The sequence below is a fragment of the Malania oleifera genome, chromosome 12 (genome assembly GCF_029873635.1).
Source record: "Malania oleifera isolate guangnan ecotype guangnan chromosome 12, ASM2987363v1, whole genome shotgun sequence".
Classification (NCBI taxonomy): domain Eukaryota; kingdom Viridiplantae; phylum Streptophyta; class Magnoliopsida; order Santalales; family Ximeniaceae; genus Malania; species Malania oleifera.
Window position 1 is genome coordinate 62,169,815 of NC_080428.1, and position 61,493 is coordinate 62,231,307.

At 34.4% G+C, this 61,493-nt stretch overlaps 1 protein-coding gene across 4 annotated transcripts; it reads left to right on the forward strand.

The window, feature by feature from the left end:
* Window positions 1-16,629: 16,629 nt before the first annotated feature.
* LOC131145033 (splicing factor U2af large subunit A-like) lies at window positions 16,630-52,933 on the forward strand. 4 transcript variants are annotated; one of them, XM_058094064.1, is made up of 18 exons: window positions 16,630-16,897; window positions 18,709-18,875; window positions 19,146-19,259; window positions 28,416-28,483; window positions 29,121-29,194; window positions 35,791-35,835; window positions 35,957-36,016; window positions 36,786-36,846; window positions 36,978-37,090; window positions 37,529-37,644; window positions 40,008-40,106; window positions 40,420-40,495; window positions 40,814-40,902; window positions 41,535-41,598; window positions 41,703-41,801; window positions 41,974-42,055; window positions 51,605-51,672; window positions 52,300-52,933. In XM_058094064.1, exons 1-18 carry the CDS (start codon window positions 16,784-16,786, stop codon window positions 52,435-52,437), a joined length of 1,647 nt encoding a protein of 548 aa, XP_057950047.1. In that variant the 5' UTR covers window positions 16,630-16,783; the 3' UTR covers window positions 52,438-52,933. The 4 variants fall into 4 exon arrangements, with proteins under 4 accessions (XP_057950047.1, XP_057950048.1, XP_057950049.1 ...); XM_058094065.1 differs by lacking the exon at window positions 52,300-52,933 and adding an exon at window positions 51,925-52,111; XM_058094066.1 differs by having other exon boundaries at window positions 16,763-16,897; window positions 18,728-18,875.
* Window positions 52,934-61,493: the final 8,560 nt, after the last annotated feature.

Sequence of the window (61,493 nt, forward strand, 5' to 3'; positions counted from 1 at the left end):
AAATCATTTGCTATACTTTGGTATTGTTTCCGTTGCATTCTAAAGTCTGTAGAACCTTGCAACCTAAGCTCTAATACCAAATTGTGATGACCTGCTTAATTCCCACATTTTTTTTCCATAATATAATAAAATCAATATCACAAAACTTAGCAGATCATAATCCACTTGGACCCATGGGTACCTAGGATACATCAGAACACATAATGGAAGCCTAAGCAACAGGAAACATGCAATCATAATATCATAAATATAAAATCATCCATCACAATACCAGAGTTTCTATATCCATTATATTTATATACACATTCCAAAAAGAAATATCTAGGGACACCTCCCACAAAATCCAACCGTCCCTACCAAAACTTACCCTTCAGAGAGGGTAGATCAACAAAACTAGATCAGCGGAGATTTACCCGCTCTTCTATCAAGGGCTCCTGAAATGTTTATGAAATTCAGGGTGAGACACCTTTCAGTAAGGGAAATAAACTAACACTAGTATGTGGCAACATGAGCATTTTCGTGTTCTATATAAAATCATACATAAACCTATCATTATAACTGTCTGTATCATATCCAGGAAACATATATTTTCAAATCATTGCAGAACACACATGATTTTCATAAATATAATTCATCTCATATAACATAATATAAAAACAATCCTGGTAGGTTAGCTGGTTGTTGTCATGTATTACCCCCACATGATTGGGTTGTGTGGCCCGAAGGCAGGACCTAACAATGGTTGGCCGACCACTGTCAAGTCAAAAGTACAGTCTGTAAGTCTGATGGGTCTGCCAGACCTGATCCGTACACCAGGGGCGCTCACACACTTCTTAAAACCACATCGACCATCTAATCTCACACCACTTTGTACAGCGGCGTTAACACAAATATCATTATCATGATGACCATGAACACATAGCAACGGTACCGTGCAAGTGCTAGCCTAGACCAAACCAACTAGGTTCTAATATCATATAACATCTACTGAAACTGTGATACATAAATATTTCATATCATTAATTATAAAATCAATCATCTCATTGATATATACATTTATCATTAAAATCATCTGCCCGTACGCCAGTATTTCACATTTTACCATAGCTCGGCCCGTACGCTAGCAAATCATATCCATAGCAAAGCCCGTACGCTAGCAAATCATTTCCATAGCTCAGCCCATATGCTAAAAAATCATATTCATAGCACAACCCATACTTTGGCAAATCATTTCCATAACTCAGCCCGTACGCCGGCAAATGATACACATGGCTTGGCCCGTACGCCGGCAAACATATATAAAAATCTCGGCCCGTACACCAGTTTTTCATTATAAAAATCCTTATCAATAACACATTCTCAGAAAACAATATTTCATAACAATTTCTACTCATGCCACACTAAACAAGTTTTTCGTATATTTAACATTCCATCATTTTTAACAGTATTTTCCCAAATATAAATTATATATTTATTTATTTATTTATTTCCTCGAAATCAAATGCTATAATGTTATACATACTTTTCGTAAAATACTAGCTAATTTTATCCCCTTACCTGATTCTTGAAAAACCTCTAAGAAAATCTATCCTACACCCGCAAGGTTCCCTACTCAACACCCTGAAAACAACATTCTCAGGAACTAAAATTCAGTATTCCTACGCATACTACACTTTCTACAATTGTAAAATAACCAAATACTGAGTAGAAATTCTTACCTTGGATTTGGGATCAGCCCCACCGACAATCCGCTCTGGCAGACTTGTAAAGAACTTTCCTAAGAGCGTCGTGGTGGTTTCAGATCGTCGAACTAGTGAAAATCTGGACCAAAAACTTAGAAAGAAGGAGGAGAAACCGAAGGATGAGAGAGATAGAGGTTCTGCGCAGGAAAATGAACTGAAAAATCACGTTTAACTCTATTTATACTGCGGCATTCGTCGACGAGCCACGTCACCAATGAGTCCTGTAGAAAGTTCATCGACGAACCTCATCCCTCGTCGACAAATTTCAGGATTCCAAAAATCCTCTCTCGGTATCTTTTTGTCGACGAGACGGAACTTCGTCAACGAGATCCTAAAGAACCCTCATCGACGAAACCCCTGTGTTCGTCAACGAGGCCTGGAAAATTTCTTGGGATTATCCCATCCAAAATGCAATGTCGTCGACTGCCTCCTTCTGTTCCTGCTTCCATTTTCTTTTCTTATTATTATTTAAATACCATTATTCTTTGGGTCGTTACCTAAAGTATCTCTGTCCATTTAGACAAGGGGTGCTGAATGGACCACATATATCAGTGTGTATGATCCCCAAGTATTTCATTACTCCTCTTGACACCTTTACTTGTCTTATTGGTTTGCTTACCCTTTATGCAACCCAAACAAGTGTTGAAATTAGAAAAATCTAGAGTTTCGAGGACTCCATCATTAACTAATCTCTTCATTCTTTCAATGGAGATATGACCTCATCTCCGGTGCCATAATGTAGAGGATGTCTCATCAATAATGGTGTGTTTAGTACCAACATTATTATGCATTGTTAGGAGACTTTGCTCATAGACAGGATCTAGATTTAATTTGTACAAACCATTTATTAAACTTCCAGTGCCTATGGCAACTGAATTTTTAGATAAATAAACTGTAGAGTTTACAAAATGAAATTGAAACTTTAAATGTTCTAGTCTAGAAATTGAAATTAAATTTCTAGAAAAACAAGGTACATAAAAAGTGTTTCAAGATCTAGTTGAACTTTATTTTCTAAAACAAGCCTTAAAGTCCCCACTGCCTCAACTTGCGAACGCATCCCATTTCCATAATAGATGCCTTGTTCACTTCCCATTGGTTTCCTTAGGCTGAGAAAGCCCTGCATGACATTAACAACGTGAATTGTAGTACCTGAATCAATCCACCATGTATTATGATAAGTATCCATGAAATTAGATTCATAACACACAAGAACATTGAGATTACCTTTTTTCACGAGCCATTGCTTGTATTTCAAGCAATCTTTCTTTTGGTGCCCCTTTTTCTTACAAAAGAAGCATGCATCCCTATGGTCATTTCGTTTTAATGACCCTTCTTCCTTCTTCTTAAAAGGTTTACCATTAGCATCTTTACCTTTCTTTCATTGTCTCCTTTTGTGAGTAACAAAATTGGCACTCTCTAGATTTTCACGTTTCAACCTCTCCTCTTCTTGCACACACATAGTCAGCAGCTCATTAATAGACCATTTTTCCTTATGTGTGTTGTATGATATTTTAGATGGTCCATATCCTGCAGGGAGAGAGTTGAGTATGAAATGGATAAGAAAAGATTTTGTAATCTCAATTTCTAAGGACTTGAGGCAGGCTGCAATGTCCCTTATTTCCATGATGTGCCCACGCACACTTTTAGATTTGTGATGTTTCATCACTGACAGCTTGTTCATTAGGGTGCTAGCAAGTGCCTTGTCAGAACTAACAAATTGCTCTTCAATAGCCTTTATGTAGTCCTTAACATAGTCACACTCAGGAATTGACTCTCTAATGATCTTGTTAACATGTGAATTGATGAACATTAGACACAGACAGTTGGATTTCTTCCACCGTTCATAGACCAATTGATATGTAGCTGGACTTGATTCCGTAGGTACTGCCTGTTTGTCAATACGGAGTGCTGGGTCAATATCCATGCACCCTAATGTCAAGAGGATTTTGTCCTTCCAATCCAAAAAATTTTCACCATTCAGAATTGGAATATGAGAATCATTACTTAGAATAGAAATAACAGCAACTGCAATAACCAAGAAATTTAATTAATACTTTAAAACAAAACTGTAGTTGTAACAACCCGAAGAATAATGGTATTTAAATAATAAAGAGGGAGGGAATTGGAAACAGAAACAGAAGGAGGCAGTAGTCTTTGTCAACGACATTGCACTTTAGATGTAATGACTCGGAAAAATTAGAAGGGTCCTCATCGACGAACATAGGGGATTCGTCGACAAGGATATAAGAGGAGCTCGTCGACGAGATCAGGTTTCATTGACGAGAAAATATCAAGAGAGGTTTTTGGGCAGTTTGAAATTCATCGACGAGGAAGGAAGTTCGTTGACGAAATTTCTTAAGGAGTCATCAACGAGATGACGTGTCTCGTCGACGAATCCAAGGCTATAAAAAGAAAAACCCAGATATTTTCATCAGAAAATCAGCGCAGAAACCCCCCCTCTCTCTTTCTCTCTCTAAAACGCACCCCTCTCCTTCTCTCTTCGATTCTGGCCCCATTTCTTGTCGGATTGAAGATCTGAGGCCACCATGACGCTCCTGACGAAGTTCTTTGCAAGTCCGCCGGAGCTGATCGTGGGGGAAGTTGGTTTGAAATTCATCCCAAATTCAGGGGAAGGTGTTTTATTCAGAATTTGCTTTCCCTACAGTTATAGGAAATGTTGTATGTAGGAAAATACTGATGTTTTGTTCTAGGGGATGTCGTTTTTAGGGTGTTGAGTGAAGAAACCTGCGGGTATAGGGCTAGAGTACAGTAAGGACTTTTCAAAGATAAGGTAAGGGAAATATGTTATACTTCAAAATTTGAATATGTTAATAGAAATTTTACCAATATGTATGTATACCAGTTATTATGTAGTTTTTCAGAATATGGATTCTTAAAGTATGTGTGGCTTAAGTAGATAATATTTGATGTAGAACTTTATACAGTTTTTCCAGTATGTGAAGTTATACAGAACATACAGATATAGCCATATATTCACAAAGATTATATAGATAGATATATGTACATATACAACTTTTATTCAAATAGTTTCACAAAATAGATATATATATATATATATGTATACATATGTTTACTCAGATCAGTATGTTATAGTTTTACACAGATCAGTATATTACAGACGTTTATCCAGAATAGTATATTACAGTTTTACTCAGATCAGCATATATAGTTTTTGCAGTATGCCATGTTTCCTATTACCATAACATTCAGAGTATACAGACAGAGTATATAGATATATATTTCATAGACAGATATATAGAGATAGCGTCAAGAAGCTACAGATATAGAATATAGAGATTACAAAACTTACAATACAGAAAGATAGCGTTATGGTAATTTTGGAAACATGATGAAAACAGTAAAAGAGTATATAAGTATTAATTACGCACTAAAATTGCGTAATTAGGCATCTTAACCCAGGCTTTACGACTTATGTTTTTAATTAAATGACCAATTACGCCCAATATTTTAACAAAGTGTCGTGTTTATCATTTTTTGAGTTTTATTGCACAATTTATGAATTTTTGGCAGTTTTGTTTCACAGAAAAATTCACAGGAATCAAAACTGGCACATATTTGTAATTTGTGCATAACCTTTCCGTAAAAGGTGGGCTGGAGGACAAGAAAAGGAGGGAAAAGAAAAGTAAGGGGAGAAAAGTCAAAAAGTTGTGGTTAGTTTTAGACTGAGTTTTTTTGTAGGGTTATTGGAGTTTTTCTTTAGAGGTCTTCAAGGGAGCTGTGCTTGGGGGCGCTGCAGGCTGCTGCACAAGGAAGAACTGCCGCTGTGTTGGGGGATTTCTCACGGCCAGCCCTCCTTTGATCTCTCTCTCTCTCTCTCTCTCTTTCTTTGAAATTACATATTTATTTGGGTTATTCTTATTATTAAGTTCAGTTTATTTTTTTTTTATTTATTTAAAATCAGTGTTGGAATGAAATTTTATTTGGCTTCTTTTTATTATGGAAGTCAGTTTGTCTTTTTTTTTATATTTAAAGTCATTAAATCATGTTTGAGTTAGATTTATTGTTGAGTTTAGCTTGTTTTTATTTAAAATTATTGTTGGAACTAAATGTTTGTTCAAGTTAATTAGTGTGTTTAGTATATTTCATTGTTGAAGAATTCATAATTGTTTATTTACTTTTTGTTCCTTATTTTAATATTTGGTTGAGTTGATTATTGGATTGGATATTTTTGTTTACGTTAGTGTTAGGTTTGTTTATGTTTAAGATATTGCTAGATTAAGTTCATTTTTAGTTGAACCAGTGTTAAGTTCAGTTTATTTTTAGAAATTGTTGGATCTATTTATTTTATTCAAATCATTATTGTGTTGAGTTGGAGTCTAGTTATTTTTGTTGAGTTATTAAATGGATTACAATGGGTTGGCATAGTTATTTGGACTATTTAATTGTATAGTATTTATTTTATTGTTCATGCGTGTTAGGTTCATAATTTAAGTTTTGCGTCATTTTAATTTCATCACAAATTTTCCAAAAACTCAAAATTTCGAATCTGAACCATGTTCAGTAAAATTTATTTTCTTATTTTCTTCTCTTATTTCACGTTAGTTTAAAACTAATCTGCATTTCCCGTGGAGACGATCTGACCTATTTGGGCTAATTATTACACGACGTAACTCCTATACTTGGGATAGCCCTAGTGCTACTCATTTTTAAATGTGAGTCAAGTTTTTTATCAAGATTGTCCTAATTGATCAAGAAAAGACAGAAAATGAAGAATGAGCAAAAGAAATAATAAGAAATAAACATGCGTATGAATTGAAATGCTAATGCCGCCTCCACATAAATATCACAAAAAGTCAAGGACATGACACATATTTTCCATGTACGAAGATTCTTCAACCGGTTAATGCCTCAAATGTATTCACGAAAAGTTTGCGAATAAGTTGATCTAGGGTGGTCTCGGTTGGATATGGCGAGTAGGTGAGAAGATGTTAGGGTGAACGACCCGACACCTCATAAATAGGCTAAATCCTTTCTAGACTAGTCCACTCCATACACTTAGCGTTCGTTCCTTTTAATATGTGAGATGTTTGATTGCGACACTCTTCCTCACATATGATGAGTGAACCTATTTTCTTTGAGTGTTCTTGAGGGTATACAAATCAGGCCGAGTCATAGCGACCATTCTGAAGGTGTCCATTGGTACCCTAGGTGTATTGAGTCACACACATCACACACACCTCAAGAGTTTACCTGGTTATACTTGGACTTATATGACTGCATTAACTTTGAATTGTGCTGCTAATTAACTTCATGTGAGTATACTGTTCTTAAATGACACATAAACGATGAAACTTGCATGAATGACGTTCTTCGAAGTTGTGTGTATTGAATATGAACGAGCCTGTGTGAAATTCAGTTCTATTCTTGTATGTGAAATGGTATGGTTGCGTCGCATGTGCATTAATTTATTATTCAGTGGAGTTCGTAGTTGTGGGCAATACCCTGAAATTCATTCACGTCATTTGCTAGAGACTAGGAAAACGTTAGTTGGGGGGGTGTGATTACGCGTTAAAACTGCGTAATTAGGCATCTTAATCCGGGCATTATGACTTCTATTTTTAATTAAATGTTTAATTATGTCCAATATTTTAACAAAGTGTCCTATTTATCATTTTTGAGTTTTATTGAATAATTTATGAATTTTTGGAAATTTTTTATCGTAGAAAAATTCTTGGGAGTCAAAATTGTCACCAGTTTGTAATTCGTGCATAACTTTCTTGTCTGAGCTTCGATCGAGATGATTCCAATTTTTGAAAAAAAAGGAAATGATTATCTACAACTTCTGTATTTTGAGTTTCAAGCGAAACGGGCTCTAGGAAGTCAAACTTGGCTATGAACGTGGAGAACAAAAATGAATGAAAAAAGAAAAAAAATAAAAAATAAAAATAGTTTTTTTGATGTGACCCGACCATGCATGGCCTGGTTGGGTTATCTCCATCCGAGTCCTAGGGCTTCATACTTTCCCCCTTATATTTATTTTTGTTTTTTTCCTTCATCTGGCCTTCCTCTCTTTCAATATCCTTCTCTTACTTTCCCATACTCTCTCCCCTCCTCTCTCGGTTACCCTTCTCTCTATTTCCAGTCCATCATAGCAAGCACAGCTCCAATAGCCATCTTCAAGACAGAGGCAACCTGAACACTCACCTGCAGATCCGCAGCACTCCTCTGCCACCAGAATCCATAGCACCACGAGCCTCCTCTGCAACACTCCACGACTCCTCCAGCAGCCAAGCTCCATGGCCAACACCAACATATCTCCTGCAGAGCACCCCTGCGACTCTCCATACCAGACAGCAAACCCGAGCCAAGCTCCTCGGCCAGCTGCTCCCCACAACCTCCTATGGCCCTCTCTCTCTCTCTCTCTCTCTCTCTCTCTCTCTCTCTGTTATTTTACTTTAAGTAATATTAATGGTTTCTCTTTATTATTTTAGTTGAAGTGTAATTTTAATTTCAGATTGAGTTATATATTAAGAATTTTAACTTCTTCTTCTTTTCTTTTATTGAGTATTGCTCTTACATTAAAGTTGTTTTTTTTTTTGTATTGTTTGCTTGAGTTAATTTCCCTTTTTTTTTTTTTTATTGTTTGACTAGGTTCGTGTGATTTCTTGAAAAAAAAAAATAAACTATAAAAAGAAAAAAAAAAGTGTTTTTGTTAGAATAGTTGTTCTTTTCAAAATTCAATATTTTGTCGAAGTTCGGTTTAGTTAGTGTCGATTTTATCAAAGTTCATATTTTTAGTGTGTTCCGTACTCATTCAAGCGTTAGAGTTTTAATATGTTTGCATTTTGGTTCAAGATCGCGATTTGATTAAAAGTTCGATTTTTAGTATTTGTTTGATTGAGCTTCCATCCCTGCGTGTTTTAATTACATGTTCGAAGTTACTGTCTTTAGTTGATGGTGTCTCGGTTCTTGCTTGATTAGTTTTAGGGTTTTCCTTCTTGCTAATTAGTTTCGTGAAAGCTAGGTTTAGGGTTTTAATTTGCGTGTTCAATTAATTTGTCAAAATAAGTCTCCACAATCTTAAAAATCTACTAAGTTCATTACCCTTTTATTTTCGATTGGAAGAACGTACAATTTGAGATTAAAACGCAATCCCTGAGGAGATGATCTAGCCCTTGGGCTGAATATTACCCGACGTAACTCCTATACTTGGGATAGTTTCCAAGCTGCTCATTTTTCGAGTGAGTCATATATATATATAGAGTATCTGATCCCTGAGGAATGATTATAGACAAATACAGATAAAAAATACAGAGCAGGGTACCATTGCTATATATAGAATAGAGTGCAACCACATATCTCAGATAGTGTGTGGGTACCGTCAAACTGTGCTCGGAGAGGATGCAGCTCCCCAGTTCATTGGGTTGAGGGGGCCAGTTTGATGAGGTAGCATGTAACACCCCGACCCCGAGGGGCCTGGGATATTAACTTTTTACTACTAATTTACAGCGGAAGCAAATAAACTCAATTTTATTCAAACCAGAGCGCTAATTATTCATGTTACAATCACTTATTTCAAATGAAGAAAATTACACAAACGTAAATATCTGAAATCATACTAATGTTTCTAAATAAATCTTTATTTTTCTAATCCCCACCCGCATGCTTGCTAAGCCTGATTTCCGACATGTCCTTCAGAGTTATCTGAAATAAAATATGATTGGGATGAGACGACGCTCAGTAAGTAAATAAGATTATTATTAGTGTGTGGCCAAAATGAGCTTTTAAAGAATTTCGTAAAACAATATTTAATACTATAACTTCAAGACTGCTTTTAGAATAAACATAAATTTAAAAATTCCTGCATAAAACTTTTGTCATCAATTTTAACAGTAAATTTTTATAATCATATACTATAACTGTTAAATTAAACTTTTAACTTTAAAACTGTAAAAATATTTAATGATAAACATACATATACTTTTCCTTATACGTTTTCCTTAGATCGTCATTTAAGCACCAAAATGATCCTTTTCACGTAAACTTACACTTTTCCTTCAAATCATCAGTAACTTTGTACACGTAATTAAATATGTATAAACATATATTATAAAAATCCACCCTTAGGCCTGTTTGCCGTAAGTTATGTTTACCCCCATGACTGGGTTGTGCGGTCCGAAGACTGGACTTAGCTGGCTGGCCGACCAAACTAAATCAACGTACGTAAACTTTAAGTGAGATTTTCCTTATTAAGTCCTGGACTTAAACCAGGTGTGCACTCAGGAGAAATCCACTAACATAAATAACCACTCTGTAAACAGTGTGGGTGCACTCTGATCCGTATAAACTTTAAGCTGCGGTACCGAGCATCTGTAACTTTGAACTTTCGTTGCCATAAGGGGTTTTAAAATCATCTTATTATAATTTATGCAATTTAAAAATAATATCGTGAAAATCTCATTTTTACTCATATTTTCATAAAAATGCAACGTACAAATAAACTCATGCCACACAATTTTTGTGTTAAATATATATATAATTTTATTTTTGAATAGAAAGAAATGCTGAAAATTTACCCGAGGGGATTGAAACATTTCTTAACCCAAAAATAGATGCAAGTATATTAAAGATAGAACTAGTATAATTAAATATGCGTAAAAATAAACTCATGGAAATTTTGTGGAACTAAGTAACATAATTAAAATTTACGTACAAAATAAACTCGGGTATGAATTTAAAATAAAAAGAAACTAACATAATCAAAATTTACTTACAAATAAACTCGGGTATAAATTTTGAATAAAAATACTAACATAATCAAATTTACTTACCTTCTTCTTTTACCGTGTGCCACGAACACAATAGTTATCTTTAAGAAATGAGATCGGAAAAAGTGGGTGATTGAGAATTTATTCAAAAATTCTCTCTCCACCACAAATTCTTTCACTCACTAATCCTTCTCTTCCTTGGAAAATTGTTGTGAAAAATGAAGGTTGAGAGCTCCCTATTTATAGGAAAATTTTGGGGAAGAAATAGAATTTATAAAAATGTGGGGAGATGGGTGAAATTATTTTTTTTTTTAAAATTAAAGAATGGGCAAGGGATGGGCAAGGTATGGGTTGAGTATGGGATGGGGATGGAGGCCATGTGGGAGTGCTTGCCACCATTCCCACTAAATAAATTTTTAATTAACTACTTACCTAATTAATTAATCAATTAGTTAATTAATTATTTTATTATTTTTCTTAATCATTATTGTCATTATTATTATCATTGTTATTACTTATAAACTATTTTAAGTATTTATTTATTTTATTATTTATTTTTGAACAATAATTAAATTTAAATTTTAAAAACTCATGTGGGCCCCACATGGTCTTGTGGGCCCTATGTAGTCTTGTGGGCCCCACACAATTTCGAGACCCAAATGGATCGTACGTAATTCCAATAACTCTTATACGATTTTATGCATCCTGCATAGTTTTGAGACTTGTGAAAACCTTCATACGATTTCGGGACTCATGTGGGCCCCACACAGTCTTGTGGGCCCCGCATAGGATACCTATATTATTATTATTTTATCATATATTTCTTCAAATTATATTAGTTAAAACATTGTTTTATGTACTCATTTACGTATACAAACAGTGTCTTGTGGCTTCGGGACTCATGTGGACCCCACATAATCTTGTGGGCCCCACATATGATACCTATATTATTATCATCTTATTATGTATTTCTACAAATTATGTCTGTCAAAACACTATTTTATGTATATATACTTATTTACGTATACAAACAGTATCTATCCTGTTTATCCTATGAAATTCCATTTTGACCAGGCCGACCTCCAGGGAGCGACTGAGCCGCAATGGTCTCTGAGCACTCGCTAAGACAAGGTCTTTCTTAGGCATCAAACATGGAATCAAGGATCCTACAGAAAAACACTTCTGTATTGATATTAACTTAATGACTATTTTTATTATTTTATTATTATTGTACTTTAATCATATATATATATTTTTTTGGGTCATCACATAGCAGCCAGTCCTAAGCTTAGGAGTGGATGCAATTTGGCTGAGCTCAGGTAGTGTAGAGTATGATGGCTTACTTGGAGGGCCTACCAGAGTTAAGTCCCGCCTACGGGACGCACAATCCTGTCATGAGGGGTCAAATCATGACATACAAAGTTTCAGGGATAAAGTACAGTTATGTATATATATACAGTTTTACAACTTTGTTGTAAATAGTATGATATTAGCAGTATGAATGATAGAAAGTTAAGATGATACATATATTTTAAGCTACTATACATGTGATATATGTGTTTTTACAGATTTACCAGATCGTGCAGTTTTACATACTATTATTATAGTTTTACGACTTGGTTGCCACACACTAGTAATATCATATTTCCACTTACTGAGCGTCGTCTCACCCTTTTATTTTATCATTTTTTAGGTGAACCAGTTAGGCGAGCAGATCGGGCTCGCAGATAGAGTGATTTCTTGATAGCCCTGGTTTTAGGGTGAGTTTGTGACTGAGTTTTGTAGTTTGGGATAGGTGATACTGGAGGGAGTTGTTTTATATGACTATGGTCTGAATGTATTGAACTCTGGTATTGTATAGTATGTATGGATGTATGGTTTATGTTTCTGCTGCATAAGTATGAATATTGTATACAGGAGTACCCCGGTGCCATATAAGGCCCGAGTTTCATAGCATAGGGTATCAGAACAGTTAATATATATATTATGAAGAAAAAAAAATGATATAAATTTTGAGGTTGTTATAGTAGTTTGAACCAACAAATGTTAGATTCAAAAGCAAAAATCCTAACCTTTCCTATGGGTATAAGTTGCATAATGCATTAGATATGCTTATACTTTATAATAAGACTAGTGGAATAAGGAAACCTATACCTGTGGGTATTTAGTATTCTCTTTCTTAATCACTATCCTCCCTGCAGGGTAAAGTAATCATCAACTATGACTTAACTGCAATGTGGATTTAAAGCCAACTTATAAAAAAAATATCTGCGTGTCATAAAATTGTTGTGGCTAATTTTTAATACACAATGATATTCTTTTTTCTTGATATAGCTCAATCAATTATTTAGAAACTTTAATATATTATTTAGAAACTTTAATATTCTAGGCTTATCTTACTGTAGATACGAATAGCACTACAAAGTAAGTTCCCAAGAAAGATTTTTCTTTCCTAGACAAAACTTTAAGATTCCCAAGAAAGATGGAGGGGTCACAATGGTCCCGCTTAAAATCCAATCTCCTAGAAAGAATCTCCTTAGATGTACACATCCATACCCCACAACAAACAATTCATTAATTTAATTAAGGCTTATATAATCATGTATTTTAATACTGATGTACATGAAATAAAATACAATTTTAACAGCAATAAGCCTAATTAATAAAGACATATATTGGCATTTACATAAAAATTTAATAAATGCACAAATAATAATCACAATTATAGGCCAAAATAATAATAATAATAAATGCATATATGACATGCATTAAATATTTATGCACTTTTTTTTTTACCAAGCAGATGATAGAGGAAAAGAAGCATGTTTATTTCCTGTTTTGGGTAAATTGCAATGCTGTTCCTCGAAGTTTAGTCTAATTGTACTTTAATCCCTAATATTTCAATAATGACATTTCAACTCCTTTACTTGAAATCAAATTGCAACTTCATCCTTTTAATAACCACCATCAATCTGCTAACAAACATAACTGATGCAAAAAACAAGCAGAACCTTGTACACGACCTTTTCTCCACTTCTATAAAGGCCTAAAAAATGAGTCATTTAAATCACTTTATTTTTTATTTTTTATAAGTAAACTCAAATGAGCAAAAAAGTAATTTAAAGGACTCGCAGGTCCCTTATGAAAGCCAAAGCCAATTTAACGGACAAGAATCACACAGTAATTTAATTGCAAATCTAAAGAATTAAAATCAAAATACGAGGTTAAAGTGCCTGCTGCAACTTGAAGGATCAATTATGTAATTTACCTTTTTCACTTTTTACCCCAAAAAACATCATTAAGAAAAAGAAATTGACTTTGGAAGGATTCATTACAACCCATTACCAACAAACAAAATCGGATAATTTTCCCACTCAACTTTTCCTTCCACCCCTTTTTCCTATTCATGCCGAAAGTGAATGATTCATCATAGCAATTAATACTATAATATCAAAATCAATTTCTTGAAAAATAATTTCATGCGATTTTAGAATAATAGAAACTGAGCAATATGACATGGAGTTGGCTCTAATACCACTAATAAAAGCATAATTTACAAACCAACAATTGTTTACAAGCGGAAGAGAATAGTGATCTGACCTTTAGCCATAATTGCTCAAGTCTTCAAGAAAGGGATCTAAAATAAGAAAGAGAACTATGAGAAATAGAGAAAGAGATTTGAAAATTATCTTTACTCTCATTGTGTTTCAAAAAAGAAGAAAGAGTATGATTTTTGGCCAGTTCTATATTACTATAAGTCAATGTGTGACTTAATGGTTAATCACAGAGCCTATTTATAGACTGGTCAAGACCTCATCCACTGAGAGATTCCCTCTCACATTTCCTACCATAAAAGAATTGTATTCAAAATTTCTCATTTGAATTTCAAATCAGATTCAAAATCTTCCATTTGAATTTCAAATCAGATTCAAAATCTTCCATTTGAATTTCAAATCAGATTCAAATCTTCCATTTGAGTTTCAAACCGATGACTTAGTCTTAGGTAACTTAGTCTTAGTATATCAAGTAGTTACTGTAAAATCTCATCTTCCATATTTGATTTTTTGAATAAAATAATAATTATAATAATTTAGATAATAATATTTTCAAATAAAACAATGTGTGTTATGTGTGCCACCAAAAAAAGGAAACATGCGCACTAACAAATATGTGTTTTGAGTGGCCCTAGTGATGGTTCCGTTAGAGGCATTAAGTCTTTAAGGTTAACTTAATTAGCTTTTGCTTTACAACTTTGAGACGATGAATAGATTAATTAAGTTCTTATTAAAGAAAAATTGTAGCTGAAATAAGAGTCAAATGATTGATCATAGATTGCTAAATTGAATATCAAAATCTTAATACACTTGAAGAAATGACCATAACTGCAATAGCCTATAGAACAAAAACAAACAATGATCAGGCAATCGCTTTGAATCTCACTATAGGTTTTAGAGGATAACTCATAGGAATGGAATCTACAACTTTTATCACGTGTTGGGACAACTGAATGGAATCTGTAGCTTTTATCACATGCTAAGTTAGTCAGATACTGTCTTATCCCGCTTCAATTATTCAAAAGAAGTCCGTCAAAAGCCGACGTGAGTCCATCAAAGAGCTGTCTCAGCATGTGATAAAAGCTAAGATTCTATCCAGCAGTCCCAATATGTGATAAAAGTTGTAGATTCCATTCCTTTCAATCGATAATTTATTCTCAACCACAAGTTTTAAAGTGTTGTAATAATTTTGTTCTCTTTCAATTATTGTTCACCCTCTTTAAATTGTCTTGCAATCCTTCATTGGAGGGCATCACCGTTCGAGAGAAAATTTAGAAGAATGAGAGGTCTCTAAGAACTTTTTGAAAGTTTGATTCTTTTTATCTATTGTATCTCTATTATAAGTTATTTCAATAATTTTATTTGTATTTTGTATTTCAATTTTGTAATTTTATTTTATTGAGCTATATAATAAATAATTTTTTACAATAAAATCATTTTGACTATACTTTTTATATTATATTTTGTCATATTATTATTATTATTATTATTATTTATTTTAACAATATTATTAATATTATATTTTAGCTTATATTTTATATGTATTATATTTTAATATGTAATTTACTATATGCAAACAAAAATATCATTATAACACTCTGACATAATTTATTATTTATTAAAAATAATATAATAAAACAATCACCACGACATTATATTTTATTACACAATAATATTTTATTATTTTTTGTACATAATTACTAAAATATACTATTATATATTTGTATTAATGATATCAACAATATTAATTAATAATATAATAAAACAGCACCATAGCAATATATTTGATTATCAATAGCATTTTTTTGCACATGATATAATTAATAAAATTTTCTATTATATATTTGTATTAATGGTATTAATAGTATTAATTTTATCTTATTTTAAGGTACTATGTAATAATACAATAAGCAATTAGTTATACACAATTATATCATAGTATTTTATAATTTACTCTATTACTTTTATGTGTTATAATATTATTATATATAGTATAAATATTAATAATAATAGTTAAAATATTTGTATATAATAATATAATTTATAGTTAATGATGTCATAATATTAATATTATTTTTATAATTATAAAATGTAATTTCATTATATTATATATAATATTATATTATAATATATATGTACCTGTATATATGTAATATACAATAGTATTATAATTTTTCTATCATTATTAAATTTTATTATTATGTATTTATAATTGATGATAATAATAAATATTTTATTTTATTTTATTTTATTTTATTTTTAAGATTATAAAGATAGTACAATAAATCAATAGTCATACTATATATATATCATAATGTTTTAACATCTCATATTATTATATTAATTTTTATATGTTATGTGTTACCATATATAATAAAAAATATTAATAATAATGGTTTAATATTTATATTAAAATATATAATAATATTTTAAATATTAATAATGATATCATAATATTAATATTATTTTTTAAAAATATATATATATATATATATTATATTATCTAATATAAATTATTATATTGTAATAAATATTTAGTTTCTCTAAAAATTAGGAATCAAAATGTAAGTAAATTTAGGAATCCATTTGAATGAGAGAATCCGAATAAGATTACCTAAAACAAACGTTAGTATTCCCAATTACCAAAACACTACCTCATTTCATTCGTCTGCCCACACAACCCATCCCACTGCGCTGTCCTGATCGGTGGTTAGGGTTTCGACACACTCAATCTGCAATGTCTGCTCACGATAGTCGACCCGATGGCAGTGACGACGGCTACGCAGCTCTGGATTCCTCCGCCCACAGCAAAAGAGGTAACGCGTTCGACGATCGCCACTCGCATCGGAAGGTTCTCTCTCGCTCCATCTCTTTTTTTTCTTTGTTTCTTTTCCTCAAACACCTTGTTTGGTTCGATGGATCAATAGTGTTAATTTGTTGGTATCCATGTTTGTGTTGGCATCATGGAGCTGTTGGTACAGCTGACATATGTGACTTGTATGCGAATGCTTGCGTTCCTTGTTGCGCGGTTAGTGTTCTGGCTCTAGTTATGCTACTTGGGGATGAGCGTTGTTTGATGTAACTGGCATTTGGTAGTTTATTGAGCTTTCCGTGGAATTTTTTTGAAAGATACTTATAGCTGAGATTTGAACACTGTTCACGCAAGGAAATGCTATTTTTAACCTGTTCTTCTTGTCTGATATCTTATAATGAGTGTGGATTATACTGCTTGTGATGATATGAAGCTGAAATTTTGGTCTTATTCTTTTATTATTGGAGTAAGCTAACTGATGTAACATGCAGTATAAGTTTTGGCCAATTTGGTATGGCCAGTGGCTATTTGAAATGGTCTCAGTCCAACTTTGGTGCGGCGCCTTTTATGGAACAAAACCGGGAGGCTAGTAGGCCAAAGCAGACAGTACTTATTTGGAATTAGGCTGAGACCATTATATTTAGTATCAAAGTCACTCTGGAGGTATAATAATGTGGGTGGATCTTACATAGAGGTGTGGGGCACTTTGTCAAGGGTGTTAGAGATAGGATGGGACTGGGGGAACATGTCATGGTCTCATGTAGATGTGTACTAGGTGGGCTTCTAGGGATGGTAAGGGCTCCAACTATGTGAGGTGTTTTTTATAGGACAAAATAGTGAGACCAGTGGGCTAAAAGTGGAAAAATACCTCATCAGAGTTGCACTAAGACCATTACAATATGTGATGCAGGATGGTATCATGGAACTACAGCCAACACATGATATGGGAGGGATAGGGGGGAGGAAGGGGGAAGGAGAGGGAAAAGAAGGAAGGAGGAAGTGATGGTAGAAGATACAAGGGGGAAAGCAAAGTTCACTTGAATTCAAATTCATCAATAACTTACTCCTACATGATGATAAACACAACCCTAAATTATAATATTACAAACAAACCCCAAATACACATAATCCTATTCTAGTTAAAATTAAACACACATAATAAACTAATTAAGCACAACAACCCTTGTCCTATTCTTCTCCATTAATCTCCAGCAAGGGTCAACCCATGGTACGGGCTTATTGTCCTACATCACTATGCTAATCCGTTACATTACCATCATGTATTCTCTCATCATATTGAGATATATTCTAGTTCTTGTTTCGTGTCTCATGCAGTGCATTTGATGAGTAATAGAGAAGCAATTTGGTCCTGAATGTCGGTCTCATTTGCTCATAACCTAGCTGATAACCAGTAATCGTAGACGATTTTCTCTTGTTTTGCCTTCAGTGGACGCTGCCACATACTTCCTTTGATTTCAATGTTGAATTCTATTAGCCAAGTTATCCTTAAATCTGTTTGCTTAACCGATACTGCTTGAGAAAAAAAAAACATGAGAACAAAGGGGAACTCAATTTGAAAGCCATGCAAATGACAATGGAGTGTATGAATTTTGTAGGACTTTAAATGTGCCTTGACCTAGCTATTGAGCAAATGTTCATACCCTTTTAAGCACCTCCAGAAGGTGGGGCAAGTGATTTTTGAAAATAATAATATTCTTGTTTTCTGTTTTGCTGGTTTTTCTGGGGATTGAATTGTGTGTGTGTCACTATCCAACTCCTTGTTTGTTTGGTAGTGGTTTTGGTTTTTTTTTTTTGGGGTTAAACGACTGATTGTTGTGAAATTATCTCAGCACAATTCTCATGGATCAGATAATGAGAGATTGAGGACCAAAGATCATTGGCAACATAGAGAAAAGGATGCAGTCCATCATGATAGGGACTATAGGGATAAAAGTATGAGATATGATAGAAGAAGGGTTGAACGTGATGGCCGTCAAAGGATCCGTGAACATGGCAGGTGATAGAAAATAATTTGTTATGCTCATTGATTTTTATTTTCATTTATTTATTTTTTCTTTCATTTGTTTGGCATATTTGGGATTTATGGTTGTTCAGCTTGTTTTATGTGCCTTCTTCTTCTCTTCATAAAATGTTTTTTTCTTCATTTTTGAATTGATTAATTAATTATATTTATCTGTCCACGAAGTGCATAGGTCATAATGATTACACATTCTTATGTTAATTCATTGTGCCATTTGGCTATGTACATATATTTTCAATTTTGCAGGCGCCATGATTATGATCGAGACTGGAGACAGAGGCATAGATCACGATCCCATTCAAAGGATAGATCTAGGAACCAATCCCAATCATGCAGCCAGCCCCATTCTCCTTGTAAAAAGTATGCACTGCTCAACCTTACCCTATTTCTGTTGTTGTTTTTTTTAACTATTTGCTTTTTCTTTACGTATTTTAAAATCAGTCAATAGATGTCCTTTCTTGCTGGTTCTCATTCTTTTTGTGTGTGTGGATGTGTGTATGCATGAGGCATGACTATTAGCTTGACTGCATTGTTAGTTTAAAATTTTTGAATCTATTAACTTGCATAAGAAGAGGTCATGTGGGCTTTTGTTAATCGCATTGCTTCCTTGTTTGACAGAATGCAAATGAGGAAAGAAATGTTGGTGATAGTGATCCTCCATCTTAAAGTTTTACACATAATCTCAGTTTTCTAAATCTTCAAACAAAATATGATCGTCTAGAATTATTCGCAAGTGACCCTTCATCACATAGTTTGATTATTAGCTTGACTGCATAGTTAGTTCAAAATTTTTAAATCTATTAACTTGCATAGGAAGAGGTCATGTGGGCTTTTATTTATCACATTGCCTCCTTGTTTGACAGAATGCAAATGAGGAAAGAAATGTTGGTCATAGTGATCCTCCATCGCATTGTTAATCCCGGATTTCTAAATCTTTCATAGTGATCCTCCATCGCATAGTCTAACACAATAACACATAAATCTTCAAACAAAATATGAGTGTCTAGAATTACCCGCAAGCGACCCTTGATTGCATAGTTTAATGGAAGTTCTTGGGAGTTGAAAAGACACAAAAAGTGTGTTCATATGTGTTATTAGAATAATTAATGGAATTGTGATAGTAATTTGATGATCTCAAAGAAAATATATCATTCAGGAGCATGGTTGTTGAATTGAGATTCTAAATCCCAATTTTAGAAATCAAGAATTGAATTGTAAGATTCGGTTCAAATTTCCAAAATCAATTCCAAATGACATTCATACAACAAATTAAATTACAAAATAGTAAAATATATTAATTTAATAAAAAAATAAATTTTCATGTGCATGTTTTCTCTAAACAATTAAAAAAAAAAGTGAATAAAAATTGATGAAAAACTGGACTTTATACTGTCCAAGGGAAGGAGTCAAGAAAAAATAAAAATAAACTGAATTTTTTAATGTTTGTCAACAATTTAGACAAAAGTTATATTTAATGCATATGCTTTTCATGATTAAAATAAATTAGGTAAAAACAAAACTAATATGTAATTGAATAAAATACTGAAAAAATGAATCAAGAAAAATTGATGAAAAACTGGACTTTATGTTGTTTAAGGGAAGGAGTCAAGAAAAACAGCAATAAACTAACTTTTGGTAACATCAACAATTTAGGAAAAAAATTATATTTAAGGTGTATGCTTTTCATGATTAAAAATAAATAAAGTAAAAGCAAAACTAATATATAATTGAACAAACTACTGAAAAAACAATCTTTGAATCTTAACGAAGCTCGAGTGTAGGGGTGTACAAAAATTACCGAAAAATAAAAAATTAGGACTGGAACCGAACTGTATTCCAAAAGGGTTTGGTTTTTCAGTTGCGGTTTTCAGTTTTGGTTTTAGTTTTATGAGGAAACTGAACTGAAAAAATGAAGTACTTATATTATTTTGTTTTTTCTTTAAAAGATTCTATAATAATTATATATATATATATATTAACATTTGTACTATTTTTTATTTTTAGTAATATTATTTTTAAATTTAATTTATAAAAACATTGTTGATTTTCAGTAAAAAGAAACAATAATAATTATTAAGTTATTATAGGAAATGATAGAGAGGAGAAAGGACAGGTGCTTAGAGGTCCACATATTATGTTTGCCCAATGTGGGACGGAGTGCACTTACTCAGCTTGCACCTACAGTTGTGCACCTTGTGTTGTCTTCTTCCGTTTGTCCCTTGGTTGAAAGTAAGAAGGCAACCCTCTCCTTCCTATAAAAGCCCACCCTCGACAACTAGTAGTCTAGTAGTAGCCCACTTGGGCTCAAAGCCCAGATCCACGTCCAGTAATTGGCATCATTTTAAAAGCTCCACATCTGGAATGTGAAGGACTCCATGTGGACGTCTATAAAAATATCAAAGTAAGTGCACTAACTCAGCCGACCAGTGTTCTGCCCCTTCTTCTCAATGGGAGAACACTATACTCCTCTACAAGTGAAGAATGGTTTTGTGAAGGCAACAGAAGACCTAAAGTTTTGTTTTCTCCTTTTTCTCATGACGAAAGTGACATAAAGAAGTAACGGAAGGCAATCGTGTTAAAAAAAATCAATAAAAAAACAGTAAGGATGTTTTTGGGTTTCAAACCAACTGTGTCTGACTGCATGTAGGTTCAAAAATCATGTGTATAGATGGATTCATTTCAATTTGCTAGATTTAGGGGGTGAGTCATTAGATTTGACAACAATTTTGTTGATTTTTGATTATCTAGTAAGGTTCTAATCGATTTGATGTGGAATTGTTATGGCTCGTATGATTTGAATAAGAGTTTAACAACCATGTTCGGGAGTTAAAAAAAATCTATTTTCAATGTGCTATGGAATGATTTTACCCTGGCTTTTACTTATAATATTTTATGATGCATATTATTAAAGAAAATAATTTTACACGTTAATAGTTGCAGTTACCATAGAGAATTTTTGGAAAAAAATATTGTAGTGCAAAGAAATACAATATACGATTTAGAGCTAGAGTTTTTGAACCTTATAGGTGCTCTTATGTGGCAATCGTCGTAATATTTTGTTGGCTGTAATTGTATCCACATTGTGTACTTGAATGCTACAAATAGATCCTTGCAAGCCATTTACATGTTAGGTGTCTTTCGATAAAATTACGTTTGAATACTGATATATGGTCTGAATAAATAAATTGGATTCAGATTCAACATATAAATCTTAAGTGTAAATTTTTTGTATGTTTGGTGTTTAGACCATTGTTTTAAAAGGCTCAATCAAGGCTCGCCTCAAGGCAAAGCATGCCTAAAATGCCTTTTGTCTCAATTTAAAAGACCAAATTCCAAAAAGGGCAACACATTACCTGCTAAGGCTTACGCATTTGTACAGAAGGCATGCCTTTTGCGCCTTTAAGTTGAGGCCTTTGCATTTTGGGCGTGTGATTCTCAAATTAGATCTGTCTAGAAAATTAACTCCATGTTTATATAAAAATGTCATAATATGAGTTGATTTCTAGGACTCTTGCCTCAGCCTTTCCAAAATAATTGAGAGTTGTATATTAGATCTTGAAAATAATTTGAACTTTGTAATGTGATAGGTATAGCTATCTCTTGTTTTGATCTATGTAATGAATTTGAGTCAGCAATTTTTGAATAGCCAACAAGTATTTTGCAAATTATATTTGTTTTTTCTTAACATTGTTTTTGTGATTTTATTAATTTTTTTTCTTATTTTTAAAAATATATGTAATTTATTCACATATTTTTATCTAAAAATAAAATTCTCAAAAGGCTTATGTCCCAAACCCTTGAGGCTTTCGTCTCATCTCTTAAGGGTTAGAACGCCTCGCCTTTTAAAACATTGATTTAAACATCTAATTGTGTGGTTTACTAGTTTAACCCTGCTGGTAAATTGATCATCTCCAACTGCAAACCATCATAGCTGGTTCCCCAACCAGGTAATAAAGATCCCTAATGCAATTAGGGAAAATTTCCAGTGTAGAAAAGATCCTCTCCACCACCCCATCACCCCATCACCAAATGACAAGAAAAAACCACAAATCCAACATCTATCTCCCAAAAAAAAAAAAATCCCCAAATAGTTTATGATCATTGCAAAAAGGGATTACTTCCACATCCATTGTTACTGGTGTGGATCATGACGGAAACAACACCAGATCCCTGCAGTGCGGGGAACCAAAAATACACAGGCGAAAATCTAAATTGGTCTGCATCGTCACTGTCGTTGGTGCTGATTGAAATTATATTCTGTCATTATAGTTCGACCAAAGCCCTTGATTTGGTGGACGGAGTTGGAGCACGAGGGAAAATGGAAAAGAACAATGAGTAGCAAGCATAGAAATAGGGGGAGAGGGAAGAGGGTAATAGACTGGAGGTTAGAGCAAGAGACACAAGAAAGAGACGTAGTCAAGTGGGAGGGAGGCCAAATGTGGGTATTTTGTTCTGAAAGGGCTTTTAACAAGTGGAGTTAGGTGCGACCTATGACTTATTCTGTCCCAAAAATAAGAGGCATTAGAGGTGGTTATTGAGCGCAAACAAAAGCCACTTAGTTTTATTAATTTCTAATTGGGTATTGCAATGATGGAATTGGCATCCTAATCTGGTGCTGTCAAACCTTGTCCCTGCCAAAACTAAGAAATCATGGTGCTCAAAAATAGAGTATAAGTTACTCATTGGTACCTTCTTTCATGCGAACAACTGATTGAGGATGTTAAATATTAATTAATGTTGTAGATCACAACTATTGTCATGATACCTTTTTATTTGGAAAATTTTTAACTTAGTTGAGAGTTGAGACTGATTCGAGTAATGGTTGCGATAGGAAAATTTTGTGTATCTTCTTGCCCTCAATTCTAATGGTTTTTTTTTTGATTGAGAAATAAAAAACTTTTATTAGCTAGGCATCAATTGGATGCCAACCCCATGCACAAAAAGTCATCCGCTCTGTAGAGTGTCACATACATCAAGAATTATATAATGATCATTTGCAATTTGCCCACTATATGCCAGCTTGATACATCAGCAATCCACTTCTATTTGCAAATCTGAAGCAGAGTAACTGAATCTTTGAAGGCTTTTCTTATTTCTTTCTTTCCAAGCACACAAAAAAATAGCGAGAGGAATGAGTTCACAGCCTTGCGCTTCTCCTTGGTGGCTCTAATGCCTTTCCAAGCCCAAACCTTCTCTGGCACAGAATTGGCAGTAACCCACTGACATCCAATCAAGGACAGAGCGCCATAATCCCTCAATTGTAATGTTAACTAGTTATGAAATTTACTTTAAAAGATTAAAGACATTGGCTGATATAATAAAAATGAGAGGTTTTTTATTTTTATTTATTTTTTAAATATCATGAAACTCTTCTGTTATAAAAAATCACCAAACTCCTATTGCCATCTCTTTCAGTGAGTACATGGCAGTGGGGAAATCTTGAATGCATGACCTTTTGAGAGCAAGACTGGTAGTCTTGGAATTGTTGTGTAGACAGCTTGAACCAAGGCATCCAAGCCTCCAAGAAATGGGTTCCTACTGGTGAAGTTGTTGATACTGATAGCGTGGTGATGACAGAGAGTTGTTCCGGTGGTGGCAGCAGCTGAGCTCTAGTGCAGTTTCTCAGCGTGATTTTGACCAGCAGGTGGTGTTGGTTGGTGGGAACAGTGAGAGAAAGGGGGATGCTGGTGGTGGTTCAGTGGTTTGTTTTGTATACATTTATTTTTTGGAACTTTGGTATTTACTGAGGGTTATAAATGCCTAAAAGTCATAAACAGAATTCCTTTAAATGGGAAATTAGCATGTTGCCTGCAATTCCTCGTTTTTTGTAAACCAAATGTTGGAACTAGCATCTGATAATTACGTATCCATGGGGTAGTATTAGAATCACCAATATTATGCATGAGTAATAAGGAGATTGTGGGGTTGAGAGTAGGGGTGCAATCAGTTTTAAACCAATGAGTTGCAATGACTGAATTGAACTAATCGGTTTGTAAATTTGCAATCCAATATCGAACTGAAAACCAGCAGTTCAATAGAAACTGTACAATCTGTTTGTTGGCTAATTATCGGTTTTTAAAATATTTTAACTCTTTAAGGGGATTATTGATTAAGATGTTTGGGCTTTTTAAATTTGCTACCAAACTTATGGATTCGGCCCAAGTGCACTTGCAAAGAGGGTTGGGGTGGGGAAGGGCCTGTTAACGCATCTAGAGGCCCAAGGTAACATTTCTTGTAGGCCTGCTGTGATTATACAGGGAGGGGAGGGGAGGCGAGGGGACTGGGTGTCTCTTGAGTCAGCGGGAGATTTGTTACTATCCATTTTTCAGGTTTTGGAAGGAGTAAGGATGCTTTGGTCTTGTGGAAGTCTGCTTGTTTTGCAGTTTTGTGGGGGATTTGGTTGGAATGGGATGCTTGTATTTTTGTGGGGAAGAAGATGTCTTCGGTTATGTTTTAGGATATGATTCACTATTTGGCCTCTTTTGTGGATTTTGCAGCTGCGTGTTTCAAAGGGTTTTCATTTTCTGATTTCCAGCTTGATTGGTTGGCTGTGCTGTTTTGATTTATTTTAATTTTGTTTTGTATTTTTAAGGAGGATTACTTATGCTTTTTGTTGCACTTCTTCTTCTTCTTCTTCTTTTTCTTCTTCTTAATAAAATCTTCTTTTTTGATAAAAAAACAATTGATGTGGGACTTTTTGACAAGATTCAAGTGCATTGAAATGCACAGTGGGCAGTAGGTGGCTGCTGTTGTGCATGAGTGGTGCTTGCTACTTTTAGGAAAATTATTTGTCCCACATTGGTTAAGAAGGAAAAAGTTAGCCTCTTGCTCTTTTGATGTGCCTATGTTTTTTGCGATATTTACCTTAAGAAAACTAGAATGATAAGACATTTAATGAATGTGGAATAAAAAAAATATCAAATATAATATACAGGAAATTACTTGTACTTAGAATATGTTATTTTAATTTTAATTTAAATAATAGCAATATACTTTTGTTATTTCGGTTTTTTGGTTCAGTTTACACTCAAAACCAAAATCCGAACCAAAAACTGTTCTTTAAAACCTAAAAACCAAAACCAGAAACCATAACTGAAGAACTGAACTGAATGGTGAAATAGTTTGTTTTTGGGTTGGTTTTTTGTTTTCCTTGGTAATATTTGTATGCCCTTAGTTGAATTGTATTAGAGATGCTGTCATGGAGCCAGGTGGCCATATTTTGCCTTTCAATTTTTGTGGTAGCCAAGTACTCTCTCGCTTCATAGCCCCCAACCCTGCAACTGCAAACTGCCTTTTAAAGCAATTTCAGTTCAATTTAAGAGCAGGAAAGGTAACGATCCACATCTAGAATTAGCTTGATTAAACAAGCTTGAGCTGCATGCCTTAAATTACCCAGTCAAAATTTGGTGTCTACAGTTGCCCCTCTTTGCTTTTTCATTTAAAAAACAAGCAAAGATGTATATTTTTTTGCTTTAGTGATGGACCAATTGACTAAGAGTATTCAAAAGGAGGTTCCATGGTGTATGTTGTTTGCAGATGATATTGTATTAATTGACGAAATTAGGGACGGAGTAGAGGCTGAGTTAGAATTATGGACAGAAGCTTTGGAATCTAGAGGCTTTAGGATAAGTAGAAATAAAACAGAATATATGAAATGTAATTTTAGTAATGATAGGAGGAATATTGGAGACAAAGTTAAACTTGATAATAAAGAAATAAATAGCACTTGTAGATTTCGATACCTTGGATCTGTTATGCAAGCTGATGGAAAAATTGAAAATGATGTAATGCATAAAGTTAAAGCAGGATGGTTAAAATGGAGAAGTGCTTCAAGTGTGCTATGTGATCGTAGAATACCCTTAAAATTGAAAAGGAAGTTTTATAGGACAGCTATAAGACCAGTTATGTTATATGGATCGGAATGTTGGGCGATGAAGAAACATAATATCCAAAAAGTAAAAGTTGCTTAGATGAGAATGCTTAGATGAATGAGTGGTATAACATTGAAAGATAAATTAAGGAATGAACATATTCGTGATAAGTTAGGTGTAACTCCTATAGAAGATAAGATAAGGGAGGGATGACTCAGATGGTATGGACACTTGCAACGTAGGCCTTATAGTGCACCTGTGAGGAAGAGTGATTTAGTTACTGTGGGGGGCATTAGAAGGGGTAGGGGTAGATCTAAAATAACTTGGGAGGAGATAGTAAGTAAGAATTTAATATCCTTGAATCTATCAAAAGAAATGGTCCATGATTGCATAAATTGGCGGAAAATGATTCATATAGCCGACCCCACTTAGTGGGACTAAGGCTTGGTTTTTTTGTTGTTGTTGTTATAGGATTAAGGCATGAGCAGCTCATAATCTGGAGAGACCTGTCAGGGAATTTTCATTCTGTTCCTCATGCCTGAATCTAGTAGCATCCAAACCTGTAATGGATCCTTTCAAGCACATAAGAGTAATGTCAGGCAGAAGGCGAACTTAGAGAAGTTGGAAAACTGATAAGGGTTGTATCACTCATCCAGTATCCACATAGTGAGATAACGAGGATTATGCCATGTCCATGGTAGCTTTATGCGTGCTGGGTGACAAAAAGTGTGAAAAATTTGTACAGACTGGATTCCACACTGAGGATAAATTGGAGACTGATAGGGACAAGACTGTACACTAGGGATAGAGTGGAGACCCGGTGGGGACTGGACCACATGCCAGGGATAAACTCTGGATGGGTAGGGACTGAACTGTACACATTGGACTGGGCATTAGGGCTAAACAGGAGATCGGATCACATGCCAGTGGTAAAGTCGGACTGCGCATCAGACACGGAATAAACTGAAAAACTGCTAGGGACAGGGCTGTACAGAGAAGGAGAGTAGCCGAGCGAGCTGAGAGAACCAAGAGCAACTGAGGGGTTGAGAGTGAGGGCAATAGAAAGCAGATAGCAACAGTCAGCTGAGAGGGATTTTGATGCATCTTACTAATTTATAGGAAAAACTGAAATTCAGAAAATTACTAGCAGTTCCCTTACTAATTAAATAAAAACCTCTAAGATTCACAAATCAAACTTAAATCTATTGGACCTATGACCCAAACAATTCCTTAACACAATCTTTTGTCTGGCTTTTGGTTCTTCATCACTCGTCTTACACTCTTACTAAAATTTTGGAAGGACACCTGCATAGTTATGCCCCAAATACAATCAATATTGATTATAAGCTAGGGCATCTGATGATATGGGAGTGCTGTAATAGGGGTACCCTTGTCACATAGCTTAACCAATTCCAACTCCAAGCTCCGATGTTCTGAATTTTGGAAACTTTGAAAGTGTTATCAATACACAACTCATCACTGCTACAATCTGTTGTACTGATGTATAATTGGAAATTCCCTTTAACCTTTTTGTTCACAAGAACTTATTGTCCCCCCTTCCCCCCTCATTTTTAATATTTGTTGTATGTGGAACTCTTTTTCCTTCCTGTTGCTCCTTTGTTATGATAATGTATTTTGTCAACAGCAAGCGGACCAGCGGTTTTGACATCGAACCACCTTCTGCCGCTGTGTTGCCAAATGCTGCTTTTTCAGGTCTGCACCTAGCTTCCTTCTAAATATTTGCATAATTAACAAGTGAGTTATGCTGGCTTCTTTACATAATAGGAATTCTAAATTTATAATCTTTGATATTTGCTGCACTCATTTGTGGTATTTTCTGTTTTTTTGGGCATATTTATGTTTTTCCTCTCAAATGGCTTGATACTGGAACTGAAAACCATTGTTGTGTTGTTTGGTTGTTGTGTGTGTGTTTTTCTCTGTTGTGCTTTTGTGTTTATCGTCTGGGTGAGAAGGCAGTGTTGGGCTACGTGTCCCACCGTGCTATCCATGGGCGTGACCACTGTGATTTTATGTTCAATGGGGAACCGAAATGCACGGGTTAGCTGGATCCTGTTCGCCATCAAGCAATTAGCCGGAAACTGTTCACATTTGGTAGACGTACAAATATTTCCCTTGTATATGAAGTAATGAAATTTTTTCTTATTTTATTATCTGAGTGGAATACTATTTTAGTTATGAAATATATTGTTTTAGTTGTTTGCTTTTAGTAAATTGGCGTTATTTATGAATAGATAGTCTCAGGTTTCTAGATAAGTTGCTCTTCAAAATTTTCACTTATTTGATGCTCAGTTGGTATTTACTTTTTCCCATCTTGTTAACTATTGTGTAGGGCAGCAACCAGCTGGTGTTCCTAATGCAATCCCAGGAATGTTCCAAAACATGTTGCCCTTTGGGACGACGCAGGTATATAAATAGATATGTATTCATGAATAAGGTAGTTAAGTGACACAAATAGCTTTTGCTTGGCTTTACACAGATGTTGATTAGAGCTGATTCAATCTCATTAAACTTTTCCAGCCAAGTTCAAGTTTCTGTTATAAGCTTGTTTGGTGGATGAGCCAAATCCCTGAAACATATGCTTGCCTCAACAAAGCTTGTAAACACGGTGAAGAGGACAATTTTAACTCAGTTGTCGTCATTTTTTTTTTTTTTTTTGGGTACATTGAAATTCTCAGATTGAAGGCCTAAATTCAAACCCCACTTTAAAAAATATTGCATTTCAAAGAGTTGGCCTCTGCTTTATAGAGTCAGATATATTATAGGGCCTTGGTCAGAGGCAAAAATAAGTGAAGGAATTGGATCATTTGGAACCACTTGTCAATAAGTATTTATTTTGAGAAAGTGCTGAATTTGAAATTAAAGGATGGAATGTGTATATTTATTTAGAAATTTACCACTTATTTTTATAAATACCTATAATCAAAACTTATTTCTGTTACGGACAAACAGTGCATATGACTTTGAGAAATTATAGTTTCATTACTTATTATCAGCACTAGTTGGGCTGATGTGCAATTTTTTTGCCGTAAAAATGGTGTTTTTAAAACAGGGCAAGTGGGTGAATTGGCTGGCTGAGCACTACATGGTCAGCCCTAAGTCCATTGAACTATGACATCATTCCTAAGTCATTTTCTGTGTGTGTATGTTTTACTCCGAAACTGCATGAAAACTGTTGAAGATCTGCCGCATATGGAAAGCTACCATTCTTGGAAACTCTAAATATATAGTGTGCCAAGAATCACAATTAGTGTCTCCTAAATTAGACTTGCCTTATTAGCTATAATTTTCTAGAATTAATTGTATAGAGTGTGAGTTGATTTCTTTCTATTTATAGACACCTGACTTTATGTATAAAAGCAGCAGTATGTTATGACATTATACACAACATAATAAAAAAGTCATTCGAGATTCTTAACACCCTAGCCTCACAGTCCTGAAAAAACCCTAGCCACACATTCCATCCCTGGGAAAACCCTAGTCACCATCAGCTTCTCGAGCACTCAGACTGAGGCCGAGAAAGAGGTTCAGTTGCCACCCTATCAGGCTGAGAAAGAAGTTCAGCCACGAGGTTCGGCTGCCACCTTCTCGCGCCGAGAAAGAAGTTCAGCCACCACCCCCTTCTTAAGCAAAACCCTAGCTGCCGCACGTCCCTACCCACCTGCAACCAGAAACCTCACAAATCATCACCATATCTGTTGACAGTAAACATCTCGTGTCAGCTATGCAATTCAACAGCCAGCATGATCAATCCAACCTCCTGATGGTGTTTGAGAAGCTGAATTCCACCAATTATGGCAATTGGGCGCAATCAGTCAAGATGACCATCAGAGGGAAGAGCAAGTTGGGATATCTAGATGGCTCTAAGAAGCATCCCGAAGAAGATGAAGCTGCAGCAGAGAGATGGGAAGATGAGAACTCACAGGTGTTGGCTTGGCTGATCAACACTATGCAGCCAAACATTGGGTGTAACTACCTAAGAAGGCAAGTGATCTATGGGCAGCCGTGAAAGAGGAATTTTCAAGTGGAGGTAATGATGGTTCAATGTATGAGTTGGAGAATCAGATCCAAGACACTAAACAAGGTGATTTCAATGTTAATTCCTATTTCAATACTCTAAAGGGATTATGGATGGAATTGGATTATTATCAAAATTTAGAACTTGAGAATACTCATGTGCCAATTAGAGTTACTCGCCTTATGGAGGAGGGTAGGACGTATAAATTCTTGGCTGGTTTACAATCTGAATTTGATAATGTGTGCTCCATGGTGATTAGTAGAACTCCTTTTCCTTCCTTTAGTGAAGCTTTCTTGATGGTAGGAAGTGAAGAGAGCAGAAGAAAAGCCATGACTAAGGATCAGAGTGGAGAATCTGTGGCTATTGCAGTCAACAGAGATTGTAGATCTCCAAATAAGAGGAAGAAAGGGGACGACAAGGACAATCTTTGGTGTGACCGATGCCACAAATGGAGGACACTTGTTGGGAGGTACATGGAAGACCAGTATCTAATAGAGATAAAGGTAAAAAGGTGAGTAAAGCACGTATGGCTGAAGGTGCTCAACAACAGGAGGAGACTGAGTCAGCTTTTACCAACAAGAAGCTTGCAGAACTAATGAAGTTACTAGAAATCCATGCCAAGACTGCTAACTCCACAGGAGTTGGTAAAACTTATTATGCTCCTCTACTACTTTAAATAACTATAACACGTGGATTTTTGATTTAGGTGCTTCGGACCATATGACAGGAAGTAACTCTATTTTTGTCTCATATAAACCTAGCCCTAGTAACCATAAAGTTGAAATTTTTGATGGTTCAACATCAGTAGTTGCAGGAAAAGGAACAATTCATCTTGGAGGGAAACTGACATTACCTAATGTTCTGCATGTGCCTCGACTATCAGCAAACCTAATCTCTGTTCAAAAGTTATGTAGGCAACTTAACTGTTTAGTGTGTTTTTCTGAATCTGGTTGTTTTCTTTAGGATCTGACCTCTATGTAGAAGAGTGGCCTGGGTGAGGAAGAAAATGGGTTGTACCTGGTGAAGATGCACAATGGGCACCAACAGCAGATTCGATCCACAAGTTTTCATGGAATGCAACGACTTGGTGATCCTCCTAAAGCTTGGCTGTGGCATATGAGACTTGGTCATCCATCTTTTCTTGTTCTTAGTAAAATGTTTCCTAGACTAATAAAGCCCAATGATGTCTCCCAGTTTCATTGTTCTACTAGTGAATTAGCTAAACATCAAAGAGTGTCTTATCCTTCAAGTACTAATAATGCATCTACTCCTTTTTAAGTTATTCATTGAGATGTGTGGGAACCTTGTCGCATATCTTCCGTCTTTGGCCATCGTTGCATTGGTTTGTAACAGTCATAGATGAGCACACTAAACATATGTGGGTGTATCTGATGCATGACAAATCTGAGGCTTTTTCACTGTTTGTTATTTTTTACAGCATGATCCAAAATCTCTTAGACAAAAAATCAAAATACTTCATAGTGACCAAGGTAGAGAATATGTCAATAATGACTTCAAAACATTCTTTACCGAAAAAGGCATTATTCACCATATGTTGTGTGCACACATCTCTCCTCAAAATGGTCAAGTAGACAGAAAAATCTGGCACCTTCTAGATGTCACTCTAGCTTATTCTTTAATCATAATGTTCCTAAGCATTTTTGGGGTGATGCGCTCTTAATTGCTACCTTTCTAATTAATAGGATACCTTCTAGAGTTTTAGACTTTGAATCTCCACTGGACAAACTCAAAGCTATTTATCCCACGGTTAAATTCTATTCTGATCCCCCACTACGTGTTTTCGGGTGTGTTTCCTTTGTTCAAAATGCGTCAAGCAATATTAGTTAGTTAGAACGTCGTGCAACAAAGTGTATTTTCCTTGGTACTCGATGTTTCACAAAGGGTACATGTGTTATTGTCCACAGAATAGGGTCAATCCCGAGCAGTTCTGGAGCCCTAATCAAGGTCTAGATCAAGTCTCTATGCCAATTGCTATGCCTACTGACGTGTAGGAATGTGAAACTATCACAGAACACCCTGACCTGCAGCTTGAACAGCCTGACCACTTGTAGCCTGAACACCCTGACCTGCGGCCTGAGCAGCCTGACCGCCCTGACCTGCGGCTTGATCTCCAGCAACCTGAACATGCACTTGGAGACATCCTACTACCAGACACTTTGCAACCTGAACTTGAACCCACAGACAGCCCACAGCAGACTGACTCTTCTAAATTGCCAAAAACAACCGTTTTTGACATGCCATAGAAGGAGAAAGACACTACCGATACCAGTCAAAGAATCAGGCACAACTGAGACCATTCATTCCTCACAAGATCCCTTGGATGCAATAGAGGAAAGTATATCTGAAGGTACAAACTCAGCTTTAGATTTACGTAGTGAACTTGATATGCCTATTGCAATTAGGAAGGGGGTTCGAACTTGCACTAAACATCCACTGTCAAATTATGTATCCTATCATAGACTTGGACCAGTGTGTAAAGCTTTCACTACCAGCCTAACAAGTCTTTCCATTCCAAAGAATGTCACAGAGGCACTTCAACAGGACAATTGGCGGAAAGCAGTATTTGAAGAGTTGGGAGTGTTAGAAAAGAATCAGATGTGGAAGTTGTGCACACTACCAAAAGGAAAAAGGCAGTTGGTTGCAAATGGGTATTTGCAGTAAAATATAAACCAGATGGAAGTGTTGAAAGGTTCAAAGCACGCCTAGTAGCTAAAGGATATACTCAAACTCTGGTGTTGATTACTTTGAAACTTTTTCTCCAATGGCTAAGATTAATATAGTTAGAATCCTACTGGCTTTAGCAGCAAATCTGGATTGTGAACTAAAACTGTATGATGTTAAGAATGCATTTCTTCATGGAGAACTTGAGGAAGAGGTCTACATGGAAATTCGGCTAACAGGAGAAGATGTAAAGGGGAAAGTGTCAGCTTCAGAAATCCTCGTATGGACTATAGTAGTCACCTAGAACATGGTTTGGGAGATTTACAAGGTTCATGAGAGGAATGGGCTATAGGCGGAGTCAAGATGTTTATACTTTATTCATCAAACACTCTACATGTAACAAGATTACTGTCCTGATTATGTATGTAGATGATATTATTGTTACAGGGAATGATAAAGAAGAAATGGAGAATCTAAAACTGAGGATGGCCCGAGAATTTGAGATCAAAGACCTCAGAAATCTAAAGTATTTTTTGGGAATAGAAGTTGCTAGATCTAAACGGGGTATTTTTATCACTCAAATGAAATATGTTCTTGAACTATTAAAAGAGGTTGGGATGGAAGGAAGTAGACCAGTTGGAACTCCAATTGAAGCAAATGCCAAGCTAAGAGTGAATGAAGGGGATGAAGCAGTTGATAAGGGAAGATATTAGCGGTTAGTTGGTAGATTAATTTACCTATCACATACTAGACCTGGTATTGCTTTTGCTGTAAGTTATGTAAGCAGGTTCATGCAGTGTCCTGGTAAAGAACATATGGAGGCTGTGAATTGAATCCTAAGGTATTTGAAGTCATGCCTAGGAAAGGGCATCCTATACAAAAAACATGATACACTGAATGTAGAAGTCTACATCGACTCAGATTGGGCAGGATGTATGGATGATAGAAGATCCACTACAGGATACTCTGTGTATATGGCGGGAAACTTAGTTACATGGAAGAGTAAGAAGCAAAATGTTGTTGCTAGATCCAGTATAGAAGCAGAATTTAGAGCCCTAGCTGAAGGATTAGATGGGATAATGTGGATTAAACTAATCGTGAAGGACCTGCGAATGAACATCAATGGGACCATGAAGCTCTACTGTGACAAGAAGTCAGCAATCTCATTAGCTCACAATCCGGTACTACATGAAAGAACTAAACATATTGAGATTGATAGACACTTCATTAGAGAGAAAATTGAGTCTGGAGAAGTGTGTATGCCATATATCCCTACAACTCAACAAGTGGCAGATCTGTTTACTAAAAGGTTAGACAGGAAGACTTATGAAGCTCTGGTGGACAAGCTTGGAATGATTGACATCTATTCACTAGCTTGAGGGGGAGTGTTGAAGATCTGCTGCATATGGAAAGCTACTATTCTCGGCAACTCTAGATATAGTGTGTGCCGAGAATCACAATTAGTGTGCCCTAAAGTATACTTGCCTTATTAGCTATAATTTCCTATATTTAATTGTATAGTGTGAGTTGATTTCTTTCTATTTATAGGCACCTGACTTTATGTATAAAAGCAAAAGTATGTTATGACATTATACACAACATACAGCAGTTTGTAATCACATTATACACAACATAATAAAAAGAGTCATTTGTTAGTTTTTTCTACTAAAACTATATATTTCATGTGTTTTTTATAAAAGAAATTTGTTTTGATGTCAAAATCAAATTTAACGGGGTTTTCTTAAAAATACGGGTTCAAGTTCAACTGGCCCAGTTTTGTCAGTCAATTTTCATATCGTACTGTATTGGCCAGTGAACTGGTTACTTGTTCAACTAGTCCAGCCAGCAGGGTTGCTGGCAGGTCTGGTACGGTTTTGAAGGAACTGGTATGACTAAAGCTGTCGTGTTCCTTTTGATGGGAAAAAATTCTGAATATTTGATTGAATATTTCCTGACAGGTGTTTAAAATTGTCTTTATATCGGGGCTATACTATCCTTGGATTATATTAATCATATGATGGAAAAGCCCATCGTACTGAGCCATGGTTATGCTCAATCTTGCTGCCTGGGGTCAAGTTGGAGTTTCTTATTACAAATTTGATCTGAGATTGAGAAAAACTAGCTAATTAGATGGAGCTTAAAACACAATCTGATTATGAATGAGTGAAGCTAAATGGTCCAAAAGCTTGGCTTAGTCCAGTTTATACAGTTATATTTATGAGCACAAGTTTGTGGCTTTGTTTTGAGGTCTTCCATCTCTTTTTATATGGGTAACTTAAATACGTATGCTTATGTCAATTAGATGGGAGCTCTTCCTCTAATGGCTGTGCAAACCATGACTCAGCAGGTATGTGATGCTGGTTCTATTCATTTCTTTTTTGGGTATAATTATGTTATAAATAGCTTAAAGTGATCTCTCTTTCTCTCTCTCTCTCTCTCTCTCTCTTCCTTCTGCTTTTTCTTTATAGGCTACAAGGCATGCACGCCGAGTGTATATTGGCGGTCTTCCTCCTGTAGTTAATGAGCAGGTCAGTTGTTCATTCTTGTTTGCCTTTTTTGGGTCTCCAGTCTGCAGGCTTCTTTTTCATTTTCCAAATGTCATGTTAGATATTTTTAACTTGGCATCTGGGTGAACCCTTCTTTTTCTCCTGTATCTTCTTATTGCTTAATAGATCTAGGAAGTGCTAGCTTTGTATTGTTTTCACAGTATCTGTTGATGTATGCTTAATTTTCAAGTGTGTGATTCTTTTTGTTGATAGATTTCTGTTTTTTCTTGTATGTCTCTCTCTGTTTTGCTGGTGATTTTGAATGAATTATAGTTACCCAAATAAAATGTAAGAATTAAAAAAACATTGTTGGACAAATCAGAACGATGTGCTGTGTATTTACAAAATTTACTGTATATATATGTATCAGTATTATACTTTTAAGTCTTGAACATTAGATTGCACTTGTACTTTTCATATTTGCTCTACTTTTTGATGTTGTGCAGTGCTAGTCTTGAATACATGCAGTGATGCTAAAAAAATACATTTTAAAAATTATTAAAATAGATTAATTGAAGCTGCTTTTAGTCGAAGGAAACAGACTTTTTTTTGTTAGAAGATTTTATTTTTATTGCAGAGATAGGAGTCTTCTTAATTCTTATAAACTTAATTTGACTTGTTTGTCTGTAAAACTAACTCTGTTTAGATCTGAATTCATTTATCCCTGGAAATATTTATTTATAATTTTAAAAATATTTCGTGCTATCTTTAAATCATTTTAAAAATGTTTTCCTTGTTTTTGTTGAAACAGACAATTGCAACATTTTTTAGTCACATTATGATTGCAATTGGAGGAAATTCTGCTGGTCCAGGTTAGTTGAGTCAATTTACTCAAAATTTGTCCTTCATATGTGTCGTGTGAGTGCTAGACATGTATTCATTTTTATTTATATTCCAGCCTTTCTTCCATTTGTTGAGGTGTGGTGAGTATTTGTATTTGTAGGTGATGCGGTTGTCAATGTTTACATCAATCATGAAAAGAAGTTTGCATTTGTGGAGATGAGAACTGTTGAAGAAGCAAGTAATGCAATGGCCTTAGATGGGATTGTATTTGAGGTATGCTACTCTAATTTCAAGCTCTCTCTCTCTCCCTCTCTCTCTCTCTCTCCCTTTCTCTCTCTGCGCGTCCTATTGCATGTGCATGCATGGGCAGAACTACAGCATGCAATGGGGGAGCATCTGCAAATATATATTATTTGCCCTTTTATTTTATTATGTTTTGAAAGAAAATTATATAGTTAGGGACCCATAACTTTGTTAGCAATACAGTTTGACCACTGTAATTATAACATTTTGAAGTCTGTAATTGGGCCCAACTATCCTCAAATTCTTGAATGACCAGTTATTGATCCCCTCAATAATCTCAACTCCCTTATGTGTGTCTGTATATTTATTTATTCTGGATGTGATGTTACTAAGCTTTCTAAGAGTTCTTCTGATTGGTTCTGACATGCTTTTTATTGGTTTCTTATTTTTTATCATTTATTTTGCTAGGGCGTTTCTGTGAGGGTTCGAAGGCCTACAGACTACAACCCTGCTTTAGCTGCTGCACTCGGTCCTAGCCAACCAAGTCCTGACCTTAACTTAGCTGCTGTTGGACTGAAACCAGGGTGAGTTGGCCCAATCATCTACTGGAAAGATTGTTGATTGAAAGAATTTCTTTCTTGCTTGAGTAGCCACACAAGTACCTTTATTAAAATGCTTATGGTGTCTTTAGGTCAAAATCAACACTTGGTTTGTTCTGGAAATTAAGATACCAAAGATATTAATGCTTGTTAATGCCTTGACTGAAATCAAATCCGTTCTGTTTCCTGATTTTTTTCTTGTTTCATTGTATGAAATAAAAGAAAAGTATTCATTCAGTAATTGTATCAAGTGCATATTATCAAAACAAGAAAAAAGTTTGAAGTGCATGCCCAAAACCTTTGAGCCTTAAAAATCCAAGGGAAACTAATGACGATTCTTCAGTATGAGAGTTGATTCTCTTTCTCTTTCGCTCAAGTTGGACTATACTGATCTTATCCATGGGCTTTGCCTTCTCTTTTGGCACCATTGCCTATTGGTTATAGGAAGTCTTTTTACTTATAAAAAAATTGAAAATTTGGCCTAGTTCCATGGACCGCCTTATCCCTAAACCCTGGGAGGTAGGGGGTAATGAAGGAAGGATTATCTGTCGGATGAACCCTATTAGATGCAAATAGAGTGAAGCTAACCTTTAAACCATGGTTTTGAAAACCAAACTGGACCATCCTCTTGGACTGGGACCAGTCAGGGTCCTGGTTCAGATTACCTCCTAAACTCGAAATGTGTCAAATCTACCCGTGGCCAAAACTGGGCAGCCCCGCATAACTCGACCAAACCTGATGGACCAGTTGGGTTGACCCGGTCTGTTTTCATATTTACAGCAAAAAAATGTTGAACCATGCAAGGGGGGAATTTGAACCTGGGTCTGTGGGAGAGGATGGGTGCCTTGTCAGATCTTCTCTTTTGTGGTAAGAAATTGTACCAGTTGTATATATAATATTTCTACACACAATAAAAAATTCTCCCTCAGCCATTGAATATGTTTTTTAGTCCTATAATGAGAACATAATTATAATTATATATAATATATATTTCAAGAATATTTGATAAGTAATAGGAGAAGTCCCATAAAATTGTTCTAAATTTTTCTTATTAATTATTTTTGGCTATGATTTTATTAATGGGTGATTATGAACATTTTTAGCATATAAATTTTAAACTTCATCTAAATTATTTTCAATGATTTTTTTATTACAAGTAGCTAGTAGGTGATTATGAGTCTATAACCACATATTTGTAGTATCATCTTTGATAATGATGTTGATGATATTATGTTGATATTGCTTGTCCAACCACCGTTTCGACGCTTGGGTCCAACCAACCTAGTGGCTTCACTGGGATAGGGTACCCAGGGAAGTTCTATGGTGAGTTTTAGAAAAAAGGGTTTATGTAGTGGGCTTACTGATGTCATTAAGGATATGTATGATGCGGTAATGACTAGTGTAAGAATTATAGGTGGAGAGACTATAAAACCAATTACAATAGGTGTACATCAAGGATTTGCTTTGGGCCCTTATCTTTTTGCTTCAGTGATGGATCAACTGACTAGGAGTATCCAAAATGAGGTTTCATGGTATATTTTTCTTGTAGATGATATTGTATTAATTGATGAAACTAAGGGTGGAGTAAAGGCTAAGTTAGAATCATGGAGAGAAGCTTTAGAATCGAGAGGCTTTAGGATAAGTAGAAACAAGATAGAATATATGAAATGTAATTTCAGGAATAGTAGGAGGAACATTGGAGACAAAGTTAAACTTGATGATGAAGAAATAAATAGCACTAGTAGATTTCGATATCTTGGACTCTTATGCAAGCTGAAACAGAAATTGAAGAGGATGTAATGCATAGAGTTATAGTAAGTTGGGTAAAATGGAGAAGTTCTTCAAATGTGCTTTGTCATCATAGAATACCCTTAAAATTAATAGTTTTATAGGACGGTTGTAAGACTAGCTTTGCTATATGGATCAGAATGTTGGGCGACTAAGAAACAACATATCCAAAAAGTAAAAGTTGCCGAGATGAGAATGCTTAGATGAATAGTATAACATTGAAAGGTAAATTAAGAAATTAACATATTCGCGTTAATTTAGGCGTAGCTCCCGCAGAAGATAAGGGAGGGACGACTTAGATGGTTTGTGCACTTGCAACGTAGGCCATATAGTGCCGCCAGTGAGGAAGAGTGAGTGAGTTACTATGAGGGGCAATAGAAAGGGTAGGACTAGGAGTAGACCTAAAATAACTTCATGTAGCTGACCCCACCTAGTGAGACTTAAGGCTTGGTTTTGTTATTATTTTATTTCTTTCCCAACAATATGATAATTGCATATAAAAATCTCTTTACTTTGTGATTGATTTTTAGAGCAGTTGTTAACCTCAGTTTGATTGGCAGTGCAATTAGTGGAGCAGATGGACCTGACCGTATCTTTGTGGGTGGATTGCCCTACAACTTAACTGAAGCCCAGATTCGAGAATTGCTGGAGTCATTTGGGTAGGAGCCTCATATGCAAGTCCATAAATTTCCTCCTCACCTTTTTAGATGATATAAACTTTTGCATTAAGGGCAACCAAAGGGGTGTTGGCCCAATTTATAAAGTCAGAAAATCAGAAACTGAGACTGAGAAACAAATCTGGAGAAAAATTCCATGTATTTTCATTGGAAAAAGAGTAAACTATTGTCTTCTTGTTGTGCTCTCTCTCAAAGTCCTGCATGATTTGACAAAGCTGTAGGATTCTTGCTTTCATGTAAATTGTTTGTCAAATTATGGTGTCTGTTCTCATATGATACTTTTATTGTATTGCAGACCTTTGCGTGGTTTCGACCTCGTTAAGGATAGAGACACGGGAAACTCTAAAGGATATGGCTTTTGCATATACCAGGTGAAGTCAAAGTTTAGAAACTAGACTTCAATTGCTGTCAAATTGAAGTCGCCCAATATTTTTATTTTCCAATTTAGTTTTTGTCTTGATAAGTACATGCATTTACTCTGTACTATGGATAAAGCATTAAGCAATAAAAAATTGCAGGCTGAGTTAGCATGTCTCTGAATCTTATGGTGGAGCTTATTTTTGCATCTTTTAGAAGATGCTTGATGATTTTGCAACCTCGTCTCTCCATTCCATAACATACTACCTGCTGTATAATTCTGGAGTGTCCTTTCTTCTGTTATATGTTCAGCTAACGAACAAGCACTTCAGGATCCTATGGTGACAGATGAGGCTTGTAAAAATCTCGATGGCTTGAAAATGGGCGACAAAACTTTAACTGTCAGGCGTGCTACTCCAAGGTCAGTGTTAATAAGCCATTTTTTGGTGGAGAGGGTGCATCTTTTTTACAAACATTAAGAGTCAACTCAGTCAAGTAAAGCGAGTATCATAATAACTCTTGTTCAATTATCTCAGTAATTTTTTTAATAAACCCCATCAAATAAATCTAATATTTATAATGCTAGAATATGCTTTTTGATCTAAGTGTGTGTGTGTATTATATATATATATATATATATATATGGCAGCCTGGTGCACAAAGCTCCTGGGAATGCAGGGTCTGAGGGAAAGGGTTGACCATGATGGGTCTATAGTTTGCAGCCTTACATTTTTGCAATAGCCTTCCATTTTATTTTCTATATATATATATATATATATATATATATATATTTGTATGTATATATATATAATGTATGTGTGTATGTATGCATGCATGCATGCATGCATGCATGTATATGTTTAGTTGGGAACAGATGTTGGGTGTTGTTTGCAGCTGGTTTTTCGGATTTTGTTTGGATGGCATTTTATTGGAATGGATGATATGTAAATATATGAAATAGCCACTATAGAAATGCGAATATGCATATTTGAATAATATAAGAAGTTATCTGTGTTGCCTGAACCTTTTGTTTTTACTTGAATTTTATTGAAGTGGGCTGACAAAGTCAGAACGGGAAAACATATTGGCGCAGGCACAGCAGCATATAGGCATGCAGGTAAAGCAACCATATGTGCACTACGTTCCACTCCCCCCCCAGTGTGCAATCTCTGTTTCTGTCTCTTATCTACATTCTAAACTTGTTTATATTTTTGGTTGTAGAAAATAGCCATGCAACCTGGTGGTGTAAATCTACATGGTGTAGGCATAGCATCAACAGCAACACTGGACATGCCAACCAAAATATTATGCTTGACAGAGGTATTATTCACTACATATACTGAATCAATGATACTATTAACATATATATATTTGTGTTTTTCACCTCATGTTGAATTGGCTTGGAGAATATTTCTTTGTATTTTATATTTTTTTGGTTTCCACAGAATTAATTGCTTCCTGTTGACCTTTTTTTTCCCACTATGTTGTAAAGGTGATTACTAGTGATCAACTGAGGGATGATGTAGAGTATGAAGAGATACTAGAGGACATGAAGGAAGAAGGTGCAAAGTTTGGTATGCATGTCCATTCTTTGCTCAGAGCATCGTCTTAAATTTCCATGAAATTTCCACCACCCTTGAAATCTAAATTTCCATTCAAAATTTTTGGTCAAAATTTTCACGAATTATTCAAAAATTATCAAAATCTCAAAATTTCAGCTAAATTTGTCAAAACTTTGACTATAGAGTAAAATTTTCTGGATATTTGAATTTGAAATTCAAAACCTAAACTGAAAATTTTCTCTGATCTTCTCTCTCTCTCTCTCTCTCTCTCTCTCTCTCTCTCTCTTTTTTCTTTTGAAATCTAAATATCATGTCAAGAAAGTTATGAATTTACAACTCTTAGGCTTTTGGAATTATATGAAAAATTAAACTTAGATATTAGCTGACATTTAATTTAACCATTTGTGTCTAAATTTTGTTTTGTATAATAATAAATAATATTCAATTGATATATGAATCTCATTTGAATTAGTTGAAATGTTTAATATGATTATTATATCACTGTTATTGCACCTTATAATAGTGATATTTTAATAATCACTATTATAGTATTCTTGTTCTAAATCTCACATTATTATGTCTAGTAATAGTTGTTAAAGAGTTCATTAGAAAATTCCATGCTTTATTACTAATTTTTTTTAAAAATTGAAATCGGAATTAACATCAATTTGAAATTTCAGTACTTTGAAGCCTCAAAACTTTAGTTAAAATCGAAATTTAAGGCCTTGGTTCAGAGTGCACGCATGAATCCATGTGTATGTTTGTGTGCTCTTGTGCATACGAATGCATGCCATGTGTGCATGCATGTGCACAAAACATGTTTGCGCAAAATGCAAGGAACACTGAGGTGCAAAAGATACATGCCTATGGAAGATGAGGTGCATGTTGATGAAGACTTACGTATAAAGGACTGTTAAGATGCTTAAATTTGTAAAAAAATTATATTAATATTTATATGGATGGTACATGTGAATTCTGCTAAAGCTCTACTAGGGTGCAATGAATTAAATCAATGCAGAATGATCAGCTGCTGTTCTTGCTTTGGAATTTAATTGAATTGAATTTATTTATAATTTCTTGATAAAATGGGCTTGAGATTGACTGCTCCAAGAGGCTGGGAAGTTGGATTGGAGTGTGACAAGAGTGAAAAAAATTAATACGTTGTCCTAGTTGCTTTTTTTTTTTTTTTCCCACTTTTCTTTTTCTGATTTTGAGATCTCTCGTCCTTTTATAGTTTTACTCCTTTCTTTTTCTCGGGAATTCAAAGTATGTTGGTCAGAAGAGAAGAGAGGTGCTGTAGGTGTGGAGATGCGCTTCAAATGAATGAACCTGGGCTCTGAAGACAGTTCATTGCAAATAATCAAAGACCGTTTGCCAATGAAAGGACTACCTTTCTTGGACTGTGAGTGATGACACCAGATTCTCAATCTGTTGTCTTCAAGCAGTGAGATCGTCACTGTTGAGCCTGATGGGCAAACGGATTGACTTCCGTGGCTGTGCGTGAAGATCCATCAGAAGTATCTTCATCCCCAACCATTGGGAGGGTAGGCTCCTCGGCCTCGGGAAGTGGAACTCCCATGGATGGTGCTGTGGGCGTAGCGATCTAAAGCCTATTCTTAGCATTGAAGAGGGAATTTAGTGAGGCTTAATGAGAAGGAAGCTGGGGTTCTGGTGGGGGCTGTGTTTCAGAGGCAACTGGGGTTGCGTTCAGGGAGTAGATTGCGAAGAGGAGTTTGCGGGTGGTATTTTTCTTGTTTTGGTCCTGGTCCAATTAATTGAAAAAGGAGGCACATCTTTTTAACCAAAACTGGGCATTTGTTTGAGCAGGCCCAAGGTTAAGGTAAGTCTGAGTTGGGTTCTAATGAGGAGTCTAAAGGAGGATCCCATTATTTGGGCTCTACACTGAAGCATTATGGTGGTAGTCACGCTGTTGGTTTGGGAAATGGGGGATCCTGGTAATTTGTTGGATCCCAGTAATGGGAAAGATTTGAGTCCCTAGAATTCAGGAGAAGAGCAGTGGGAGGAGGATTCTATACCTTTCCATAATGGAATCCAATTCCAGTCTCCAGCAAACCAATTTACAAATTGAGCTGAACGAGCTTCGGATCAAATCCAGAATTCTAGCAGTTCAGAGTCAAAACTAGATTGTGGTGCTAAAAATGCGATTAGTCCTGAAGAGGGTTTAAAAGATCGGGTGGAAAGGAGTAACAAACCAGAAGCTGCTTTGGGGTTTATTGCAGATTTTTTTGTCCTAATTCTGACAGATTTGAGGGATGTAAGATGTATGCTCATCAAAAGGCGGCTTGTATGGGCACTGAGATGAGAAAAGTGTTTGAAGAGGAGAGAAAATTCTGGTGAGACAGTGGCAAAGGTTTTAAGGGGAGTTTCAAAAGGAGAATTTAGTATAGTGAAAGGCTCTCTTTCAAAGGAGGTTGGGCGTAGCAATGGGGTAAGAAAAGAAAAGAAGGCAAAGAAATGGTTTTATTTTTTTTTGGGTACCACAGAAAGTGATGATATTAGTGAGTTTTTGGTAGGGGGCTGTTGTTGGATGAGATTTGAAAACAATATAGATTTATTTTTGATTCTTGCGGAAAAGTAGGGGATTTATCTTATATTCATCTTCCCCTGTTGGAAAGATTGGAGGGAGTGTCTATTTTTGATAATGATGGGTTGGTTAACAATCTAGAGAATAGGGATGGAATTTTGTCTACTCCTGTGGAGGAGATCCCTAAGAGATGGAATTAGAAGCTTCAATTCTTTTGGACAAAATTGATTTGAAGTAGGAGGAAATGGTGGCAAAAGTCAAAAGATGAAGGGTCAAAGGGAATTAACAAATTTGACGTTTGGTAAATTATTATGGAAGGGTTTGAAGAGGGGTTTCCGTGGTTAATATTTTCCAGTTTTATTTTGTGAACTTGTGTTTTTTTTTTTTTTTTTTCCTGTTGTTATTTGGTGGACTCCTTGTCCCCGGACAATGTACCTTCCCTTTTTTCCCTATATATTTTCTAATTTTTCTTTTATTATCAATACAAGAAAAAATATCTTACTTTCATGGTCCTAAAATATTTGGGAAAATTCTAGATAAAGTTGAGATATGTTATTATAGAGTTGACTATATATATAAAACAAAGGACCTTCTTTGGCTTCCAAAGTGCCCATTATAATTTCTGGTGATTCTGAATTTAAAAAATAAAACAAAACTATAAAACTAATCAAAAATTATTTATACAATTTAGTAGATGAATAATATATTTATTATAATGGCCCAGATAATTTAAGATACACATTTATTATATTGACCCACACAATTTAAAATACTGTTTATTGGGCTCTTTTAAAAAAGCAAACATGTTCATTAAATGGGATTAATTAGTTAAAGTTTTGCTATTAATCACAAAGAAATTTTTTTATGTGATGTGGCATCCCATCATTTGTTGACATTAGTTAACTTTTTCTCACTTAAACAAATCATGTGATGTTACATTACTTGTGATGAATTAGAATTTTTTATTAGTTAAATTAAATTGAAGAATGACTCTTGAGACAGCTAGATTAAAATGTAAACACATTCATTAAATGAGATTAATTAGTTAAATTAAATTTAATAATTGACTATTGAGATACCTAGATTAAGAGATAACAATACACACACACACACACACACACATGTATATGCATATAATAGTTGTCAAATCAAGATTTGAATCTTGAATCGAAATCCCAATTTCATGAATTGAGAATCGAATTGAATTGTAGGGTTTGGTGCAAAATTTGAAAAATTGATAAGATTTGCATGAATATAAAGCAAGTAAAATTGTAAAATACATTGAATTTTCAACAAATACGGATTATCCATGTTGATAATTGGAGTGGCGCTTGCCTTTGAAGTAAGTTTTGTAGGTCTAAACCCTACAATGATCTATTTAACTCGTATATATATATATTGATATGAAAGGAAAACTAGCCATATAAGCAAGATATACCATGATCTAACCATTCCACCTCTATCAAGTATCAAGTTAAGCTATAACGCTTGTTATGTGACTCAAAACTAAAGTACTAAGTCTAAGAGTTCAAGATACGCTAAAAAGTAGGATAAGGGCACACAAAATTTAAAAATTGAAATTCATGCTTATGGTGTAAGTCTGTACAAGCTTAACAATAAAAAATTCATGTGCATGTTGCATGCTTTCTTTAAAAAACAATAAGGTGAGGAAACAAGAAAAACTCAATTTAAAAATTGAACTTTATGGTTTTTAAGGGAATGAATCAATGAAAAACAATAAAAAATTGAACTTTATGGTGTTTAATAAGGAAAGTCATTTTTAATGCATGGGCTTGCTCTAGTAAGTTAGTAACTAAAACAAGAAGATAAAGTAAATAAAAACATTAACAAAACTTACTAAAATATAAAAATTAATGAAGATCAGATTTTAAATCTAGAGGAGTGGAGAGGGCAATGTGCCAACCAAAAGCTCACCCACCTAGTTGACTCTGGTTTCTTCTCAAGACAAGTTTCTTTCTCTTACTCTAGTTTTCTTCTAATCTTATCTAATGACAGAATTAAGAAGTGCAGAATGAGGGGGCCAACAAACTTCTTTCTTCCCTTTTGGAGGACAAAACTCATGTAAATAGCAAATAGAAGGCCACCATGAGAAAAAGGAAAAAGGAAAAAGTTAAAAAATCTTTAAGTTGGGCTTTAGAGAAGTTGCATCTGAATCTTATGAGTTGTACGATTCAATCGATTCATCGATTCACAAGGTGAATCTTATGATTCACCTTGATTCACCGCCATTTACAATTCTCCCATGTGATTTGAATCGATTTATGCCTTTCTCAATACGAATCATACGATTCGAAACGAGAATCGTACAATTCTAACAACTATATGTATATTTGCAATTTAAATAGTGAAATATCTCATTTATTGCATGGGTTTACTAGTTTATCAAAATCTAGAAATCATTTATGTGGCTAGATCTTGATCGAGGCCTTAAGGACTAGTGTGAAATAATTTTTTTCCCAGTATTTTAATTTCTAATATTTTTGGTAAGTTATCCTTTTCTTATTTATCAAAAAAATTTCAAATAGTGGTTAATTTTTCATGTTTATGTAAAGATGTTTAAATTTATCACCATGGTGTTTAGCATGATCAATTCATAAGATCATAAAGTTTAAATTTCTACATTATATTTTCATAAATTTCAATGGTATAGGCCAAGAAACTTGGTTAGTAAGTGTACGAAACTAAGAAAATCACAACTAAAGTAATTCAAAGTGTAGATCCCTTGTATGACAAATTGATCAAAGGTCAAATTGTTGCATTATTAACTGGATTAAAACAACTTATAATGGAGGAGTAAATACTTGAAACATATAGAATATCATTACTTTTAGGGAAAAATATACTAACCTCCCTTGAGGTTTGAGGAGTAAATACTTGAAATGTATAGAATATCATTATTTTTAGGGAAAAATATACTAACTTCCCTTGAGGTTTGCCAAAAATACGCAAAACCTCCCTAATGTTTAAAAAATAACTCTTGACTTCCCTTTAAAGTTTAATATGGCGACACTTAAACTCCCTTTGTTAGTTGACCAACTAAGTCAGCTGACGTGTTGCATTTTTTGGAACTAGCATCTAAATCTTGGAAAGATTTGGAAAAATGAATATAGTAGCAAGTGCCCAGTATGTTTCTTCGTAGGTATATGTGCACCTTCTTTCATTAGTGCATCTGATCAAGGCAGAAATGAAGTTAGGTTTGACGCTGACGGTGGCAAATTTAAGGTGAAGGGTATTGAGGGAATCAGCTAATTTAAAATGTTATGTGAACTATGGGGATTAAAAAGGGGTTTTCTTGGCTGCTTGTAGCAGTTTTTATTTTTGTTTTGTTTTTCGTTTTTATTTTTTTCTCTGTTTTTTGTTTTGGTTTATTTTTCCTTCTGTTTTGAGGACTTGTATCCTCACTATGATTATACATTCACTTTCCTAATATAAAAAAAGATATACCAAATTTTCATGGGAGGTCAACTATTAGTGCCATTAAATTTAAATGTCAAGGGACTCTAGTATCATGTTGGTGAACCTCAAGGGGGTGGGGGTGAGGTTGTTTTGAAGCATATTTCGTCACAAGACATCAAGGATTACATTATGATCATTAACAGTTTGCCCACTAAGCCAGCTAGAGACAACAACAATCCATTGGTCCTTGCAAGTCTGAAGCAGAGTACTTGTATCTTTGAAGGCTCTCTTATTTCTTTTTTTCCAAGCACACCAAAATATGGCGAGAGGGATGAGGTTCAAAGCCATTCGCTTCTCCTTGGTGGCTTTGATACCTTTCCAAGCCCATCTCCCCTCCAATTGAATTTGCCATAAGCCACTGCTGTCCAGTCAAGGATAGAATCAAATTCCACAAGTTCCTTGTCCAGAGGCAGTGGAGAAGAATGTAGTAGACTGATTCTGCATCAACCGTACAATGAAAACACCTATTTGTGACTGTGAGACCTATTTTATGCAGATTGTCAAGGGTTAAAATATTTTCAACGTACAAACTCCAACCCCCCCCCAAAAAAAAAGGTAACCTTTGAAGGGGATGCTGTCCTCCAAATGTGAATCCAAGGGGAGTTGTTGCAATTTGTTCCCATTGATGAGAGCTTTTTTAAGAAAGGTTTAATAGTCAAAAACCCATTTGGGTTCGTTGGGGATGATTTGGTAATGGAATTTGTAGAGAATTCTATAAAAGTCAAGAGAGTGCAAAGTTTCAAATTGCCACTCCCCTAGTAGGAAGAATATTCCAGAAAATTCCTTGATCAATGATTTGGAGATGAAGACTGATAAGGGAATTTTTTTCACAAGCCAAGCTATATATGGAAGGAAAGACAACTTTAAGATTACTGTTAAATATTGGCTCGTGTTCAAGCTCGAGCTTGGCTCATTTGTGAGCTCAGGTTCAGGCTCAGGCTGAAATTTTGTAAATGGCCGGCCTAATAATAGCAATTTCATCCACTCATTTTGTCTAGCCAGAATTTATGCCTTTCTCCTTGGGCAGTTAGGCCAGTATTGGACTCTTGGGATTGGGTCAACTCAACGAGCTTATTACCGTGCTCCTTAACAAGCCTAATAAACAAGCCCATTCGAACCAGTTATCGACTTGCTCACAAGTCGAAACGAGCCGAGCCTGGCTGTGCTCATGCTTAGCTTGTTTACAACTGAGCCTAAAAATTAGGTTTGGAACTTGCTTATTTAGATAATAAACGAGCTTGAACGTGTCCTTATCGAGCCACAAGTGGCTTGGTTCATTTGCAGCCCTAGCCAGAATTAAACATTGGTCCCATTTCCCACTTGGAATGTCACAAATTGGAAAAAATCATCCCTGCCTTGATGAATTTCCAAACTCCCACTCCATAGGGTCCCCATTTTTGTTTCTTTGTCTGTAGTAGTTTTTGATTTTATTTTCAACGTGAGGATCCTGTTTATGCTCTCCTCTTCTCTAGTATTGAATTTGTTCTTTTTCTATATAATAAATATATATTGCCATCATCATTATTATAAAATGTGTTGGTGTACTAATTTGTGTCCCAAACTTAATATTAATGTTTGAAGCACCTGTTGAACAATAATTAAGCTAGTAAAAATTAATTTGTGTTCATACTTTTGTTAATATCAAATAAACTTATAAACAAAAGCACTTTCTAGGCGCTTTTTTTTGGTTACAAATTATTTGGAAATACCAAATCTTTGGTTTAAGCAGTATATTAGAGTCCAAAATATAAATTTTTCTAAGATCTTATCATTCTACCACAATCATATTTACCCCATTGGTCCAACAAACCCTACTACAATTCTTGTAAGATATTAAAAATTTGTGATTTCTCTGTAGAATCTGGATTATTTTGACAAAGTAGGTTTTTAGGATCGTATGACCTGGATTGTGCTTCTGACAACCATGATTATTTCCCCCATATTTTGATTTTTACTATTTGATTGCAAACTTATATGCTTTTTGCAATATCAGACCTCTGTTGATGCTTTTGTACTTTCCTTGATTTTGTGATCTCACATGGCCTTTTTAGCTGATGGTATGGGTCAGATTGTTAGGTTGTGGAGTACATCGTGGCTAGTTGTTATCAGCAGTAAAACTCTCAAAAGCGAATGGGAAGAGCATGGAAATTATGATTTTCAATTAGTGCCCTTGTCCATCATTTTGAATATATGCTAGCAACTGAAAATGCCAAATGAGGTCGTGTAACTGAGGTGCCAGAAATGGACAGGGCATAGATGCAGGTTCTAAATTGCAACGAATACATGTTTAGGAATTAAATTTCAAACAAAAAGAAAAAATAAAATGACGTTGGGACCACAATGAAAATTTGCTGTAGTTTGAGATTTTTGGTTCATTAAGCAATTAATTCTGAATTTTTATGATTTTGTTATCAAAAAAGAGAGATCAGTGTTGATAATTTGGTTTTAGAGAGATGTCCTCAAACTTGATGTTGGGTGAGCTAAACTGTTCAGAAATTTTATAATTTTGTTCTTAAAAGGGAGAGTTGACTTATTCTTTAGTAAATTTGATTATCTTGGTACTTTTATTGAATTTTATTGGAGCGTATTCCCTTATTTACCTGTAAAATCAAAAGCCAAAATGGAAAAGAGAGTAATATCAGTTGGCTTGTGCTTGATGTGGGGCTCCTCGCTTCAAACTACCTTAGGTGTGAACATTTGTGCCCGGGCGCGCTTTGTACCTAGGTGCTTCTCAAATTCTGTGTTTGCAGATGGGAGACAATTTGGGTTCTCTTGCCATTTTTGCAATGCAGTTGAGTTAGAATTGTTTCTAGTATAGATCTATTCCAACTTTACATGGTTCTTTAATTGCTTCTGTTTGCATTAAATTTTCTGATCTAGTTGAAAGTGGTGCACATTCTTTGAATGATTTTACGATTGTGTGCATTTTGTTTTGGTATTTTTGTTTTTAGATGCTTCGATTTTATGTTCCTAGAGGAAATTGCTTCCTCATTTTTGTCATGTTGTCTTTCTTCCAATCTTAGAGAAATCCAAGATATTTGAGATACATGTGTCTGTACGTGTAATATATACATGCATATATGTAAATATGAGTGCGCATCTGTGCATATACTTAGATACATATATGTGCATTATGTGTGTGCAAGTGCATGCATGCATGTGCATTCATGAATGTCTCATGCATGCATATGTATTTTGAGAATTTTAAGGGATAACTGAAAAGGCAGAAGGAATTCTTTTATGGTCCTGGGAAAGAAATTTTTAGCTTTTAATAAGCTCTATATACTTATCCGCTAAAAACAGCTACACTTTTTAATTTTAGCATATTTTAGTTTTTGGAATGCATTGCCTTTTGACTGCCATAAAACCATGATGTCTATCATCACTATGTGATCGAGGACAATTAGCCTTGTATACACCAAAACAAGTCTTGTATTCTTTTGCATGGAGCCTTGTCGAATTGTGTTTCTATTTTTATTTTATGATCTTGATATTGTTAGTCCAATGTATTAAGAACTATCATTGGGTGAATTGAATAGGTGCCTTAGTGGATGTTATTATTCCTCGCCCAAATCCAAATCGAGAGCAGAATGCAGGTGTCGGAAAGGTATTTTTGATTTTTCCTTCTATCTAATGTTCAAGCTTTTAATTGATTGCTTGTTTTCATATGTGAAAGAAGTTGAGACATCCTCTGCTGTGGAATTCTGTATCTTGAGCTCCTAAATCATTATGGTGCTGGACTGCTGGTTTTGAGAAAGACCAAATGAGAAGATTTCTTTTACTCCCAGTGTGAAAAAAATGGACCTCGATTTGGCCTGCATTTGCTATGCGAATAAGTATGTTTCAGTTGTATGTTCAGGCATTTACACAGCATTGTAGAGTTGCATCATACTGGATTATGCCTAGCCTATTGGTGGTAGCTTGTTGACTGCTGCCTAAGCAGAAGGGAAATGGGAAACAAGAGTTGAGCTTTATCCTAGTCAATTTTGGGTTTTCAGGCAGAATTCTTGATTGCATGATGCATATGTGAGAGGGCAAGTTAAAAATATTGGCAAATTTCTTTCAGTCATGGCTGTGGTGTTAGGTACACTTCTGCCTACACTGCAGTTTAGTGAGAAATTGTTTTATTCAATTCTGTTTGAAAATATTCATTGCTTAAGGATACGGTGGAAACGATCAATATGTATTTGCTACCAAATTTTGTAAACTTTATAATTGTGGACTTCACTTGCAGGTGTTTCTGGAATACTCTGATGTTGGCAGTTGTGCCAATGCGAGAACTCATCTAACTGGACGGAAATTTGGAGGCAATGTTGTTTGCACAAGTTATTATCCAGAAGACAATTACCTCAATGGAGACTACAGTATGTGATCCCGCTTTCCCTGTTTCAAGTCTACAAATGTACAGAAAGTCTCATGATTTAGTAGTTTTGGTGGGGTAGTTTCAACGATTACATTTTAAAGATGCTTGTAGTTTATTGGTGTAGAAGAGCATGTATTTCGTTTCATTTTTTCCTCATCTTTGCATGCTTGTGTTGAGCGATCGGTAGGGTTGGTGTTCAGTGATCCATGGGCGAAGAGGGAAGCTTTCATGCCCATTGTAGATGGATGCAAATTTGTGAAAAGAAAAATGAATATAAAAGATTGAAGCCGAACTTTGTTTACTTGGGCCTCTGATGCATGGTTGTGACAATGTCATAACAATTGAAAACTGGGTTTCTTTGATTAATAGTAGAGATGTTATTCAAGGTGTGATGGATGGTTGTGACAATGCCATAATGTAATAGCTGAATTTTTTTAATAGTGTACTCATTTTTACTAAATAAAAAAGATTGAAGCCAGCCAGACTTTATTAACTTTGGTGGAGATGGATCTGGAGTACTTGAATTTTTCACTAGGCTGAATAATTGTTTAGAAGGGGCATGATGGAGAAATGTTAGGAGTACCTATAATGCATGGATGTTTAGTGAGAAACACAGAATTCACATTTTGTTCAACACAAATGTCTCAGAAGTCTTGCCTGCCATATGCCTTGTGTGCTTGTAATACGCCTATTGTTTTTTAAAAAAAAAAAATTTATATGAGATTATCTCACAAAGCTCCTATTCTTGAACTATCGAAACAATGTTTTCATGGCATGATTTTTAATTCAAGCTTAATTTTACAAGCTGAGAAAAACAAATGGTTTGAAATTTATGTATATTTTTTCCTGCAAGAACCATGCCTTGTCTTATTAGGGGCAAACACCTTGCGTTGCACCTTCACCTACTAAAATATTGCCACTCAATCAAAATGACTCTCTTATGATGAAAACATTATATAATCATATCAATGGTAAATTAGAGTATTTGTAGATGGCATATTCCTTTTTTCCATTGCAAGGGGCGAAGCCTTTTAGGAGGCCATTGCAGGATGATGCCTCTAGGGTTGGTAGAGATTGTAGATGTGAACTCAACAAAGTGACTGTATTCTATTTCACAAATTGCTAATTTATTTGATATGCCATGTCAAGTATGTCGTAACATCCTGGAGAAGAGTTTGGAAGGTTGAGGAATAATAATAACAAAAGTTTTATGAGTTGCTACTAACAAGTTATTTACCTAGGTGTAATTAGGTCACCTAGTTACTATTTGTTTGATTGGTTTCTAGATTAATAGGGCCAAGAAACTAGTAGTCTTGGTCTACATTTATCAAAGTTGGGATCGAGAGTTCAGTTATGCGAGGGGAAGATACTAGCACCTCCTACACACTTGTTCCACGAACGATACCTAATTAACTATGAATTATTCCTAAATTGAACATAAGGGTTTTAATTAACTTCTTTAAAAAAATAAAAAAATATTTAAAAGAAAATGTAAAATAAGGTGCAATTTATGAATGTCTAAAAAGATTTTCAAAAGAGAGGATCTTATTAGATAAACACTCCTTAAAACTAATATAGGCGAAGTCTAAAATACTTTTTTATCCTTTGTTTAATCATTAAGACGCACACTCAAAAATATAATATATAAAATATTAATCAAATTTGATGAAAAAGAGTCTTTAAAACATCCCAGATTTTTCCAAGATTTTTTAGAATTTCCTAAAACTATTTCAACATTTTTTGAAAATTTCTAGGATTTTAAAGACTTTTTCTCTATTTTTGGTATATGTTTTCATTTTTTTTGTTATCGAAGTCAAAATAACTCAAATAATTTATATTTATTTTTCCTAATTTTTAAATATGTTTTTTAATTTTTTTTTCTAATTGTTACTATTTTTATAATTTTTAAAATATAAAAAATGAATTAAAAATTAATTTTTTAATTATATAAAATTAATTGGCGGTTCGAATAAGTCAGACTAATTTAATCGGTCTGAACTGGGTCAACTTTGGTTGACCCAGCAATGGCAACACATGGCACCTCTTTATTTTATTTTTATTATATATGTTTTTTTGAATTTTCTGCAATAGGGTGACATCAAAATGACGTCACCCACTTACGTGGCTGAACGTGACTTGCCTTGGGAGTTTGGCACGAATTGCTGATGTGACAATGATCTGACCGTCTAGAGAAAACACGGTTTGGGCGACTAGGATTGCGCTACTCCGCTCCCTAAATGCGCAGCCCTGGACGCGCCATGTGTCACCGCTAGTACGATTACATGTGTCCCACTATTTTATAAATATTTTTATTATTTAAAAAAAACTTAATATAAAAATATTTTTCCTCTTTCTCTCTCTCTCTCTCCGATTCTTTCTCTACCTTTCTATATTTTCTCCCTTTCTCTTCCTTATTCTCTCTCTATCAAAACTCTCTCCCTCTGCTCTTCGCCTTCTTTTTTGCAGACCTCTTTCTCTCTCTCTCTCTCTCTCCATTTTCTTGCACAAACCTCTGTCTACTCTCTTTCTCTCTTTCTTTGCTCTTTCTTCTCTATTCTCTCGTCTCTTCTCTCTCCATTTTCTCTCGTAAACCTCTCTCTCTGCTTTCTTTCTGTCTTTCTCTGCTCTCTATTTCTTCTCCTTCGTGATTTTCTTTGATTTTTCTAACTTTTTTCTTTGATTCTTTTTTTTTTTGCAGGTCTTGATTTAAAAAGCAGGAGCAGAGAGCTCTAAGTTCTCCACTCATAGATCCAAACAACAAATCCGTAGAGATAAGTATTTCTCCTTCCCCATTTTATTTTTTTAAAAAGTTTTCTTTTCTTTTTTCCTATGTTTTATTTTCTGTTTCCTTGGATTTTCCTATGTTTTTTTTTTTTTTTTTTTGCATTTTCTCGCAAACCAAATGAGGATTGGGGTTTGTTTGACCTAGGTTCTAACCCAGGTTAGATTCTGGCTTGCTAAGTTAGGTTAGGGCTTGGTAGGTTGGGTTAGCTAATTTGGATTTGTACTATGGTTGAATTGGGCCAGGAGCATGGGTTGATGGGCTTGGATTTAAGATTGGGCTGTAGGATAATTTGGCTTTGGGTTTGAACCTAAATAAATGGGTTTGGGTCTGTGTCAAAGGCCAATGGGCCCAGGTCCAAGTTTAACCTGGGTCTTCAGATAAACTGATTAGGATCCAGGTCAAGTTGATCCGAACCTCAAACTTGGTTAAAGTGGGTCAATGGACTTGGACCCGGGTCAAGTTGAGCTAGGTTTTAGGATCAAGTATTCCTTTTCGGGTTGTCGGACTCAAATGAGGTTTTGGTCTTTTAACTTTCGGATTGGGGTCAAATTCCCGGGTTTGTTATTAAATTCTACCTGGAATTTTATTTAAAATTTTAACCATTTCAAAAAAAAAATAAAATAATTTTAAACTGAACTAATTAAGAAAAATGTGCACTAACCCCTTTTATTCCTCTGTTTCTAAATTCTTCAATCTGCAAATTGCACCTTCTCTCTGTTCGAACTCCTCTATTCTTCCACTTTTATGCAATTCAAGGCTTTGAGTCCTCAGTTTCCTTTCACTTTCTCAATTTCAATCACTCAAACTCTCAACAATTCTCTCTCAATTTTTCAATAAACAATTCCTTTTTAACTCTTTCAGTGTGTCGCAATCTGGCCTCTGTATTCCAATCTTAGTGTCTCTCAAAAGCCCACTATTTATAGGCTTAGGGATTCATTCAATTTAATACTGATTAGATCAATTAGCACCTCATTTGATCAATCAAATTTATTTTCAATTGACTCACTTTTTTAGATTCACATTTATCACATTTCAATTGGATTTTCTTTTGTGTTTGCAGGTTTGAAGCTAAAGATGCCGACCTACTTCTTTTTTATTTCATTTTTTGTTTTCTTTTTTTTTTTCAATGTAAAAAGTCAATTTTACCTGTATTTTTTATTTTTCTTATATTTTCTCACTTTATTGCATTAATAAATTTTGTCTATTTATGTTATATAAGCCATGACTAGTTAAGGTTAGTGTTGCAACTACAATCGTATGACCCTTCACAAGTTCTCCCACATTAAGATACAATATTTTAGTCGGGCATAGATGTTTTGAGTGGCTTACCGTTGCACTCACTACAATTATTGGTTCATTAGTGCAATAATTTATACATGTAAAGAACAATGAGTACAAGAAGAAGATAATATTTAAATGCAATAATGTATATGTAAAGAACAATAAACACACACAACTAATTTTATTTAAAGGACTTTTAGTGATTTTAGCTATAATATATTAATTAAAATTTATATGTGGTCCGTGTAATATTAGTTTTGTAATTTAAATATGTATATATATATATATATATATATATATATATATATATAATTTTTTTTATGTTAACTTACCGATTTAACTACTAGTCTTGATTTTAAAATCATGATCATATGAGAATGTTTTGAGATTTTCAATTAAGAGCTATATATTCATAATTAAGTGTAATTTTTTTTTATTATGTGACGACCTGAACCCAAAACTAGGGTCCGGAATGTTATTTTAAATAAATCTCTGATACCACATAAATACACTGCGAAAGATTTTCATAACAATTACCAGAGCAATTAAAATATCCCAATATAACAATAAATTCATCCTAGTATCACAATGAAATTCTGAACTTATCAAAAACATAAATAAAATATCAACAATATCTTCAATATCAATTTAATACATTCCTAAGAATTTCAAGGTCGACCAAAATAATACGATTAACAATTAATCTAAACCTCTCTATCTAGTCCAACCCACACTTCCAATACGCACTCTGCTTACTGTTATACTCCTCATGGCATCTAAAAAATGATATATAATGATGGAGTGAGACACCTCTCAGTAAGAAGGAATAAATTAGTGTCAGTGTGTGACAATGAGTTTATAAATATATATATATATATATATATATATATATATGTATGTATGTATGTATGTATGTATGATTCATCTCTTAATTAACTTAAATGAAATAGAAATTTAAACTATACTCATACCTATACAATTTCATAGCACATATTTTTTTTTTTTTCCAGTTCATGACTCGACTCAAAAGCCCTATACATATAAATTACAAGTTACATGATCTATACACATATAAATCATTTGCTGAGATTGAGACGTTTCGTACCGCCATCCCCCAATTCAGTCATTCATAATCAGTTCACAATTTGGCTTAACAACCTTATACATATAAAACCACAAGTTATATGAAATGCACACATATAATTCATTCGCTGAGATTGAGGCGTTTCTTATCGCCGTCCCCCAATCCAGCCATTCATAATCTGTTCACAATTCGGCTCAAAAGCGCATAAATCCACAAGTTACATAATCTACACACATATTAACATTTACTGCATGATTGAGGCGTTTCGTGCCGCTGTCCCTCGACCAACTATTCATACATTCATTTACCATGATTGAGGCGTTTTGTACCGCTGTTCCTCAATTTACTATTCATACTATTCCCTCGCTGAGTTTGAGGAGTTTTGTATCGTTGTCCCCCAAACCAGCCATTCATACCATCACTTTAACAAACACCAGTATGTTTCAGTGAATGTTTTTGTCATGTGGTTTTATTCACAAGTTTTGGTTATCCTAAGCGTAATTTGTGTGTTATCGTTATTATTAAATATATGTTTCATGGTTTAAGATTATATGTTTCATGTTTTATAATTTGTCTTATTTATGTTATACAATTTGCGTATAAGGTGAGAGTTTCTGAATGTATTTGTAAGTGGTAATGGTACAGTGTCCAATCATTCACATGAATACAACATATTATCATACTCTATCTCTGTATAAACTACTGTCATTCCATAGTTCTGTATAGAATAATATCTTGCTGTAACTCTGTCATACAACTACTCTATATTAAATACTATCAAACCATTATTCTACATCCAACACTGTCATATCATTATACTGTATTAAACATTGTTAAATCATTACTCTATATTAAACATTATCATTTTATAACTCGGTATAAAAAAACACGGTCATATTTATATTCTGTGTTAATCTCATTGCCACACAATATGGGTATTACTTCACAATATAATATTCTGTTTGAGAAAAACATATTTTATTCATCCATTAATTAAATTCCATTATTTTCCAAAAATTCTGATATAATCAATTCCCTGTAGTTTAACTTAATTCCAAAATATTCTCAAAATTCTAATTTGATCAAATCCCTGCGGTTTAACTTAATTCTAAAATATTCCCAAAAATCTAATTTAATCAAATACTTGCAGTTTAACTTAATTCCAAAATATTCCCAAAACTCTAATTTAATCAAATACCTACAGATTAGCTTAATTCTAAAATATTCCCAAATATCTAATTTAATCAAATACCATAATTTAATAATCAAATATTACAATTTAATTGGTTAATCTTTAAAAAAAAATAGCTGACATAATTTATTCCCCTTACCTTATCCCAGGAGTGGTGCTTATGACGAATCCACTTCAGTTAAAATGTTGGTGGTCGAATTTGGAACCCAAGAGTATTTTCTGTTCTTCAATCGATGCACGATTCGCCAAAAAAATTGAGGAGAGAGAGAGTTGAACGGAGGAGAGAGAGAGAGAGACGAGAGAAAGTGAGAGAGAGAGAGCACAGAGAAACGAATTAGGGGGGGAATTAAAATGTCTTGAAGACTCAGGAAGTATCTCGAGTCTTCTTATATATATATATATTTATTCATTATAATATTTATTATTTTAATTAATTAATTTATTGTTATTTTATATATATATATATATATATATATATATATATATTACACTTCCATGCATATTATTTTTTGGGCATTACAATCCTTATGATAAATTTTTTTGACTCGGATTTTGTAAATATGGTTGCAATATGAAACAAAATAGAGGATTGTATTCTTCTCTCCATTCTTTCTATTTTTCTTCTAAATTAACCATGCATGACAATAATCTTGTGTGTGTTATAAAAGATTGCAAGAAAATAAATAGAGAATTAAATAAAATGAGACAAAATTTTACTTGGTTCGGCTATACCTACTCCACGAGCGGATGAGATAAAAAACTTTACTATTGAACCAACCTTTCATAAGATATCTCTCTTCTCTTTATCTCTCCTCTTCTTTCTATATACCATACTTACTTCAAGCATGCAAGTGAGTATACAAGCATACAATGTGTATACAAGTATGCATGCAAAGATGTGTTTGTTAGCTTTGGTGGTTTCATAATCATATTTAATGTGTTTTGATGATATTAACCTATTTTTTGGTTCCTAGTGTATCCTATTTTTGCAGATCATGTTTAGTATAGGTACAAGGGACGAATACATGAAAAACTTGATTAAAGGAAAAGATCGGATCGAGTAGACGTTCGAATAGGAAAGATCAAAAGGACACTCACACAAAAGAACTCAAGCACATCCAACGAAGCTAATGTAGAATCATATGTATCATATGCAATGAGAAGTGTTTGAGGTAGTATTCATTGTAACTCTTACAGTTTTGTTTCATGCATAACTTTTTAGCAAGAGTTGTGCATTTTGCACATGCATACTAGGACACAAGAGTATATAGGATTTCACTAAGTCACAAACTCAACATTCATAGTTTTCAAAGATAAATCAAAGAGTTTGAAAAAAGAATCCTATACTCAAAATATGTTTTAAAAAGAGACAAGTTTTTAACATCCTAGTATTATAAACATTTGCATGCTTAGTCTCGGTTTTGACAAAACAAGTTTATGTCCTAAAGACTTAAGAAAAACAAGTATTTCTATATATAGGACATACTAGCATATAAGATATCAAAATGAGCTTTCAAATATGTTTTCATAAATAATAAATCTTATATTCAAAGGAAAACTCATAAGGACAAGTTTTAAATCATTTTAGTGTTATAATCTTTTACAAACTTAGTAATGGTTGGGTTTAAAACCTCAGTCATGCACCGATCAAATTTCCTGAATACCTTTCAGTATTTGGGGCATAACTTTTGCTAGAAAAGTCCAAAAATAACGATCTTGATATTTATGAAAAGTTAAGAAAAAATCCCACAACTTTTGTATTGATGACTTTTTTTTATTTGAGATAATTGTCAACAATTTGGGGTAATTCATTGACAATTTCAGGCAAAATGTTAATAGGACGAATGAGGGCAATTAGTGAACAAATGGGGGCCATTAGTCGACGATTAGGGTCAAATAGTGGACGATTGGCATCGGGATTCAGTCCCCAATGGCTATAAACGGTTAGTTTTCAATTTAAACATATAATATATCACCTTAATGACTATAAAACGGCTAGTAGAGTCCATAGACTTGATTAAACATGATTTTGGTGGTTTTACAAGTTCTTAGTAGAAAAATCTTTGAATACAAAGTTTAGGCACTTCGCATCTTTGTTTATCATCACAAATGCTCATTCTCTCTTGCTCACTTATCTTATTTGATTCCTTCCTTGAGAGAATAGTGTGAGGTTGAATTGTATTTAATATCAGCTCATTTGTAGAACATCCCTTTGTATACCCAACTTCTTGTAAAAGTTCTTTGTGAACCGTTTGGTAAAGGTTCTTTGTGAACTGAATTTGCAAGGCTTTTTGGTGAACCTTGTGACTCTTGGTAAGCGGTAGGAATTTGTTCTCGAGTTGTAAGGCTTCTTCACTGGCGAAGGAGTTTCTTAGTGGATTGTGAAATCTTTAAGTTGGTCTCAAGGTGTGGACGTAGGCTTGGTGTCAAACCATGTTAAAAACACTGGTGTTAAGCTTCTCAACCCTACTCTTTATTTTTGATCTTATGTATGATTTACATTTAATATATTGTTAATTAATTGCTTGAATCTTACCAAAATTTTTATTTTGTAGAGAAAATTAAAATACGCGAAAAGAGTCCATTCACCCTCCCTTTGACTCAATATACTCTCGGGCCGATGAGTGGTATTCGAGCATATTGCACTTTCAGTGTCTTCCAAATGTGAGGGGTAGGGTGCCCTTTTATAGGACAATATGGATACCGAGATATTTATTAGGGTG

What these genes read in the sequence shown, in the direction of transcription:
- LOC131145033 (XM_058094064.1), top strand. Translation starts at nt 16,784, where the DNA reads ATGTCTGCTCACGATAGTCGACCCGATGGCAGTGACGACGGCTACGCA. An exon ending in ATGGCTTTTGCATATACCAG is followed by an intron (nt 40,496 to 40,813) that starts GTGAAGTCAAAG and finishes CAAGCACTTCAG; the next exon opens with GATCCTATGGTGACAGATGA. An exon ending in GTCAGGCGTGCTACTCCAAG is followed by an intron (nt 40,903 to 41,534) that starts GTCAGTGTTAAT and finishes ATTTTATTGAAG; the next exon opens with TGGGCTGACAAAGTCAGAAC.